This window comes from Helianthus annuus, chromosome 16 (assembly GCF_002127325.2).
Source record: "Helianthus annuus cultivar XRQ/B chromosome 16, HanXRQr2.0-SUNRISE, whole genome shotgun sequence".
Taxonomy (NCBI): domain Eukaryota; kingdom Viridiplantae; phylum Streptophyta; class Magnoliopsida; order Asterales; family Asteraceae; genus Helianthus; species Helianthus annuus.
The window spans coordinates 141311682-141383770 of record NC_035448.2 but is presented as its reverse complement, the minus strand read 5'-3'; the positions used below and the strand labels follow the sequence as shown (position 1 = coordinate 141383770).

At 37.3% G+C, this 72089-nt stretch overlaps 2 protein-coding genes across 2 annotated transcripts; both read left to right on the top strand.

The window, feature by feature from the left end:
• The first annotated feature begins 27744 nt into the window (after nucleotides 1-27744).
• On the top strand, nucleotides 27745-34739 carry LOC110916842 (calmodulin-binding protein 60 B). Its single transcript, XM_022161500.2, has 8 exons — nucleotides 27745-28107; nucleotides 29280-29355; nucleotides 29672-29730; nucleotides 29941-30434; nucleotides 31538-31698; nucleotides 32639-32842; nucleotides 33508-33739; nucleotides 33825-34739. The coding sequence occupies exons 1-8, from the start codon at nucleotides 28019-28021 to the stop codon at nucleotides 34397-34399; spliced, it is 1890 nt and encodes a 629-aa protein (XP_022017192.1). The 5' UTR covers nucleotides 27745-28018; the 3' UTR covers nucleotides 34400-34739.
• Nucleotides 34740-39332: 4593 nt separating this feature from the next.
• On the top strand, nucleotides 39333-40793 carry LOC110919686. The gene is made up of 2 exons (XM_022163949.1): nucleotides 39333-39635; nucleotides 39708-40793. Exons 1-2 carry the CDS (start codon nucleotides 39333-39335, stop codon nucleotides 40791-40793), a joined length of 1389 nt encoding a protein of 462 aa, XP_022019641.1.
• Nucleotides 40794-72089: the final 31296 nt, after the last annotated feature.

The window sequence follows — 72089 nt, the reverse complement described above, 5'->3', positions numbered from 1 at the left end:
AAAAGTATTAAAAAATAGATATTATTAAAATATATTGAAAAAACTATTCATTTAATTTGCTTTATTAATAGATAGTAATAGTAATAGTAATAGTAATAGTAATAGTAATAGTAATTTTAACCAAGAATCTTGTAGTGACAATATTTTTTTTTATTACAATTGATTAACTCTTTTGTGAACACAAGGAGGTGTTCGGGTATAGGGTTTGATTATGCAAATGTATTCAATTAGTGCGTGAAACCCATACGTTATGGAGGAGGTGTTGAAATTTGTATGGCTCGGTTTTGACAACTACAGAAAAGTAAAGTTTATTTACAATTATTTTATTACACAAAAGTTTTATGATGTAGCCCAAAAATAAAGTGATGTTTTACATCGATCAAAAACTATAAAAACGAATACCGATACCAGTACCGGTACCATTGTTCTCCGATTGGTACCGGTACCATTGTTGTCCGATTGGTACCGATACCAATGTTTTACATCGATTAAAAACCATTAAACACAATCATGTATGAGGTCTGTATAAAAAAAAATTAACAAAGGGATGTTATAAGAGAATAATAAACTACTAGATTAAAGGAATGTGTTATTTATAATATAAGAGGTGAAATTGAAGATTAAAAACTTAGTGTTCACCAATTTTATATATGAACTTGTGCTAGACACCAAGTGTCTTTAGTTATTTAAATATGTGCTAGACACTAAGTGACTTCACTTATTTAAATATGTTGATTATTAGAATATATTTATGTGTTTTGTGTTTGATGAAATAATTAATTCTTTAATGAATTCATTTTAATAATCTGTCAGTCATCGATCTTGAATCATCAACAATCATGGTGTTATGTTGAGTATATGATGATTATAATGACAAATTATTTTGATAATATCTTAGCATGTGTCCTTCGTCAGTTTAGGATCGTTAAGTAACACAATAAAATTCCTTAGTCTTATGATTGTCCATCATCCATTTCATTGAACATATGTAGCTTGTTAGTCATGTGAATTAAGTTATGTTATACATAGTGCTACCAATCCTGAACCTATAGATATGTTTGCTTGTTTCTTATATCAAATTTTTGTGTGCCATTTATTAATCTTTCATTAATTGGAATATTGGATTTTAATAATCTCAACTATTCACCATTGGTCGTCAACAGTCCCAACTTCAAAAATAACCACTGACAGTCCCAACTATTGACATATTGGCCCCCAATGAACCCTGACTAAAAGAACCCTAACATTGTTAGTCTCCGTCACCGGAAGACCATTTTTGGCCAAAAAACGGTTTCTAAAGGTCCGATCTAGAGTTACAAAGAGGTTTGAGATAAAAATATTGAGTTTTCCGGCCAAAAAAGTTGAGTTTTCCGACCAAAGAGAAGTTTTCGGCGACTCCAATAACTGTGACTTTTACTAGAAAAAGGTTCATAGGGGTTCATAATAAAGTTACAAAGAGGTTTGGGACGAAATGGTTGAGTTTTTCGGCAAAAAGGAGTTTTCCGGCCAAAAACGTTTTTCCGGCGACCGGAGACTAACAAGTAACAACGTTAGGGTTCTGTTAGAAATAGTTCATTGGAGGCCAATATGTTAATAGTTTTTTTTTTTAAGAATAGCATTTTTATTTCATTCCAATCATCAGGGCAAATTACATAAGGATAGCAGGTAGACGAGCAACAAACTGCGCCGCCATCCCTTTCTGAATAGAAAACCCTAATCTACTAAAAACAAAGCCCCGCCCCTGAGGGGTCGAAAGGTTGCTATGGACCACACGCTGAACTCTAGACAAGAACCGAACTGCCTCCGGCGCCAAGGAGCCGAACGTGTCAAACGCCAGGGGGACAAAGGCATGCTGATTATCCTCACAAGCTTTCGCGTGCTTTTCCACCTTCTTTGACTCTGCTTTCAGTACCGCTTGCCCCGCCACCATTTTCCCGGAACCCGGCTAGTGGGGATACACCTGTGAGATCGACACAAGCATGTTTCCCGCCCTCCCAACCAAAACTAGCACGTCAGCTAGGCGTAGGGTAGATCTCCCCTCCGACGGGTCTGTAAGAAAATTAACCAGTGCCTCTTTCTTCGCCGAGATACCTGCTCGTCTGAGAATACCGAAACGTAAGCACTATATATCTATTGCATTAAAGGAATTGACATCTAGATTATCATCCGTTATTATTAAATTTTATATATTTTGAATGATTATTAATTTATTCATGATTTACCTTTTTTAAATCTTTTAATGTTTTCTTGCCCGTTACAATGGTACCGATAATCCCTTCGCACACAAAAGCGTTAGGGTGGAGGGTATGATTCAAACAGTTTAGGGTGTTTGAGTTATTGTCCAGCGAATAATTTCATGACATGTCAACTCCCCCATTCACTCCTTATTTTTTACTCAAACACTGGCAATGATTCAAACATTATCAGGGTGTTTGAGTTATATATTTTTTATTTCTAGAAATTATAAATTATGAATAAATAAATAAAACATATATTAAACTAAATAAAAGTACTTGTAATTAAAAAAACACATTACATATTTAAAACTAGAAAATTAAACCATAAAATAATAAACCTAAAATTTAGAAGTTGCATGGCCAATTATATTTTCTTGCGATATCCCGTTTCCACGTTAGAATAAACGGCAACATCTCGGGTGAAGCATGGTCGTGTGGCTTAGTAAATGTCTCCAAATCCCGATCATACAAAATTTGTTTCACCGCCTCGCGTTGTTCCGCCACTAACGCTATGGTGTCTTCCTCGCGTTTCTTTTTTATATTCGTCAACTCTATCACCCGTGCTTTTTTTTTCTTCTTTCATAAGAGTGTATTGCGCGAGCTTCTCGGTCAAAGTCGTTTTGCTATCGGTTGATGATGTTGCGGGCCTCTTTTCTTTCTTTTTTTGTCTTGTTGGTGACGGGTCTACGTTTATGTCTGGTATATCTCTATTGAACTCAGTTCCCGGTGTACCCATATTGTAGTTATCTGAATCGAACGACTTTCTTTTTTTGCCCGAACCTCCACTATCTTCACCCAACAATGGTACCGGTGCCCATTTGTCATGTTTACTAACAACCTCCCATGCCTCAATATGATGAAAACCACTCGGATATTTTGATTTGAAATCTTTTAAAGCCCTATTCATGACCTCGACGTCACTACACCCACTAACACGAATACGGTCCTATATACATAGCAATTATAAAGTCAAAAAAATAATAAACAAAACAATGTTATGAAAAATATTTATTAAATGTTCAAAAAAAAATGTTACCGCTTGTTGCCAAAGACCGTTGAAGAAGTTTATCTTAGTCAACATAGGGATCCATTTTGAACGTACTTGATGAACTGTTCGAGTACTTCCGCCGACCGTTTCGTTGTAATGGGCGAGAACTTTTTTCCAAAAACTATCCAATTTTTGTTGGTTGCCTTTTTTCTTGTTTAAAGAACAATGCACCCATGCCTTGGCTAAGGCCTCTTCTTGGTTTTTCGTCCAACTTTGACGCTCCGCCTTGACTCCCTTTTGTTTCGTGTCACTTCCTTCACCAATATCATCGTCCTTATCCTCATATTCTTCTTCGTCCTCGCCACTATCTACATCCAAATATTGTGTCTCGGGGACAATCTCTTCATCTTGGTCATCACCGTAAATAGAAAGTGGGCGCTCGACATTCTCTCTTGGTGATTGAATTGGCGGGGTCCTAAATGCAAATGCATCGAAATCGGTTGTAAAGGTTGGGTGGGAAAATATTTGTGGTGGAATAAGAGGTTGGGTGCTATAAAATTGAGGTGGAGAAGGTTGGGGATAATAAAATGGAGGTTGAGAGGTTGGTGAATATCCGTAAGAGGTTTGAACCGGTGCACTCGGACCTCTAGAATCAACTTGTCTCGGTTGCGAAACCTTTTTTCTTGGGTCCGATCCTCGGCTAGCGGAACTTTTTTTCTTGGGTTCACTTTTGTTTTGTTTATCCATGGTGTTTGTGGGTGTAGAAAGTGAGATGTTTAGAAAGAGTGGTGTGCTAAAAATATTAAAAATTGTGGGTTAAATAAAAAAATTACAATCGGTCATAATTGGGTTCAATAAATTAAGCAACTTTCAAAAATTACAAACGGTAATAAATTAAAAGATTAATAAAAGGTGGGTGCAACGGTCCAATAGTGAGCAACATTCAGAAATTGGGTTCGGTGAGTATTCAACGATTTCACATGTCCCTGTTTTAATCACCGCTCGATGAATACGGTCGGCATTCAATCACCGCTCGGTGAATCTAAATCCCGAAGAGTTTACCGATATCGTACCGTCCAACCTTAGGTTGTGTTGAAATTTGAATTAAGGCTTTGGTATTCGTTCATCGCCGGTGGGTATATTTATTTTTGAAGTGGATTTTTTTTATAGGAAACAAAAAATAAAGAGTTAAATATCATTTTAGTTCATGTGGTTTTGGCCATTTTGTCATTTTAATCCAAATGTTTGAAATGTTGTCATTTTAGTCCAAATAGTTTTAAACATTGCTATTTTAGTTCACTGTGTTAACTTCATCCCTTTACTTTGTTAACTAGAAGAGCATTTCAGTCATTTTAAATGTAATTCTGTTAACTAGAATTGCAATTCGACCATATAAAATGATCGAATTACCCTTCTAGCTAACATAAAAAATGGACGGAGTTAACCCAGTGGATTAAAATGAAAAACGCTTGAAACTATTTGGACTAAAATGACAACTTTTCAAACCTTTGGAATAAACTGTCAAAATGGCACAAATCACAGGAACTAAAATGGCATTTAACTTAAAAATAAAATTTGACCTCTCCTAAAAGGGAACTGGGTGCTAAGACTAGAGGGTATGGAGAGCTCCATCCCCATGAGGATGGGCCACCACATAGACGCCACATCACCATCCCATGGAGGATAGGCCTCCTTCACTTTTGAGAGGGGTGGAGGATGGGGCTACCCCACCTAAATATTTTATAATTTTCTAAGTTTTTTTATTAACTTAATAAAAACTTTATAAAAATTAAAAAATACAACATAAAACAACATAAATAAATTCATTTCATAACATAAAAAAATTACATTTCCTAAAAATAAAAAAAAAAAACATTTCCGAAAAAAAAATTTACATTTCCTAAAAACTAAAAAAAACCTACGACGTCCATTTTTTCTTCACCTCTTCCTTCATCCTCCGATACACCTCTCGTTCATCCTTCGGAACCGAGTCGAGATCCAACCTCATTATCCTAAAATCCTCCACTCAAGCATAGTCGGCCGACACGTTTTTCTTGTGACTATATTTTTCGGCCGCAAAGTCTTTAAACGAACGGAATTCGGAAATCAACTCGTCCATTTTCGAAGACGCCTTCGAGCCGCCACCTCCACCCGAGCCGCCCCCTCCACTCGAGCCGGTCCCTTTACGCTTTCCGGCCGCCTCTTTTTTTGCTTTGTCCCTTCCGCCGGGACGTTCGATCTCGTGAGCGGGCAACACATCCTCGTCATATATCGGGTCTTCGTTTATGTCGATTTGACAACGAGCGGTGGAGCCTCCCGCACTATAACTTCCGGACTCGGAAGTTTTAGTTCGTTTAGCGGTTGCGACCTCATTTGGAACCGGCGCCCATTTAGGTTCTTTCTTTAAAATGTTCCATGCTCGGAGGTGCGGGAAAGGCGTCGGATTTTTTGCTTCCCATTTAGCCATCGCAAGGTTAAGAACGTCCTCGTCGCTACTTCCACTAGGACGATTGATGTAAAGTGGGTTATAATACCCGCAAAAATCATTCACGGCCTTGTTCATTTTCCGCCAATTGCCCAATACTGAATCAAGATTAGGGATGACAAAAAAATCCAAGCCCGACGGGTATACCCGAAACCCGAAACATACGGGCCGGGTATACCCGAAGCCCAATGGGTATGGGCCGGGTACGGGCTTAAAAATAGAAAAAAATCGGGTATGGGTATGAGTATGGGATTTAGTGATACCCGCCCGATACTCAGCCCATTTACCCGAATAATACCCGAAAGTATCATATTATAGATTTCCATATATATAAACTTAGTACATGTACTTATTATCTTCTCTATAGTCATATGTGGATATGTATATGACAAGTGTTTAGTTAACATATAACTTATTTTTAAGCATGTATATTGGATATGGAAGTTATCACCCTTTATTATGTGGATGTTTTATGCAATTAGGTGGTCCTGATACAATTACTAATTAAGTAATCGTTTTAATTTAGTTTAGTATATGTGGTCTGAATATGATATGTAAGTTATTAATCATATTTTCATTTGTTATAGTCATTAAAATAGTAAATTATATAAACATCAAAGTAAAAATTGCACATTTGTCTCAACGGGGATTTTTATAAAATTAACGGGTATACCCGATACCCGCGGGTATGCCCAATACCCAACGGGTAATTACCCGAAAAATACCCGACGGGTAACGGGCCGGGTATGTGACAAAGAATTACAACCGGGTACAGGCCTGGGATTACCAATACCCGGCCCAAGCCCGGCCTATTGCCATTCCTAATCGAGATCACGTATCGGGTCTTGCCCCATAAGCTCGTTAAATCTATCCGTATATGCCTTCCAAAAACTAGAACCCGTTTGACTGTTCCCTAAAATTAAAAAAATTGCATTAGTAAAACTAAAAAATAAATCTTTTTAAATTTAAATTAAAAAAAATTAACTTTGGTTCATACCGATATTGTTGCATTTGTTGAACTTGGGACATTTGGGAGAAGGCGTTAGGTGATTGTTGAAAACCCGAAAACGTAAATTGTGGAGACCCCCACGAAGGATCCATAGTCAGAGTGTAAGCGGGACTCGAAAAAAGTTAGGTTGGTTCGGGTTGGGATTGTTCGGGTTGGGGTTGTTTGGGTTGAATGGATTCATGATTGTATAAAAAATGGGAGTGTTTTTTATAAAAATGGATGAGAATGGGAGAAATGGATGAGAATGGTATAAAAATAGATGAAATTGATATATATTTAAAGTGAAAAAGTAATTTTTTTTATTAAATCTAGCCGTTACAAACGGCTATTATTTTGAAATTGGGCCTGTCGACTTCGTCTGTGGGGAGCCGGATACGCCGAGACGGAAGTAGGGGGCGGTGTGGGGGACCGACGCCAGGCCTCGGCGGGCCTAAGCCGGCCCCCATACCGCTTAGTCTAAGCCCTCCACCGCACTCTAGAATTATTTCCAAGCAAATTTGATTTCTCGATGCTTGCGTATCTTGCCTCCAATGTGCTAAGTCCAGTTTCCACCGAATCACAATCATATGTGTGTGTAAAGTGTGGGTTTTCACACGTATTGCTTGTGAAGTGTGAACTATGAGTAGAGCTTTGGCTTGAATACCGTTCATGTTTCATGGTGATACTGAATAATAATCTCAGGGACCCAGATCATAATTTGGGACGTCAGTCGTGTCGCATTGACGGGTTGAAAATTTTCAACCCTAACCTGACCCACATGTGTCACACCCCCAAAATCCACCTGCGGGGTATCACCGCTTGGGAGCGTGACTGACCAGGATCAAGCCATCAATCATATTGAACATAGCATAATACAAATAAAGTAATACGTAAAACCCCATTCAATACAATTGACGTTTCAAAACAATCATAGTATCAGTAGCGGAAGCATAAGTAAATAACCCAAGTAAACCATAAGTTCAATTATTCGAAATGTTTAAACATAGCGTTCTTAACCCACTGCCCACAACGTCCCGCTCCTCCAGTGCAAGCTCCATAAGTACCTAAGGTCCTGCAAGGCATGCAGCAGATAATCAACAACTAGTTGAGCGAGTTCACAGTTTATAGTTTAGTTTGGGTAATAGTGCGTTTGTTCAATTAAGTTTCGTATCGTATCAGTTCCATCGCGGCCTCACAGGCATGTGTGCGAAGATTATGTTCGTTAGTTCGCGACCGTAGTCTTTACCGACCAGGGTGTGTGCGAAGGCAATTGATCAGTTCGTTCGCGACCATAGTCTTTACCGACCAGGGTGTGTGCGAAGGCAGTTGAGTAGTTCGTTCGCGACCATAGTCTTTACCAACCAGGGTGTGTGCGAAGGCAGTTCGACAAGTATCATTTAAGCATGCACAAACAATCATCCAACCCATTCCCACCCTGGGAACCCATGCCTTGGCTGTGTGAACTCACCTTGGTTTGCTCGGTATGCTAGGTTATGCACTCACAAGTAATTTATTCACGTCCTATCGTATGCACGTATAACAAATCAGTTCATGTTCACAACGATACGCATGCAATTTAATGTTCACATAGCAGTCAGTTTGCATATCAGCACGGCACGTAGTATTGCACGTTCATCACTAAGCATGGCATGTCAATTAGATCAACATATAATCAATCAGTCAAAGTATGTTCATAATCCCTAACATCCTTCGAATCCAGTCACTATCTTTCGACAACAGTAATCACAATTATCTTTCGGAAGCAATTATCACAATTATCCTTCGGACCAATGCTATGTTCCGAATCCTATGTCATCTTTCGGCCAACCTATCTTTCGGTCCAACTATCTTTCGGTCCAACTATCTGTCGGTCCAACTATCTTTCGATCCAATAATGGTTCGGTCAAACTAGTATCTTTCGGTCAAACTATGTTTCGAGCCATTGATATCTTTCGATACATATCAGTTACGGAATAGCAGTTACGTTTATCACGCAGCCAGTTACAGAAACAGAACCCTAATCATCTACAGCCGTCATCATCAATCATGCATGCCCAAACAAATGACAACAAGTACCAAATCTTAACAGTACATCTACATAACGAGTATCATACGAGCACGATTCCATAATCAACATCATCACAATATATATCCGATTAACATATACCTCCGATTAGCACCTATATCCGATTAACATTCATATTCAATTAACATACGTGCCTGGTTAGCATACAACATATAGCAATACTATCATACATATCCGGTTATCATAGCCGATCACAAATCATTATCATTGAACATCACGAAAACAGAAACGATTAACATACTAACAATATATTGCCAAACAATTTGTTAATCATGAAATCAAGGCATCGTAAACAACATCACACACTAACCGGAAATCTGAATTACGGACTGAAATCCTTCGAACAGAGAGTAGGTTTGCTATATGCCGTCACACACACAAGGAAACCGAAAGCTCTAGGGTTTTGCCGATCAAAAATGTTATTACGTAAAGTCTCTAATCCAACTTATATTAAATCGGCAGTGGGCCAAGGCCCATTTAAAATGACTGGGCCGAAACATATCGAAGGATATGTTTCGAGCGCGAAGGATATGTTTCGAGACCTTCAATCCGAAGGAGGACCTTTCGAATCGAAAGATATGTTTCGACATCCTTCGATTCATGCATCATGTTTCGTGGAACATCCTTCGTAGGTTGGGCCATGATTCACACTAACTAGCTAACATACAGTACAAGTTTCACAATATGGAACCCATTATACACAATCAAACAATTATGCACAATCAAGCAATCAAACACGTATATATATACTTTCATATCAATCAAATGTGCAATTAAGTAATTAGTCAAACACATGCTCGTGTAATACGTATGAAATCAATCTTAGAAATTCGAGTTGTCACATTATCCCCAACTTGAAAGAAATTTCGTCCCGAAATTTGGTACGCACTTACTGAGGAAGCTAGGTATCGTTCACTGGTTTTTCCTGGGGTGTCACATCATCCCCCCGTTGATTTGGAATTTCGTCCCGAAATTCAGTAGTAGTAGCTTCAGCCTCAGAAGTGGATGCATTGGTTTCGAATAGCTGGGGGTACTTTTCTTTCATCTGATCTTCGCGTTCCCAGGTATACTCTGGACCACGCTGGGAGTTCCAACGAACTCGAACAAGAGGGATTCTCTTGTGTTTGAGGACCTTAACATCCCGGTCCGTGATTTCAACTGGTTCCTCGACGAACTGCAACCGCTCGTCGATAGTGAGTTCCTTAAAAGGAATTATAAGGGTCTCATCTGATAGGCATTTCTTCAGATTCGACACGTGGAATACATTGTGAACTGCACCGAGTTCAGCTGGTAGGTTCAACTTGTAGGCTACCTTGCCAATCTTTTCTGAAATTTCGAATGGTCCGACGTACCGCGGATTTAGTTTGCCCCGTTTGCCAAAACGTACCACACCCTTCCAGGGTGAAACTTTCAATAAAACCCGGTCCCCGACCTCAAATTCCAATGGTTTTCTACGCTTATCCGCGTAGGCTTTCTGACGGTCGCGTGCTGCCGCCATGCGTTGACGTATCTGTGCTATCTTTTCTGTGGCGTCCACAACAATATCTGGACCCGTAATCTGACTATCCCCCACCTCTGTCCAACAGAGAGGTGACCGGCATTTACGTCCGTACAATGCCTCAAATGGAGCGGCTTGAATGCTGGTATGGTAACTGTTATTGTACGAGAACTCCACCAAAGGGAGGTGCTTTTCCCAGCCGTTGCCGAAATCGATGACACACGCTCGAAGCATGTCTTCTAGAGTTTGAATAGTTCGCTCAGACTGCCCATCCGTCTGAGGATGATATGCTGTGCTCATGTCTAATCGTGAGCCGAAAGATTTGTGCATCGCTTGCCAAAGTTCTGACGTGAATCGTGCATCGCGATCCGAAATAATAGAGGTGGGCACTCCGTGCCTCGAAACAACTTCTTTAAGGTAAACGTCTGCTAGGGTAGAAAACTTATCCGTTTCTTTGATAGCCAAGAAGTGAGCAGACTTTGTGAGCCGATCAACGACCACCCAGATAGTGTCATTCCCACGCTGGGATCTAGGTAGGCCAGTAACAAAATCCATGGAAATTTGCTCCCATTTCCATTGTGGTATTTCTGGTTGCTGAAGTAGGCCTGATGGTTTCTGGTACTCGATTTTAACCCTTGCACAAGTTAAACACTTGCCGACGTAAGTTGCGATAAGAGCTTTCATGTTTGGCCACCAGTAAGTTGTTCTGATATCGTGGTACATCTTATCCGACCCTGGATGTACCGAGTAGCGAGACTTGTGCGCTTCATCCATCACAAGTTCGCGTAAGCCGCCATAAAGTGGGACCCAAATACGCCCCGTTACATAGTAGGCGCCGTCTTCCTTTTGTTCCATTTGTTGCCTTGAACCGCGCAAGGCTTCAGCCTTGACGTTTTCGGGTTTCAGTGCTTCTAACTGAGCAGCTCGTATCTGTGCAGGAAGACTGGACTGAATGGTAAGCTGTAGCGCTCGCACGCGCTTAGGTAGAGTGTCTTTCCGACTGAGGGCATCAGCCACAACATTGGCCTTGCCTGGATGATACTTGATGGCGCATTCATAGTCGTTTAGAAGTTCAACCCATCTCCGTTGACGCATTTTCAAATCCTTTTGCTTAAGAATATGCTCGAGACTCCTGTGATCGGTGTAAATCGTGCACCTGGTACCGTACAGGTAGTGTCGCCATATCTTAAGCGCGAAAACAACAGCTCCCAGCTCTAAATCGTGCGTCGTGTAGTTTCGTTCATGAACCTTGAGTTGCCGCGAAGCGTAGGCTATCACTTTATCACGTTGCATCAACACACATCCAAGACCCTGGATGGATGCATCACAGTATACCACGAAGTCATCTGTGCCCTCTGGTAATGAAAGAATAGGTGCGCTGCAAAGCCTATCCTTTAAGTACTGAAAAGCGGTCTCTTGCGTATTACCCCATCTGTAAACGACACCTTTCTGTGTTAGCATAGTAAGTGGTTGCGCGATCTTTGAGAAGTCTTTAATAAATCGTCTGTAGTAACCCGCCAAACCCAAGAATTGGCGTATTTCTGTCGGTGTACGTGGTGCTGGCCAGTTTCTGATCGAATCAACCTTGGATGGATCGACATGAATCCCATCCTTGTTTACCACATGGCCTAAGAAGTGGACTTCACGAAGCCAGAAGTCGCATTTTGAAAACTTTGCGTACAGTTGCTCTTTTCGAAGAAGTTCCAAAATAATACGTAGATGCTGTTCGTGCTCCTCCTGACTCTTGGAGTAAATCAAAATGTCGTCGATGAAAACGATGACGAACTTGTCGAGATACGGTTTGCACACCCTGTTCATGAGATCCATGAAGACTGCAGGTGCGTTTGTAAGCCCGAATGGCATGACCAGAAACTCGTAGTGACCATAACGAGTTCTGAAAGCAGTTTTGGAGACGTCTTCATCCCGGACTCTCAGCTGATGATACCCTGACCTCAAATCGATCTTAGAATAGTAACACGACCCTTGCAACTGGTCGAATAAGTCATCTATGCGTGGAAGAGGATAACGGTTCTTCACCGTCACCTTGTTGAGTTCACGGTAGTCGATGCACATCCTGAACGTACCGTCTTTCTTCTTCACAAATAACACTGGAGCTCCCCAAGGCGAAGAGCTTGGACGAATAAAGCCCTTTTCCAAGAGCTCTTGCAGCTGTTTCGACAGTTCTTCCAGTTCGGTTGGAGCTAAACGATACGGTGCGCGGGCTATTGGTGCTGCTCCAGGAGCTAACTCAATCTGAAACTCGACTTGACGATGAGGAGGTAAACCAGGTAAATCTTCAGGAAACACTTGAGGAAAATCACGCACAACTGGTATATCCTCCAGCTTCTTTTCCTTTGCTGATGCGTCAGTGACAAGTGCCAGAATGGCAGTATGCCCCTTTCGTAAACATTTCTGCGCCTTCAAGTAAGAGATGATGCCAACCACAGCACCACTCTTGTCGCCCTGTACTTCGAGAGGTTCTTGACTGGAGCGAGGAATACGAATAACTTTTTCCTTGCATAAGATCTCTGCGTGATGTTGAGATAACCAATCCATGCCGATGACGACGTCGAAGCTGCCCAAGACTATGGGTATAAGATCAATCGAGAAAGTCTGACCCGCTAGAACAATACTACAACCCTTGACTACCTGTGTGGCTTCTACACTTTTACCATTGGCTAGTTCTACGACGTGTTTGGTGTCTAGGGGTGTTGGTGTACGTTTTAATAATTTACCCATTTTCAAGGACATATAACTTGTATCAGCACCCGAATCAAATAAGACAGTAACATAAATATTGTCGAGAAGAAACTTACCCATAACCACATTGGGATCATTCACTGCATCTCCTCGACCCAACACAAAAGCACGACCACGAGCTTCATTGCCGTTGTTGTTGTTGTTTCCCCCGTTGTTCTGATTATTGTTGTTATTCCCGTTGCCCTGGTTGTTGTTGTTATTGCGATTCTGGTTCAACTGGGGACAATCGCGTTTGTAGTGACCTTCAGCCCCACACTGGAAACACCCCCGGTTTCCACGCTGTGGCTGCTGCTGCTGATTCTGTGGAGCTGGCGGTGGAAGTTGCTGGTTCTGATTCACTGGTCGCGCGCTTCTACAATCTTTGGCCTCATGGCCCATCTTGTGGCATCTTTGACATTGACTCCTGCGACATCTTCCACTGTGGTGTTTGTTGCACCTGTTACACCACGGGTGATTTCCCTTATAACCACTATGTCCCTGACTGCCCGATGACTGCTGACTCGGACTCTGGTAATCGTTGGTGCGACGTTGCTGAGTTTGGGACTGAACAGACGCTGATCCCCTGCTGGAATCCCCGTCCCACTTTCTTTTATTCTCGCTGGGTGTGGCAGAAGTAGCAGCTGTTGGAGTGACTGAAGTAACAGCTGTAGCAGTAGCGCCGACACGCTTTGGCAGTTTATTCTGATCCACTGCCTGATCAGTGATGCGATGAGCGAGACGCTGGATCTCCTGAATGTTGTTGAGGTTAGCCGAGGTAACGTGGCTCTGAATCTCTGGTACAAGCCCCTTGAGATACAACTCAATGCGCTTGTATGGTGGGTCTACCATGGTTGGACATAGCACAGCCAACTCGTTCGACCTCTTGGTGTAAGCTTCAATCTCTGAACCCACCATCTTCAAGTTGTACAACTCATCCTCCAACTTGTGAATGTCTTCTCTAGTGCAGTATTCTCTCTTGATCAGTTCTTTGAATTCATTCCAGGGTGTGGCGTTAGCAGCTGCCAACCCTAAGATCTGCACTTGTGCGTTCCACCAAGTGAGCGCAATCCCTCCAAGTGTGCCAGTGGCGAACTTCACCCTGCGAGCCTCAGGGCATTCACACATTTCGAAAACCGACTCGAGCTTTTCAAACCAGTGGAGGAGTCCAACTGCTCCTTCCGTGCCACTGAACGAACTAGGACGACATTCCATGAAATTCTTGAAGGTGCACCCAGGTTGTTGCTGAGCGGGTTGACCTATTGTGTACGAATAGGGCAAAGTTAAGTACGAGAATTAATGTAGGATCTAAAGATCCTAGTGTCTATACTGCAGGGTATACTACCTGCTTGGGCGGCTGCAACTGCCGCAGCAACGAGAGCCTCTAGCTGGGCTTGAGTCATGGTAATTCGTGCGGCCATTGATCTTCACATCAAAGGCAACATAAGTGAGAAAGGTTTGCGAATAGTGCGATGACAGAAGAGTGTAAGCACATAAATATTCTCATGCAATGACATGTTGTGAGCAAGGTAATGTAAGCATACTACGAGCAAAGTTCTGTGCAAATTCTAGCAAGCAGGTAATAAACATAAACCTTATTACCTAGGATGTCGAGTCTTGCACGTGGAGCGAAGCGTCGTTGTGGATCGTTGAGAGCACTGTTCTGGTTATAGTCTGGTTTTAATAAAAACGTTTTTCACATATTAAAACCAAGTTCTCTATAACCAATGGCTCTGATACCAATCTGTCACACCCCCAAAATCCACCTGCGGGGTATCACCGCTTGGGAGCGTGACTGACCAGGATCAAGCCATCAATCATATTGAACATAGCATAATACAAATAAAGTAATACGTAAAACCCCATTCAATACAATTGACGTTTCAAAACAATCATAGTATCAGTAGCGGAAGCATAAGTAAATAACCCAAGTAAACCATAAGTTCAATTATTCGAAATGTTTAAACATAGCGTTCTTAACCCACTGCCCACAACGTCCCGCTCCTCCAGTGCAAGCTCCATAAGTACCTAAGGTCCTGCAAGGCATGCAGCAGATAATCAACAACTAGTTGAGCGAGTTCACAGTTTATAGTTTAGTTTGGGTAATAGTGCGTTTGTTCAATTAAGTTTCGTATCGTATCAGTTCCATCGCGGCCTCACAGGCATGTGTGCGAAGATTATGTTCGTTAGTTCGCGACCGTAGTCTTTACCGACCAGGGTGTGTGCGAAGGCAATTGATCAGTTCGTTCGCGACCATAGTCTTTACCGACCAGGGTGTGTGCGAAGGCAGTTGAGTAGTTCGTTCGCGACCATAGTCTTTACCAACCAGGGTGTGTGCGAAGGCAGTTCGACAAGTATCATTTAAGCATGCACAAACAATCATCCAACCCATTCCCACCCTGGGAACCCATGCCTTGGCTGTGTGAACTCACCTTGGTTTGCTCGGTATGCTAGGTTATGCACTCACAAGTAATTTATTCACGTCCTATCGTATGCACGTATAACAAATCAGTTCATGTTCACAACGATACGCATGCAATTTAATGTTCACATAGCAGTCAGTTTGCATATCAGCACGGCACGTAGTATTGCACGTTCATCACTAAGCATGGCATGTCAATTAGATCAACATATAATCAATCAGTCAAAGTATGTTCATAATCCCTAACATCCTTCGAATCCAGTCACTATCTTTCGACAACAGTAATCACAATTATCTTTCGGAAGCAATTATCACAATTATCCTTCGGACCAATGCTATGTTCCGAATCCTATGTCATCTTTCGGCCAACCTATCTTTCGGTCCAACTATCTTTCGGTCCAACTATCTGTCGGTCCAACTATCTTTCGATCCAATAATGGTTCGGTCAAACTAGTATCTTTCGGTCAAACTATGTTTCGAGCCATTGATATCTTTCGATACATATCAGTTACGGAATAGCAGTTACGTTTATCACGCAGCCAGTTACAGAAACAGAACCCTAATCATCTACAGCCGTCATCATCAATCATGCATGCCCAAACAAATGACAACAAGTACCAAATCTTAACAGTACATCTACATAACGAGTATCATACGAGCACGATTCCATAATCAACATCATCACAATATATATCCGATTAACATATACCTCCGATTAGCACCTATATCCGATTAACATTCATATTCAAATAACATACGTGCCTGGTTAGCATACAACATATAGCAATACTATCATACATATCCGGTTATCATAGCCGATCACAAATCATTATCATTGAACATCACGAAAACAGAAACGATTAACATACTAACAATATATTGCCAAACAATTTGTTAATCATGAAATCAAGGCATCGTAAACAACATCACACACTAACCGGAAATCTGAATTACGGACTGAAATCCTTCGAACAGAGAGTAGGTTTGCTATATGCCGTCACACACACAAGGAAACCGAAAGCTCTAGGGTTTTGCCGATCAAAAATGTTATTACGTAAAGTCTCTAATCCAACTTATATTAAATCGGCAGTGGGCCAAGGCCCATTTAAAATGACTGGGCCGAAACATATCGAAGGATATGTTTCGAGCGCGAAGGATATGTTTCGAGACCTTCAATCCGAAGGAGGACCTTTCGAATCGAAAGATATGTTTCGACATCCTTCGATTCATGCATCATGTTTCGTGGAACATCCTTCGTAGGTTGGGCCATGATTCACACTAACTAGCTAACATACAGTACAAGTTTCACAATATGGAACCCATTATACACAATCAAACAATTATGCACAATCAAGCAATCAAACACGTATATATATACTTTCATATCAATCAAATGTGCAATTAAGTAATTAGTCAAACACATGCTCGTGTAATACGTATGAAATCAATCTTAGAAATTCGAGTTGTCACAACATGTTTGACCATGTTATATCGAACCCATTTAAAATCATGTCGTGTTTGGTCGTGTTTCGTATCGACCAATTTAATGTTTGTTTGTAAATATAAGTAAGAGTTAATTACTGTTTTCGTCCCTGTGGTTTGTCAAAAATCACTATTTCAGTCCATTAGTTTAAAAATTGCAATTTCAGTCCCTGTGGTTTCACTTTCGTAACCATTTCAGTCCACCTCGTAATTACAGAATAAATGGATTGAAATGGTTACGAAAGTGAAACCACAGGGACTGAAATGGTTACGAAAGTGAAACCACAGGGACTGAAATCACAATTTTTAAACTAATGGACTGAAATAGTGATTTTTGACAAACCACATGGACGAAAACAGTAATTAACTCTATAAGTATAAGTAATAACTAGTGATTTCGCTACAAAACAATCAATTACTCCGACTAAAATGGAACTTTTTTTAATTGGCGTAATTTAATTAATTGTTTTTGTTTCTTTTTCTTCCGTTCTCAATTAGAAAAATTGGGTTATATATTTAGCTCGGAATGTTGAAAGTAAAGAATTGATGAAAGGGTTTATAAGGAAAAATTAATTTTACTTTTAAAAGTTTATATTGAGAGGAAAAACAACAAATCAAAATATATGACTTTAAATATAAACATTTTTCATCATTATTAAAATCTGAATGTAAATTTCTTTAAAAATCCTTAAACGGGTTGATAGTTTAACTCACTTATTAAACATATTGTGTACGGTACACCCATTTAATAAACATGTCGTGTTTAGGTTACTTTGTTTAAGGGTTGTGTTAGTTGACCCAAAACCTATTTTTCTTTTTGTCGTGTTCAGGCCGTGTAAGGAATTGCCACCCTTAATCACAATCATATTTTTGTATTGATGCAATATTGATTTAGGTAGAATTTTCAAGAAATTGAATATTTGTGGTTAATTTATGGCAGATCATCTTATTCCCACACCCATTTATCTTATTCTCACATCTTTTTCATTTTATCTCTCTGTATATCTGTGTATATATAGAAAGAAATAGAAGGGAGAGATCTGTAAATATTAACACCTTTATGAGATTCCAACATAGAAACTAGACTGGGTGTTTGTTGTTTAGAAAACTAGACAGAGAATATGGTCTATATGACGAAGTCAATGAAGATGATGATGAGCATTTAACACCATTTATGGTACATGACCAAGTTATGTCCTCACAGCCAAATTCTGAAACTTCCAACAATTTCCTGACAATTTCAAGTAAGTTAAGAAGGGTCAAAACCGGTAATTTTGACATGAATTGAGTTGACCCAAAACACTATCTACCTAATTGTTTTTGAGGTTTTTTTAAATAATTTGTAGTTCAAAAACTTATGTATGATTGCAAAATATGTATTATTACAATAAGAATCTATTTTCATAATAATGCAATTAGTTTGACACTTCTTTGAGCTAAGGGGCCGTTTGACAACATCTGAATGGTTAAGTGCTGAACTAGTAAGAGGTCTGAACCATTAAGTGCTGAATCAGTAAGAGGTCTGAACCATTAAGAGCTTATATAATGCTTAACTGTTCAGAGGCACATGTCTGACCAAATCAGATTAGAGGTCTTAACCATTCAGACTTTGTATAAGGCTTAACCATTCAGAGGCAAATGTCTGAACCATTCAGACATCTGCTCGTGAAACAAACAGTCTAAACCATTAAGTGCTGAACCAATAAGAGGACTGAATTATTAAGAGCCTCATTAAAAGGTAAACAAACAGTCCCTAAATCTGTTATGATTTTCTCCATAGGATATAAAATACAACCCAAATGGGCGGTTAATTATAAAGTGCCACCTCCACATTTGATTGGTATGTTCTATATACCATCTGTCCATGTGCCTATATTTAGTTATGAACACATCTTGTTATATAAAGTTGTTTGACTGGTAGTCATATGACTTACAAGCCCACCAAAATACGAATGAAGTGAATTTACTGTAATTTCAACAAATTTAAAATATTGCAAAGTCTTAGATACTTAAGCAGTTAAGCGTACCTACTCTCATTCTCCGATACAGGGGTATAAACAAGTTGAGAATGTTTATAAAAGAGAACTTCAACTCAAACTCAGTTTGTTTCAATATTATATATTACATACTTAATTATTTAATGAATTACTAGCCGTTTAAGAAAAAGAAACTTAACTATTTACATATATATTTAGTTAAGGATGAGTTAAAATGAGAACCATCTTAAGTTGTGAGAACCGTGAGAACTAGGTCATCCAAAAAGTTTTTCTAATTTTTTTTTCTCATAATTCATTAAAAAATCACTTGTTTCAGCAAAAAAAATAAATAAATAAAATAAAAAATGTCGTATGCCCACATTTACATGAGGCGTAAAAAAATATTTATCTTCGTACAAAATTTACACCAGCGTGTAAAAAAAACTTGCATCAGTCAAAACTACCGACTCGACAATTTTTTTACTTTTTCTACAGATGTGTTTATAATATTTTCATCTACGTTTGTGCAAAAAACTGTTGGCCCAACTTACGCGGGAAGAAAAGGTTCTCACGGTTCTTACAACTCGTGGTGATTCTCATTTGAACAGAGCCCTAGTTATATATATATATATATATATATATGTAACTATGCTTCTCTCTATATAACAACACTAGTTTATAGAACTATGTATTACATGGAGTTGTATAATAAAAAATATAATAATGTGTATAATAGAAATTATATAATTTTGTACTATGTATAAAAAGTTATAAAAATGAAGTATTTTTGTCATGTACAACAATAGAAAAAGAAAAAACGTTTACAATACACAAATTTCTAGATAATTCTTTATGCACAACATTTGTTTTTTCCTAATTATATCGGCTTTATCAACTTTGAACTGCTTAACCCATCCCAATTATTCAATATATATATATACACACACACTAAAACAATAAGTTAATACTACTTCTAAATTCTGTATTATAGGCAAATAATAATTAAGTGTCATATCATAATCTAGTTTATAAACATTTATGTTTTAATCAATAAAACTTAGCATATGTAGTATTAACTCAAAATTTGATAGCTATGTAATATGGTAAGTAATAGGTGTTTTACAATATATACAATTAGGGATAGGGATATTATTAAGTATAGATTTTTATATTAAAAATATAGACGATTTAAATTAAATATATTTGACTTCGGAGGCATATGTCTATCTCAGAGAATTTGATACTAATTATTATATTTGGTTTAAAATATTAATTTGTATATGGAAAATTAGAAAAATTTGGTAAGAAAAAAATGGTTATACACAGGGTATTTTTTAAAATCATTTATTAGAATAGATTGTTATAAACAAAATTTAATCTTGACTAAATTCCGAACAAAACAACAAATTTCGTGTACAAATAATAATAATTAATAATTAATAACTAATAACTGGTGGTTGATTGATTCATTTAATTGATTTTAAATATTTAGTAAGAAATATTTTTTCTTTCAAAAAAATTAGGTTTTTTTTTTGAACGGCAAATTTCTTTTATTCCAGTCGTCTGTGAGACTTGAACCCAATACCTCCATCTCCCAAGGTGTTTAAAGGCTTTGCCTTTACCAATGGACCACCACCCATTGGTTTTCCCAAAAAAAAAAAGTGGTTAACATTTAGATTTAATTAATGCATTTACTACAAGTAATTATAAATCAGTTGTGATTACCTAAATTCAATTACGCATATCTTTAACTGTGTATTTCAAGGCATTATGATACATGCAAGTATTGTAGTAACACTCTTAGTTGAAAAATCATTAGTTCATTACAATCTTGATCACTTAAGTGTGAGATTTTGGGTTCAAGACTTACGAAAAACAAGATATTCGTTGTTAAAAAACAACATATGTAGAGTTTTTTTTTCTTTTTCAAAAGAGTGTAGTGATTTGGTGGCAATAACCATGGAGTCGCCATGTTTAACAAGGAAGAAGATAGGATTGTTAGGGGATTTTTTAGTATTTGTTTATTTTTTTATAAAAGAACCCATTTTGATAAATACTTTTAAAACAAGTCATTTTGGTAAATAATTTTGTCAACTACACCATTTAAAAAAAAAAACCTCGTCAAATGTACACCAAAAGTTGTATAGTTTAACTCGGTAATATTATAGGTATATTTGAGACTAATAAAATAATTAAAAAAATGCAAATGAGATGCTTGAAAAATATGTGGAGCTATACTTTTATACCTTTTTAAAATTTTATTTAATTGTTTTTCAAAGATATACTTTTAGAAACATACTTTAGTAAAAAAGTTTTTTTTCTATTAGGGTTATAAAAGATTGCTTCTTGATGAGTTTAGCCAGCTATATATTGCATTTTATATAAAGAGGCATTTAAATTTTATGATATATTATTATACCTTTTATTTTACCATTATTACATGTAACAATATGTAATTTCGGTGATGATATGGTTGCTAAAAAAATCGTATTATAGTGTTTTTAATGTACAACCCCGTGTAATACACAGGTTTCTAACCTAATAAATATAATAATTAGCAATATTAACAATTATTAATAAGTTAGTGGAGAAAATGCCATGTGACATTAATAAGAATGTTTTAAAAGTATTAGAATGGCAGGTGGCATTAATAGGAATGCTTTATTAGTATTAGATATGAACTATTGACTTTATCTCTATACTAATAAATAAAAATAAAGTACACATGGATGATTTTTAGGCTTCCTTCTTTAATTTTTGTCACTTGTCATTTATTAGGACTATTTTTGCCATGTGTCATGTTGTAAGTATTCCTACATTTTTTAACCCTTTTGTTAATAATAATAATTAATAATTAATAACTAATAACTGGTGGTTGATTGATTCATTTAATTGATTTTAAATATTTAGTAAGAAATATTTTTTCTTTCAAAAAAATTAGGTAATTTGTAAAAGTGGTTAACATTTAGATTTAATTAATGCATTTACTACAAGTAAATTATAAATCAGTTGTGATTACCTAAATTCAATTACGCATATCTTTAACTGTGTATTTCAAGGCATTATGATATGCAAGTATTGTAGTAACACTCTTAGTTGAAAAATCATTAGTTCATTACAATCTTGATCACTTAAGTGTGAGATTTTGGGTTCAAGTCTTACGAAAAACAAGATATTCGTTGTTAAAAAACAACATATGTAGAGTTTTTTTTTCTTTTTCAAAAGAGCGTAGTGATTTGGTGGCAATAACCATGGAGTCCCCATGTTTAACAAGGAAGAAGATAGGATGGTTAGGGGATTTTTTAGTATTTCTTTTTTTTTTTTTATAAAAGAACCCATTTTGATAAATACTTTTAAAACAAGTCATTTTGGTAAATAATTGTGTCAACTACACCATTTAAAAAAAAAACCTCGTCAAATGTACACCAAAAGTTGTATAGTTTAACTCGGTAATATTATAGGTATACTTGAGACTAATAAAATAATTAAAAAAAATGCAAATGAGGTGCTTGAAAAATATGTGGAGCTATACTTTTATACCTTTTTAAAATTTTATTTAATTGTTTTCAAAGATATACTTTTAGAAACATACTTTAGTAAAAAAGTTTTTTTTCTATGAGGGTTATAAAAGATTGCTTTTTGGTGAGTTTAGCCAGCTATATATTGCATTTTATATAAAGAGGCATTTAAATTTTATGATATATTATTATACCTTTTATTTTACCATTATTACATGTAACAATATGTAATTTCGGTGATGATATGTTTGCTAAAAAAATTGAATTATAGTGTTTTTAATGTACAACCCCGTGTAATACACGGGTTTCTAACCTAGTAAATATAATAATTAGCAATATTAACAATTATTAATAAGTTAGTGGAGAAAATGCCATGTGGCATTAATAAGAATGTTTTAAAAGTATTAGAATTAGAATGGCAGGTGGCATTAATAGGAATGCTTTATTAGTATTAGATATGAACTATTGACTTTAGATTTTAATAATTCTAATTTTGGCCTATTGGCCGGGATTAATCTGAACTCATGAAATGTTTACTCATAGTCCCAACTTTAAACATATTTTCCTTCAACGATCTCATATTACTAAAAGTTAATGCAATTAGTTTTTGCTGACGTGAAATGCTACAGAAGTAGTCCATATCATCAAAAGTTTGACTTATTTGTTAAATACATAGTCCACGTCATCAAAACTTTGACTTTTTCGCTACGTCAATAAAAAATAATTGGGTTAACTTTCAGTTAGTATGAGATTGATTGTTGAAAGAATATATGTTCAAAGTATGGGTGTTCAGAATTCGTTTCGAATTCGAAAAATTCAAAATTTGATTTAATTCGACTCAATTATCAAGAATTCGAATTTGATTCAATTTTAGTCCAGTAAATCTAATACAAATTTATAATTTTAAATTTGATTCCATTCGAAATTCGAATTATAGTTATATATATTTATTTATTATTTTTATATACAACGCATATATAACTTTTATTGGGTTGCAGTATAAATTAATCTCTAAATTTATTCTAAGTATTAAAATAGTTCATTACCAAGCCCATAACTTAAACGAGTTTATTACATATTTTAAGTGAATTTGAATCAAAACGAATTTATTCGAATTCGAATACGATTTTTTAATCGAATTAGAATCGAATTGGCTGGTTTTTAATCGAATATGAATTCAAGCAAAAATAATTATTATTTGAAAAATCCGATTCGAGCAATTTGAAAATTCGATATTCGATTCGATGAACACTTCTAGTTCAAAGTTGGGACTGTCTGTAAACATTTCTTAAGTTGGGATTAATCTCGACCAATAAGTCAAAGTTGAGATTATTAAAAATCCAATTTCCTTGGTTTATTTACTTATTTATCATAATTTTACATGTAACAATATCTATTATGTAATTCTATACTTATTATTAAAACGAATTAAATTATCGTAGTTATACAAATTACAGGCTCGTTGAGAGTTAACGGCCTATTCAAGCTCGGTATGTGAAGCTCGTCAATAATGAGCATCAATATAGACTCATATCTGAGCTCATTTTATATTGAATCAATTCAAACTTTTAGCAAGCTAATCTCGTATAGCATATAAGCTTCTCGGTTACACCACCAAGTATAAAGGAGGTAGCTTTTCTGCTTTTCCCAACTTAGCTCCATGAGGACAAAATAGTCATTTCACAATGGTCTTCAAGAATCATCTGACTGTTACTATCCTGTTGACCATTTGAAGAAGTAATATCAAGGTCTAGCAGTTGTGAAATGAGACTTTTACTTTATGCATTAAAGATTATACATGGTGTTGGTATATCCATTGTGTTTTATAGTATGCATTATGTGTCATCCAACACAGAGTACAATTATCTATGCATGTTGTACAACATGTGAGTCAGTTATAGGCAGTTAGATTCCTTTGCACCTGGGTCATGTGTATTGAGATACTGCTGTTCTGTCATTCTCATGTAGCTGTTTGTAACATGTGCATTAATGTTTGTACGTTCAGAATAAAGTGGACTTCAAAAAGTCAATATAGTCAATGGACATAAAAACATATAAAGCTGATTCATGGATGCATTGAATGTGTATGCTTGTGGTTTGGATTAATTACATTTAAGCCCCTATTCTTATATATTAAATACATAAACAAATTTATCTTTTTGCTATTTGTCTATTTGGGATTTTTTTAGTTACATAATAAAATATACTAGGTTAGAACCCCGTGTAATACACGGGTTGAATAAATATAATTTTATATATCAAATAATAAAAAAATATATCTTTAAAAACTTCGTTTATTATACGGGTTGAATAAATGTAATTTTATATACCAAATAATAAAACAATATATCTTTAAAAATCTCGTTTATTACACGGGTTGAATAAATGTAATTTTATATACCAAATAATAAAACAATATATCTTTAAAAATCTCGTTTATTAAATGGGTTAAATAAATGTAATTTTATATATTAAATAATAAAAAAGTTATATCTTTAAGAACCCCGTGTACTGTATGAGTTAAGTAAATTTAATTTTATATAGTAAATAATGAAAAAATTACATTTTTAAGAACCTCATGTATTGTATTGTATGGGTTAAGTACATGTAATTTTATATACCAATCAATAAAAAGTTATATCTTATTATATCTTTATAAACTCTATATATTATAAAACATTTGAATTAAACTGACAAAATGGCTCAAACCACAGGGACTAAAATGACATTTAACTATTTATATTATAAAAATTTTCTTCTTTTACAAATTAACCTCAACTTTTTTATACTTAACTTTGTTCCCTCATAATTTTCATCTTTCCCATATTTTTGTTTTACGTATTGTAATTAAAAAAGCAAACACTATTTGTGTTATTAATTGCTTGGTGAAACATAGGTGATTTAATTATTATATACGAAAAGCTTCTATGGTATTATTGTACTTACTATGTGTTATAGTCTATGATATTTATGACTAGAGTTAATTACACCATTAGTCCCTGTGGTTTATGGAAAGTAACAAGGTCAGGTACTAATAGTTTAAAATCACATTCTGGGGTTCTAACTTTTCATTTTGTAACAACTTTGGGTATTAACACTAACTTTTGTTAACTTTTCTGTCAAGTTTGAGTAAAATTACTAAAATACCCTTTTGCAACTAGAAGGGCCATTAATGTAACTAACTTTATTTTAATCTAGGGACCTGTTGTGTAATTACTCTAAAAATGTTTTCCCACTTTGTTAAGCTTCTACATGCGACATTACCCCAACACTTTTAGAGAGAGAGATATGCAGGATGCGGAGACTATCGGTGGCGATTAGGGTTCCGCTGCAAACACAACGACATCAGCGACTGTGGTTGAACTCCACCGATGTTCGAAGAGAGATGAGAGCGACAGAGTGAGAAAATGGCGGCTTATTTGAATGCTCCGGCGAGGTGTCAGCCTAACTCCGGCGAGGTGGTTCTGATTGACTCATTATTCATTTGGTTAAACCTCAAGCCATCTTCGATAAGTCAAAACTCATTTACGTTGTTATTTATTTAGTTATTTACAAATAATTTCAATTTGAAAATTATTCTACAAAGCTACAATGATATAACAACATTCGGATCACTATAAGTTGTGTATTCATTGCTTGGATTTTTTGTTTCATTCATATTCACCAACTTAAACTTTTAATGATGTTGGTTTCCACAAACTTTTTCGATAATGGGAAATTGGGAAGGTTTGTTCAAAACAGTTACACCAGAAACCGGAATTTGCGCCGGAAACTTCTGAAACAGGGGGTTGGGTTATTTAGGGACGGAATTTGTGGAGATTAAAAAAATAGAATTTGGTCTTGATTTCAGCAAATAAAATGATTCTTTTTTGTTTAATTCTCGCCCCATTTCTACACAAAATCCGATTCTTTAAATAACCACACATAAATTCATCAATCAATTAACACAACATAATACAAAATAACTCACTTATGATGTGTCGCCGCCACTTATAGTTGCGGATCTGAGTTGCAGGTCTTGACGTCTAGTAGTGATGGTGTCGGTTTAGGGTGAGGTGGGCGGCGATAAGAGTAAAGGGGTGGTGGCCAACAGTGGTCGAACGTCGGTGACCATCATCATCATCGGCTATATCAGTTATGGGGAACGGTAGTGATGAAGTTGCAATAGCTTAAGGGTTTGGATTGTGTGATGCTGGTGGTTGTTCGGGTTGTGTGAGAGGAATATGGTGGGTAGGGCTGGGTTGGGTTTTAGTCAAGTGTATAATAATTACACAAATAGTCCCTGAATTAAAATAAAGTTAATTACATAAATTAAAATAAAGTTAATTACATAAATTAACAGAAGTTAGTGTTAATACCCTAGATTGTTAAAAAATGAAAAGTTAGTACCTTAGAACGTGATTTTAAAATGTTAGTACCTGACCTTGTTATTTTCCATAAACCACAGGGACTAACGGTGTAATTAACTCTTATGACTATGAGTTACGCGTATAAAGTAATAAACCACTTTCTATAATCAAATTAGAATAATTACCAACATAATGTTGAAAGCTCAATCGATAATTAAAAAGGTTAATTCATGAGAATAAACGAATTCTCAAATTAATTAGATAAATTATTTATTGATTTTATTATATTTGTTAGTTTAATCATTACTAATATTATCTATAAGAGATGGCCTAATATAATGACAAGTGTCCTAAAGTGGTTTCTTTTATTATATAGTATAGATAAGAAGCTGAACATTAGTCTACATAATATTAATTATATATTTTTTGTTACATAATAAAATATATAAGAGGCTCAACATTAGTCTACATAATATTAGTTATACATGAACCTACAACATTTAAATAGCTTTTTATCTACTATTTGTTTATTTGGGAATTTTAGTTACCTATTAAATTATAAAAAGCTCATCATTAGTCTACATAATAGTAATTATATATGAACATTACAACACATAAAGAGTCTATCTTTCCTTAACAAAAATTAAATAAAATACCAAGTCGTCATTATACTTTTTCTCTAGAACGCTTGACAAGTTACTATCGACAGACAAATCGAATAATCAAAACCATAACCATACAAAAAGATGTCAAAACTTAAATTAAATAATATCTTTCCTAATTGAGAAAACAATGTAAATCATATTTTTTTAAAAGAAAAAACAAACAAATGGGTCAACTTTTTTTAAACAAAACCAAGATCCAGTACATGGTATAACCAAAACCACAAAGGGGTATTTATGAAACTTCAGAAACCACAGGGGTTGAATCTGCAATTTACTCAGCCACCACAATGGACGTCCACTTTATTAGTTGGTGGAAAAAATTATAAAAAGAGAAAAAAAGGGAAATTTCCCAGATACTAACTTGAAAGTTCTTGGATATTTCTCAAAAGAAAACCAAAAAAAGCTGAGATTTTTATTTAATTTTCCCGCTTTCTTGTTCTTCTTTAATCTTTTTGTTGGAATCCCTTTTGAGAGTTAAAGAAAGAATCCCTTTTTATTTTTAATTTTTGGTTGGATTTTAGTAAAGATTCAATTAGGGTTAGATCAGATCAGATCTGAAGAGGGGTTTGTGTGTTTTGAGCAGAGAAAATGCAGAGAAAGTTTATGGAGAAAAGGGGATTAGATCCCAGTAGTAGTGAAGAAGGTCAACCTGAAAAGAAAAGACCAGCTCTTGCTAGGTATTTTCTTTATTTTTTTAATATTTTTGTGAAGTGCTTGTTAATGTTTTTAGTGGGTATTGCTAGTTTTACTTATTCTATTCTGGGAATTGTTTATTTATATCATGGCAATCTTTCAGTTATTTTGCTATTTGTAGTCAAATTCAGTAGTGTTTGCCTGTTTGATGGTGGATTTTGTTTTTTGTTAGTTTTTGGGAAATTGATGGTATCAGTGGTAAGTGGTAACCCTAGATGGTATCATCAAACCTGCAAAAAAATTAAAAAAAAAAATACAAAATGAAGAGCTGGTTGTAGAAATTAGGAGAGAAAACATTTCATGATATAATTGAGCATGTATGTCAATAATGAACATTAAAAAAATCACTATTAGTTGGTGGAATAAGATTGGCTATTTTGCAAGATCTAAATGAGTAAAGATGTAATTTTTATGTAGTAAAGTAGTCTCTTTTGGTACACTTATAGCATTTTTATATAGATGGTTTAAGGGAGCCTTTATTACTTACACGTATGTTCGGTTATGTTAATAACATTTTGTAGTCAAATTCAGTAGAGTTTGGTAGTAGTGGGCTGTTTGTTTACCTCTTAATGGTTCAGACCTCTTACTGGTTCAGCACTTAATGGTTCAGACTGCTTGTTTCATGAGCAGATGTCTAAATGGTTCAGACATTTGCCTCTGAATGGTTAAGATTTATACAGAGTCTGAATGGTTAAGACCTCTAATTTGAACTGGTCAGACATTTGCCTCTGAATGGTTAAGCATTATACAGGCTCTTAATGGTTCAGACCTCTTACTGGTTCAGCACTTAACCATTCAGATGTTGCCGAACAGCCCCTAGGTTTTGTTTCTTGTTAGTTTATGGGAAATCGATGTTAGTTATGCAACGGAAACCCTAGATATTTTTATAAAACCTACAACTTTTTTCTTCTATGAAGAGTTAGATTGTAGTAAGTAATTAGGAGAGAAAGCATAAAAAATAATTAAGCATATATTCAATTAATAAATGGAATCACATTAAAAAAATCTGTATCAGTTGGTGAAATAAGATTGGTTATTTTACAAGACCCAAATGACTAAAAATGCAATTTTTTATTTATTTATTAGAGTAATCTCCTTTTGTAAATTTATAGCATTTTTCTGTATATAAATGTTTTAAGTGAACATTTTTATGCAGTGTCATTGTTGAAGCTCTGAAGGTGGATAGTTTGCAGAAACTTTGTTCATCGTTGGAGCCTATTCTTCGACGAGTTGTAAGATTAGATACTTACTCCTAACTAAAATACTATTAACATATTACATATGGATCGAAAATATGTTCCGGTCGTTTGATGTTTCTTATGTGACGTCTTATTAATAAATTACGCAACCTAAAATCCGGCTTTTGATTTTTGATTTCTTAAATGCATGGAAAGGTTAAAAGAATATCTATATTCGGTAAAAACTATTAAACTTGCTATAATATTTGTTTGTAAAATATTTATCGAAGCATTCATTTGAGATTAAACTTGTGGAGCTATCGTTTGATCGTAGTGACTACTTATACTCGTTGGCTTTCTGATTAAATAGGTTAGTGAAGAAGTTGAGCGTGCGTTAGCAAAGTTGGGTCCGGCGAAACTTAGTGGAAGGTACGGGTGTTTCACCTTTGCTTTGTAATATTAAATCTAATTTAGACGTTTAATCTCTTATCAAACAATGTGTACAGTCAAGATCTGTGTGGGACCCAATTTAGATCATGATTAATGCATAAAACATGATCAAAGTTCACAGATGATTATCTAAGAAAAGTGAGAATTAGCTATATGCTAAATTTATATTTTTTTTGGAAATTTAAACAGGGTTTCTCCTAAACGAATAGAAGGTCCCGACGGAAGAGAGTTACAGCTACACTTCAGGTCCAAGTTATCACTTCCTCTTTTCACAGGTGGAAAAGTAGAAGGAGAACGAGGCGCAGCAATCCACGTCGTATTAATCGACGCCAACACGGGCCATGTTGTAACAACCGGCCCGGAATCCTCCATCAAACTAGATATCGTTGTGCTCGAAGGTGATTTCAATAACGAAGACGAAGAAGGATGGACTCAAGAAGAATTTGAAACTCACATGGTAAAAGAACGAGAAGGAAAACGACCGCTTTTGTCTGGCGAACTACAAGTTGTACTAAAAGAGGGTGTCGGGACGTTAGGGGAGTTGACTTTTACTGATAATTCTAGTTGGATAAGAAGTAGGAAGTTTAGGCTCGGGCTTAAAGTTGCGTCGGGTTATAGTGAAGGGCTTCGTATTCGTGAAGCTAAAACAGATGCTTTCACTGTTAAAGACCACCGAGGAGAACGTAAGTTTTTTTTTACTTATTCTAGGTGACAAAATGTGTGGGTTCGGTTAGGCATGTAAATGAACCGAACGTTCATGAACTGTTCGTGAACTTGTTCGGCGGGAAGTTCGTTTATTAAATAAACGAACAAACATGAAAAACATATTTTTGTTCATGAACGAACATGAACACATGTTTTGATGCGGGTGAACCTGTTCTAGAATGGGATCCCGGTTGAAGATTACCCGAAGATTTGAATAATATTTAATTCCTTAATTATCCAGTCTTTTATTAGTTATCGTATCTTTTATTTATTTTGTTTATTCATGTTTATCTCTAAGATTTTTAGTTTCTAGTATAAATAAGGGTCTAGGTTTTATTATTTAGATAGTTTTTGATTGAATTGAATTTATAAGAACTTTGTTCTTGAACTTTTTGGTTCCTTTTGAGTCGTATGATTATCATTTGTTACTGAGCCATTTGATTGCTTCCCAAATTGCATCATGTTTTGTTCGTTCATTTATGTTTGTGAACGTTCGTTTATGTTCGTTTAAAGTTTAATAAATACAAAAGTAGTTATATTTATATAAATATAAAATAAAAAAGGGCTTTGTAACTTATATAAGAATATTAGTAATTGAGTTTTCCAGTAATAAAATGGGCTTTTTCAATAGAACGTATTGTAATTAATCACTAATTTATACAAATGAAATTACTTTATGTTTGTTTATGTTTGGTTTATGTTCATTTGTGTTCGTTAATGTTTATTTGTGCTCTTTTATGTTTGTTAAATTGTGTTTGTTAAGTTTGTTTGTTTATGTTCTTGAACTGTTCGTTTAAGTTTTAAAACGAACAAACATGAACAAAAAAATTTGTTCGGTTATATGTTCGTGTTCATGTTCAACTAAAGTTAAATGAACAAACACGAACATGCATCCGTTCGTATTCGTTCGGTTCGCTTACAGACCTAGATTTGGTTGTCGGATCTATTTTTCTAAACAAATATTGCATTAATTAAATATAAATAAAGAAACTATATTATTACAATAACATAAATTTTTGAATAAAACAATTTAGAAGGATAACATATGATGACATAAAGACATCTACGTTTTGATCTACAGTTTACAAGAAACATTATCCACCCGCTCTAACCGATGATGTTTGGAGATTGGAGAAGATCGGTAAAGATGGATCTTTTCACAAGAAGCTAAACAAATCAGGCATATATAGCGTTGAAGATTTTCTTCGTCTCGTAGTTAGAGATCCAAAGAAGCTGAGAAATGTAAGATTTGTGTCGTTTTCTTCTAACCGTTATACTTTTTGCACCAAGGGGGTGTTTGGATGTGTGTAATCTGATCATCCTCTTTTTCTAGTGTTTGGGTAAAGTGATCATGATTATCAGATTATTTAGTCCCTATGGCTTTAAGTTATTTACGAAACTTATTATTTTCAACTTTAAGTTATTTACGAAACTTATTATTTTCAACTTGTTTCTGCCTTTAACCCCCTCTTAAAGGCCATCTAGCGCAAGTTGTGTTTTACCTTATCCCATTGGTTATGGGGTCGCGTGAGTATTCCCGTAACGGGTTCTCATGGTTACCAAAATAACTTTTTATTTAATGGAAAACTAAAAGGGTAAGGATCATTTCAGAACCATAAATATTTAGAGAACTCGCAGAACTCCTAATAAACAATCTTTTTATTTATATATTTTTATGTTTAGGATAATTTTATCATTTATTATGTGTATTTTTATGATTACCTACATGTTAAGAGTAATTTTATCATTTTTTATATGTAAATTTATAATTACACATATGTAAACTAGTTTTTTTACATATATGTAATTAGTTATTACACATATATATAATTTGGCTATTAGACATATGTAAACTACTTTTAACATCTATGTAATCATAAAAATACATATAATAGATGATAAAAAGATCCTAAATACAAAAATATATATAAAATGATTGTTTATTAGGAGTTCTGAAAGTTCTGCAATTATTTAGAGTTCTGAAATGAACTCAACCCAAACTAAAATTACTTATATACCCCTTCATTTTACCCTATGTTATGTCTTTTTATCCACTTTTATTTTACTCTATGTTATATCTTTTTACCCACTTTTATCATTTTGACTGATTCTATTAGGAAATACAAAGATGATTATTTGTACTTTATCTTTATTCATTGTGGAATATTGAAATTGTTTGTAGATATTGGGCAGTGGAATGTCAAATAAGATGTGGGACGTTCTTGTGGAGCATGCAAAGACTTGCATTTTGAGCCCCAAACTTTATGTTTACTATTCTGATGACATGCGTAACGTTGGCGTTGTATTCAATCACATCTATGAGTTAAGTGGTTTAGTGGCGGATGGCCATTATTATGCAACCGATGCCCTTTCCGATAATCAAAAGGTTAGTTTGCAATGCTTTTTTTATTTTTTATTTTTGAGTGAATTTCAAGGATTGTCCTTTATCTTTATACCCATTTTCAGGCGCTATCCTTTATGTTTAAAATTGACGAGGTTTGTCCTTTATGTTTTCATATCATACACGTTTTGTCCTTTAGGCCTAACCCAGTTAGTTTTTTCAGTTAAATTTGGTCATGTGCTTTGCACATGAGGGCATTTTTGTCAATTCAAAGGTTGCAGAAGCTTTGAGTTGTAGATCTGCCGTTGAACTTACCTTTGAATTGACAAAAATGCCCTCATGTGCAAAGCATGTGACCAAATTTAACTGAAAAAACTAACTGGGTTAGGCCTAAAGGACAAAACGTGTATGATATGAAAACATAAAGGACAAAACTCGTCAATTTTAAACATAAAGGACAGCGCCTGAAAATGAGTATAAAGATAAAGGACAATCCTTGAAATTCACTCTTTATTTTTTTATTGATGCACTTCTCTAGTTTGAAAACTCTTTTATGTGACAACTGACAAGTGTTATAGTTAATGTCTAAAATACCCTTTAAAAAATAAAATGAAATGGTACCTGTTGTGTATTATAATTATTATTAATAGGATAGTAAAAAAAGATAAGATCTTTACTAAATGTGAACCTTATTTTATATATATGTGCAGGTGTTTGTAGACACCTTGATGAAGAAAGCATATGATAACTGGATGCATGTGGTGGAATATGACGGAAAATCATTTTTAGGAGCTCTTCAAGTAAAAGCACCCGCTCCACAAATCGATATGGGGATGGGCCCACAAAACTATTCAAATTCCTTTGATCATCAACATCAGCTCAGTCTACCACCACCGACCGCTCAAGAACAACCTACTTCAAATCCAGGTGTCACCACTGGAGGTAACTACTTATTTTCAATTTTTCAGTTAGTGAAATGTCTAAAATACCCTTGAGAGTAATCGAACGGTCATCCTTTCTTGTGTAGGTTACGATACGACTAGATACACCGTGGATTCACAGAACATGAATTTGAATGCACCCACTCAATACGATACAGCTTCGTTCACTTTTCACAATCCGTTGATCAACGGTTCACAACAGCCCGCTGCGAACGATAACAACGTCCTGGCTCTTGGATTAACGCAACCATCCGCTTCCAATTTCCTTTCTGGCAACACCAACACGTTGAATTTGAGTTCTTCGTTTAGAGGACTAGACGATTACTTCCCCGAAGAAGAAATCCGTATGAGAAGTCATGAAATGCTTGAAAACGAAGATATGCAGCATTTGCTTCGGTTATTCAACATGGGCAACGGTGGGGCCCATGGTCAAACCTCGGGTAGTCATGTTAACGAAAACTATTATCAGTATACATCAGGTTATATGCCGAACACACCTTCTAACTTCGGGTATGGATTCGATGTGGATAAAACCCGTTCTTCTGGGAAAGCTGTAGTCGGGTGGCTTAAACTCAAAGCGGCGTTGAGATGGGGCATTTTCATAAGGAAACAAGCAGCCGAAAGAAGGGCCCAGATCGTTGAACTGGAAGAAATTCCGTAACTAAGGTAACCTCGTTTGGTTTTGATGTTTTGAAGGCTTCTTTGGCGGTTAATTGCAGTTGACATAAAGAAGAAGTCTTGGTATGTTGTATAGTGATAAAACTTTGTTTCAGTTTTTCACTTGTTTGAAGGCGATGGCCGGGCATGCTCTTATCTGAAAGCCCAGAAAAAGCCGAGCTTTTGGAATACAAAAAAGTTGAATCTAGTTTATATAGTGATTGATGATTTGTTGTATGTTGTGTTAGTTTTCGTGTCGTGTCGTTAAGATGTAACATTAACAACTTTTTGTTGTATGCTATGATGTGAATTCTAATAATAGAACAACCTTTGTTTTTGGTGTTTGTTTGTGTTGGTGTGTATTGTTTTCTGGCACATATCATGTCTAGTGGTTCGTTATCGTTTTGACTCGAGTAAAAGTTTCAAAACTCCAAGTAACATCATGATTCATGAGGTGTGCTTTAAAAGTATGGTTGTTGGATTAGTTAAGGTTTGAAAGGTACTTTGGAACTTTGTATTGATGTTTGTGCTTAATAACTCTAGTGAATACATAGTCTTTGGAGACTTTAATGTATCGAGGAATACTAAGACCACCCGTAATTGGGCGGTTTTCGGCGTTTTTTGTCTTGAAAAACGCCCTACCACGCCGCCGCACCGCCCCTGGGCGTTTTTGTGAAAAAATTTTGAATCCGCGTTGTTTAAACAATGCCAACTTGCACACTTTCAAAATATGACTGTTTTCAAACGGTCCAAATACTAAAAAAATATTTTTTTCTAATTAAAAGCCCACTTTTACTCTATAAAAAAACCCACCTTTCATCCATTTTTTATAAAAACTTCATACCTTTCTCTCTACTTTAAACTTCACAAAAATTATTACACCCACTTCCAAACGTCATCCTCGGTCGACCCGGAAACACCCACTTCCGATGCGCGTAACGTCGACTTAAACATTATTTTGGACGATGACGAGGAGGATGAGGAGTTGACCCGACCGCCCGGCAGAAGAAGTGGGGAAAAAACGGGGAAAAAGCCGGTAGAGTCGTCTTCCGCTAATCTTAATAATCCTAAGTTTCACCTATTGGCCGATAATAATTCCAACTTTAAAAATTCTCTCCAACGATCCCAACTTGTAAGGATTTGGCCCACATTGATCATTTTCTAACATAGGTGCACTTAAATCAATTAATGAGTCTCTAAGTGCACTTGAATCTATTGAGGAGACCAAATTCTTATATGTTTGAAAATGATCAATGGGGGCCAAACTTTTACAAGTTGGGATCATTGTAGTAACTTTTTAAAGTTGGGATTATTATTGGCCAACAGGTGAAACTTAGGATTATTAAAATCCAATAATCCTTAAAATAAATGATTAAGATTAAATGGGTGAAATTGAATAAAAAAACAGAGACGCGTGAGTTTATTTAAGGGTATTCTAGTCCATTCAAGGCCAAATGGCCAAACCAAATACAGCCATCTATAACCTCCCCTCAAGTTACCATGCACATGTTTTTTCCGACCAACACTACCTTCACATTTTCCGACCAACATCAGAGTCTACACACAACTTCGTTGACTACCATATCAAATGGCTGAGAAGATCAACGTGATGATGAGGGTGAGGTTGAACAACCTCCTCATAAACTATCAAACCATCTTATTATAAATCAAAACCCATGAAAATTATGTTGCAAATTCGCTAATTCAACTCTACCAGGAGCCAATTTCAACTTGTAAAGTTCCAAACTTGAAGCCCCAAAGCTACCAGCTTGAACAAAAAATAATATTAAAAAAATAACCAAATGTACAATCAATTTCGAGCTAAATATTTTCACATAAGCATGCACACCTTTAGTCTTTTCATACCCACTTAACTCAGAAAACAAACATCCATTCACTTCAGGGGTGAGTAACAACTTGTAAACCATAGTGAACATACGTGTAATTTTGAATAATTTTGAAAAGGTGGAGACTAAAGGTGAAACGTCACCAAACCACAGGGACTATCCGTGCATTTTACTCTATTGTAATTTTTTCTGTCTTTTGCTAATTCAGTTTATTCGAATAGAAATGAATTTGGATAAGCGTATGTGAATCTAATTCAAATTCAGCTTTTAAATTTTCAACTTCAAATAGTTTGATTAAAAAATAACCTGAATAAACGGAAAACTGACTCGATGAACACCCCAACTAGGCAGTGGCGCGGCTATGAAGGGGCCGGAGTGGGCGTCCGACCCCCCGAACTTTTCGTTCAGTAGTATTATGTATGTACGTTTCGTATAGAATTTTTAAGGTATATAAGTTTTCGACCCCCGGTTTTATAATAAAATATTTTTTAGGTATATACTTTTAGGTCCGGTGACTTCCGACCCCCGGTGAAAATTTTCAAACCAATTCGCCACTGCATCTAGGAACACTTAAATATATTGAAATGAATCCACATGAAACTAGATTTCAAATTTGGATCAATATGAAAAATATTGCTTCCAATGCTACACGTAAAGAAAAGATATGATCTAACTCATTTTTAGGCTACCGGGCCCATGTAGGACAAACCAATAAAACTACAGTAAACTACCATCTTTTGATGTCAACTTGAGATTGTCACTAACTGAAATTGCCTCCACACCAACAAGCGGTAAACTAAGAATCTCATCTCAAACATGTCATTATTAAGAAAGTTTTAGATTATTCACTATTAATTAAGCATTTGTTTTGAGGAAGCTTATCTACTTGATTATGTCTTTGTATTTGACATCATAGAACTGCTTTGTGAAAAAAGTGAGTGGCTGAAGTGATTCAACTATTAAGATGGTGAAAGTCAAATCAAGATAAACGAGCACAAATTCAGGTGTGATGATCAATAGATTTCTGATGTGGGGTAAAACATACATTTTTCCCATGTATTTTGTATATTATTATAGTTAGTTTGTATTCGTTTTTGTATGTTTTTGGCTTGTACTTAGTTGTACAAGGGTTTTGCAGGTGTTCGTGTGCATATGGAGCAAAAACGAGCTAAAACGTTAAAGAAACGAGCATACAGGAGAAGGTTTGGGCTTAGTGAAAGATTTTCATGGAATGGAAATGGATATTTGAGAAGATGAGATGATAGGGAATTGAATTACTAAGCCGTAGGCGAAAACGGTGAAGAAAACGGAGTTGAAACAGAGAAGTTATGAACGAAGCCGTTTTTCGGATATGACGCGACAGGAAACCCATACGCAGGCCGCACAACGCGAGAAGAGGTCTGATCTGCATGAGAAACTTCGTCTTTAACTCTATTTAAGCCCACAATTAACCCTAATATAAAACAGACTTATCCCAAACGAATTTTAGAGGTTCTATTGGTGATTTTGGGTGGAAAGAAGGTATCGGGATCGATTTTAACACTGTGGGTTCGTGATTTCACTCTAGCAAACAGTTAGTTCGTTATTTATCTTTAACTTGGTGTTTTTGGTACGTTTGGACATGTTTTCCTTTATTTTGATGAACTTGCTACTGTTCTTGATTATTGACGAGGTATGACCCGGATCGGCTAACCCGACCCGGTCACTACCTATTATTTTATTAATTATAAATGTTTATTCTAGAATGTTCCATTCTGCATGGATAAATCACGTAACCAAATCCCTAACTTTTTGGGAAGATCATGCAAATCTCTAACTTATCGGAGTCCATCCTAAGTTAAGGAAAACCCTAATGATAAACTATAAATAGAGGTAAACATCTAAGGTATGGATCATCTTGCTCTCGTTTACTCTCTCCTTCTATTCACTTATACTTTCTCCCAAACCGAGACTTATTCTCACGCCGGAGGGTGGTTACAGGAATAACCCAATTCCTGTAACGCGTCCTAACGGTGTTCTGTTTTGCAGTTAGCAGTTCGGATCGCCAAGAGTTGAAGTCCTTAGTTGGATACTACCGTAAAGGTAAGTGTTTCTTCATTGGCGCCATCCGTGGGACCTTTTCGGTAACAACAAGACTGAACCCCATGGCAAGCGATCAGAACGTAGCAGTAACACCAAGCCAAGCGATGGTAACTAGCAGTCCATTGCTAGAAACAAGCTCTGTTACCACCATGCCAGCCTCACTGGCTGTAACCAGGTCGCTCGACTTGGAATTCGAAGCAGAAGGACCCCCACCAGGCTTTACAGGCACTACCGCCGTTTCTTGTGGGACGACGGCGGCGGACCTGTTTTCATACACTTCTCTGCAGTTCCAATCAGTCGAACCAATTGCAACAGACGTTAACGTGTTCACCCCAGCAACAACCACTAGTGCACAGATGGTACGTCGTAACACCATGCCAGTTATTAAATCGGCAAACCCAAGCACTATTATACCACAGGTGAGCATGCCTCAATACTATCAACCTTCGGTCACCTACGCCATGCCACCCTTATATTCAGCAGCGCTAACGGCGGCGTTATCCACGCCACCACATCAACCAGTGGTCATGCCAGCGGGAATAAAAAACGCCCCGGTCACGCCGGGAAATCAAGCTTACTTCCCCGGGTACTATTATGCACCCCCGTATGGGTACTTACCCCCATACAACACTCCAACTTACACTCCTCAGGGGGGTAGTGCAAGGCTATGCTCAGCAGTCGCGTACGCGGCTTATATGCCGCCCTGGTGGACTTTTCCAACATCCCATCCGGTCTACGGTCAGACCCCGCCGACCGTGGAACCTGCTTATGATAAAGGAAACACATCTAGGCCTCGATTTTCCCCGGGTGGAGGCCCCAGCCCCACGCTGAACATCACCCCGGCTCAACCCCTTGTCATCCAGGGTACCAGCCAGGGTGGGGTCACTCCTCCAATATAACCCATCAACGTAGAGGAGGACGAGCTTACCAGACCTTACAAACCAGTGGACGCGACTTTAAAATCCAAGTTCCCTCGAAGAATAAGCTCCTATCAAAGAAAAGCCCAAGATGCCTCAAACTGTAGGCAAATACGATGGTCTAGGCGACCCTGATGACCATCTCAATCTATTCAAAAGCGCAGGGGAAGTAGCCTGTTGGCCCATCCCCCTCTGGTGCAAGATGTTTGTCCAAACGCTGGTAGGTGCGGCCCGGGTCTGGTGGGATAGTTTGCCCATTGGGGAAATTGACAGTTTTGAAGACCTAGAGGCTAAGTTCATCTTGCAATTCAGCCAACAACGAAGGCACACTAAAGATCAAAACGAGCTCCTTCACATTCGCCGACAAGACAATGAAACGGTGGAAAGTTTCATCGTTAGATTCAATAAAGAAAGCCTTGCAATCCTGGGTGTCACAAACGATCTAGCGTGTGGAGCTTTCCTATAGGGGATAAACGATGATGAGCTACTAAGAACACTTCACGGGAGGGATGGTGTACCTCCCACCATAGACGAAATCTTGAGGATAGCCAAGGTATACGTTATACAAGAAAAGGCTGTAGCCGCCAGTCACGCGGCCAACAGGAAAAAGGAGGCTCAGAAAAGCCAGGAGTATAGAGAACAACAGGGTTCTAAAAGCAGAGGTAGAGGAGACCGATACCAGAAAGGTGATAGAACGGACTCGCGGTATGATAGGTCTAGAAATACTTACTCAAGGAACGAATCCTTTAAGCCTTGGTCTGATTACCCTAACCTGAGCAAGACGCTAGCGGAAATCCTAGCCTCTAAAAATCTCAAATTTAACCCTCCAAAGCCGCTAAAGGACAATCCCAACATAGACACAAGCAAGTACTGTGAATACCATAAAGGGAGCGGCCACGATACCAATGATTGTTTTCAGTTAAAGAAGCAGATTGAGTACTTCGTGAAAGCGGGCAAATTGGCACACCTAGTGCGAGACATCAAACAGGGCCCGCCTCCCGTTAAAGAAGAAAATGACAAGGCGGCAGGGAAGAGGCCGCGAGAGTTGAACATGGTACACGCAGATAAGGGAAAAGGGGCCAAACGGAGTTTTTCCACGCTCGAACCCTGGATGCTGGCAACCATGACAATTGAACCTCGCATGGAAGATCTACACCTCACTACTGACGCCTTGATCATATCTGCTGCAGTAGGTGATTATCACATGAGAAGGATCCTGGTAGATACCGGGAGTTCAGAGGATATCATCTACGAGCATTGCTTCAATAGAATGCATCCAAAAGATAGAAGACTGCTTGAGTCAGTACACGCCCCTATTAAAGGCTTCACAGGGGAAAAGGTTGATCCCATTGGCCAAATTACTTTCCCAGTCACATTCGGACAAGCTCCCCAGGAAAGAACCATACTCCTTACATTCCTTGTGGTACGCACTGAGTCTTACCACAATGTCATCATTGGAAGGTTCACCCTGGGAAAATTGGACGATATCGTATCTACGGCGCGAGGATTCATGAAGTTTCCCACCCCGCGGGGTATTGCCACAGTATTTTGAGATAAGGTGGGAGAGGTATTGGTCACTAAAACATGCCGACAGGGGCCTACCGGCGCCATCGGCCCGGAAAGGTGGGTATTAAGCACACGCCATCCGGATCAGACAGTAACAATAGGGGACAGCCTCTCCCAGGAGGTCAAAAACAACCTAAAACAGCTGCTGAGAAGAAACGCTGACATCTTTGCTTTTGAGCATTCTGACATGACTGGGATACCCCGAGAGAGGGCAGAACACAGACTAGCGACACTCCCGGGCATTAAACCCGTTGCACAGGGAAAGCGAAGTATGGCTCTAGATCGAAAAACAGCGGTAGTCAAAGAAGTACGAAAGTTGGTTGAAGCTGGAATACTCAGAGAAATAAAGTACCACACATGGGTATCAAAGATGCTTACCCGTTACCGGAGATGGATTTCAAAGTTGACTCCTTAGTTCCTTATAGGTACAAGTGCTTCTTAGACGCCTATAAGGGTTACCACCAAATCAAAATGTCCAAAAACGACGAGGAGAAAACGACGTTTCATACCGATGTGGGTATCTTTTGTTATACCAAAATGCCTTTTGGCCTGCGAAACGCCGGAGCTACTTATCAGCGACTCATGGATAAAGCTTTCGAAAAGCAAATCGGCAGAAACTTAGAAGTACATGTTGACGATTTAGTCATCAAGAGCAGGGAAGAAAAACAAATGCTGGTAGACATTGAGGAAACTTTACGAACACTCAGAGAATACAATATCAAGCTCAACCCCAAGAAGTGTTCATTCGGGGTGGAAGAAGTCAAGTTCTTGGGGGTAGTGGTTACCCGGGATGGCTTTAAAGCTAACCCGGAAAAGGTAGCCGCCATAACGCAAATGCCCTCCCCCAGGACTTTGAAAGAGGCGCAAGCATTAAACGGGTGGCTAGTGGCCATAAACAGATTCCTGCCAAGGCACGCCGAAAGGTCTTTGCCATTTATAAAAACACTGCAGGATTGCCTCAATAAGAAAAACTTCAAATGGACCAGTGAAGCGGAAGAAGCCCTACAAGACATAAAGCATTTCATCGAGAAACTACCTATGTTAACAGCGCCATACCCGGAAGAAATACTCAAAATGTACCTGGCGGCGGCTCATAATGCGGTAAGCGCAGTACTAATGGTAAAGAGAGATGGAAAACAAACACCCATATACTACATCAACCGAGTGTTGGCGGGACCCGAAACGCGGTATCCAACTCTGGAAAAGTTGGTGCTAGCACTGGTTCATGCTACCCGGCGACTACGAAGATATTTCCAAGGGCACCGCGTACAGGTTTTAACAAACTACCCACTACAAAAAATTTTGCACAAGCCAGAGATTTCCGGAAGATTGGCTAAATGGGCGGTTGAGTTGGGAGCCTTGCATATCGAGTATCGAAAACGAACAGCAGTTAAGGGGCAGGTGATCGCCGACTTCTTGGCCGAATTCCTGATGGAGAAACTATACAAGATCCTGCTATCCAGGATATCCCGGAATCCAGTACAGCCAGGTAAACCTGGAAACTTTATACTGACGGATCATCCAACGGAAAGGCTCCAGGGCAGGTCTAATGTTGATAAGCCCAGACGAGATAAGACTGATGTACGCCTTACGTTTTGACTTTGAATGCTCCAACAATGAAGCAGAATATGAGGCGCTACTCGTGGGCTTGAGGATGGCCCAATCCATGGGAACTACTAGAGTGGATGCATATGTTGATTCTTTATTGGTTAACAATCAAGTAAACGAAACATACGAGGCCAAGGACGAATCAATGGCGAAGTATCTAGCTAAAACGAAGGAGCTCATAGCTTCCTTTGGCAACGTCACACTCCATCACGTTCACAGGTGAAAAAACCAAATAGCAGACGCTTTGAGCAAACTCGCTACTTCGGGCATGGAAAGAGAAGTAAAGGTAGAAACATTGCAAATGCCCTCCATTGATCCCTGGGATGTCTCCGCCATTACGACGGAAGAACCCTGCTGGTACACTCCAATGCTAAAATTTCTTACAAAGGGGGATTTACCCTCCGCCAGAGGCGAATCTTAAAAGATACAAACTAAGGCGCTGCAGTATGAAGTGAACAACGACGTCCTGTACCGAAAGTCATATTTGGGACCAATGTTGCGGTATGTATCCCCATCGGAAGCAAAGTACCTGATCCAAGAAATACACGCGGGTATATGTGGCATTCACGCGGGCCCTCGGGCAGTAGTCGCCAAAATTCACAACGCCGGGTACTATTGGCCCGGTATGCATGAGGATGCGGTAGAAGAACTCAGAAGGTGCCACAGTTGCCAAAAGTTTGCTCCCCAAACACTCCGTCCAAAGAACAACTTAATCCCAGTCACAACTGCTTGGCCTTTCCAGAAATGGGCGGTTGACATCGTGGGGCCATTCCCGCTGGCCCCCGGGAAATAGAATTACCTTATTGTGGCAATTGATTACTTTACCAAGTGGGTTGAAGCCAAGCCCTTGGCTAAAATCACCGCAGAAAATGCCAAAAAGTTCCTTTGGGAACACATAGTATGTCAATTTGGATTGCCGCTATACTTGGTAAGTGACAATGGAACGTAGTTCACCGATAGAGTCTTGCAAGAATGGTGCGCAGAACTTCAGATTCAACAAATATTCACATCGGTGGCGCATCCCCAAGGAAATGGCCAGGTGGAGCGGGCAAATAGGAGTTTGCTGGATGGCATAAAAAGAAGGTTAGGTTATGAAGGGAGCTCTTGGGTGGAAGAACTGCCAAATGTCCTTTGGGCACATCGAACAATGCCTAAGACAAGTAATAATGAAACCCCCTTCAGCCTAACCTATGGCGCGGAAGCAATGATACCCGCGGAAGTTGGATTGCTCTCGCTATGCCGTCTCACTACCAACGATGATAATGATAGGCTCCTAAGGGAAGGCCTGGATCTACTCGAAGAAAGGCGTGAGGCCGCTGCTATTAGCGAGGCAAAGTACAAGAAGACTCTAGAAAAATACTATAACCAACGCGTGGCTCGACATACTTTCAAGGAAGGCGAGTACATCATGCGCAATAACGAAGTCAGTAGAGCGGAACCCTCAGGCAAATTGGGACCCAACTGGGAAGGCCCCTACGTCATCCAAGAAGACCTAGGCAAAGGGGCCTATCACCTATCCAGGCTAGATGGCACCGCGGTTCCACGTAGCTGGAACGGGGCTCAGTTAAAAAAAATGTTATATGTAGTGCCCAGCCCCTAACGGCGGGTGTGATTGTTCTTTCCTTTTTTGCAAACAAGTGTAATTCATCTATAGCGATGTCTCTTCCTTTTTTATATTTTGAGTTAATAAAAGTTATTTCTTTTTATTCTTTCCTCATTACTTAAATGTACAATATAACCTACCACCGCATTTTACATTGCACTTTACGGTACAAATAATTACCATCGCACCTAAACTGCACACAACGGTAAAAAAGTATCCTTGACGACGAAATATTTTTCATATATATAAGTTAAAGGGTAAAAATATACAACGCTAAGAGTGGGTATCTTGGTAATAGATACATTAACCACTACAAAAAGATAGGTATTTTGGTAATAAATACATGCAACTATCTTACAAAAAACCAAGTACTTGTCCCTGTTGTTAAATACCAACAAATGGGAAACAAAAACGAACATGTTCTAACACCTACTTCTTGGAAAGGGTTGCCATCACCTCTGCAGGGGTATGCAATACCTTACCATAACATTCCAATGGATGAGGATTAACGATCAAGTCATCAACATTTTCCTCATCCCCCGGAGAAGCCACCATCTCCTGATCATCAACCCGGTTCTTGCCGGAACGGCCACCACGACGCTTTTCATACACCAACCCACAAAGTTGAACATGATCAGGTGGAAAGGCTCTTATCAAAGCATCGGCTGATAAAGAAGCTGCGCCTACTACAATATGGGGGGGGGGGGTACTCATATACGATGCTCTTTCAAGACCGACTAACCCGGGGTAAGACATCATCGGAAGGCACTCTCTCTCCTCCGATCATCTCCTCAGTCACCGGAATTTGGAGACAAACTAAGCCATCGACGACGTCTAGGCGTCGGAAAAGGTCGGAAAGTCTTTGTTTATAACTTCTCCGGCTCATCCTTTCGAATTACCAAATTTGGAAAAAAGAAACGTAATTTATAGGACTAATAAACAGGTTGGCAGTGGTGACGATAACACAATTAATGGAAAATAATCATCACACGTCAAATCGCCACATTTCAGATGAATGGCGGCATCGTCAATCATGACATTAGCATTAAATGTCTGATAAACATATCAAGTACTTGCACAAAAACCAAGTCAAACAGTGTTAATACAAAATGTTTGAGGAACAGTGTACATAATAAACAAAACAAAAACACTCATTCCTTCTTTGGCTCCGCTACTGGCTCCAGCATTAGGCGTAGGGCATCCACGCCGTCTTCAGCAACGTGCTTTGTCAAATCAGCATACGCGGGTAGTGGGTCGTTACACGCCGCCTCTAAGGCGTCCGCCATATCTCCCTGAAGCTTACCCCTCGTTGTGTGGAACTCGGGGGGTAATCCTCCCTGATTGTTGGCACTCATGATAGCCTTTGTAAACACCATCATGATAACCGGACTGGTAAGCCGCGGCAGAAAGGCGATCCAACAACGCCGTGAAAGACCCTGATTGACGAAGATACTCAAACACCCCAACCAGGCCATTGGTTATTAGCCAATTCCTATCACCCCGCAATGCAGCCAGTTGGCTAGTCAGGCTGTCCACCTCGTTGTTTGACTGCTCCAAGGGATTTTCTACCTCCTTAAGGCGTGCCTGATGGGTAACAGAAGACTGAGTGAGCTCGTTCTTTTCAGAAACAAGGGAGTCACATTGTTGCTGCAGTTTTCTAAGCTGATCCTCCCGCTCCTCCAACTCAGCTTGTTTGGCTCGGGCCTTGGCATTAGAAGCTTCCAGCTCAACAGTCAAAGCTTGGTACCGCTCCTGTACATGAGACAGAAAGTCAGTGTCAATTCGGAATTTTTCTGCCTGAGCAGACATCTCAGATCTCACCTTTTGGGCTTCAGTAATAGCTTTACGTTCTAGCTCCTCCTGCACACTCTTAGCATGAGCAAGGACCCGGTCCTTATCTACTATGTCACGAGCCCGTATTATCTGCTCCTCAGCAAGGTGGGTAGTCACCCTTTTTAAGTCGTCTTCTGCCTTGTTCTTCTATGATAAAAACCTACTCTCCCTCAACCCAGTGGCTTGGAGCTGACTCTCCAAGCGGTACTTCTCATCCTTCAACTCTTGAATAGCAGCCCGTGCTTGGTGGAGCTCATTGTTATCATGCATCCATCTACGCCGGATCTCTGCAAGCCTCCGGGGCTGACTAACGGAGTCCACCATAGTGGAATTCATCAAATTTTCATTGTTCAAACCCTCCACATATGCCGACTCAGCCGGAGGGTATGCCCGCTCAACCCAGTGCTGAATCACTGGGGGGAAGATCAGTCTAGATGACTTAACTATTTTCCACTGGGGCTGGTAACATTTATCTTGAATATTGGGATCCCAGTTGATAGTAGGCAAATAAAGATTATCACCCAGGCGGGCCCCATCATCAGCAATTCACTGTTGGATCCCCCAGCGTCGCTAGCAGCGGTACCTCCAGCACTAGTCGCCTCAAGAGCAGTGGACACGACAGGTATCTCCTTCTCGATAGCAGAAAATATGCTCAATGGAGAATCAAACAAGGAGGAAGGAGTGACACTTGAAGGCAGTGGCGTGGACACTGGACTAGTCGTCACAATCATAGCAGTTGTAGGCATGGGCGGCGGCATAACACAACTAGCAGCGGCGGTGGCACTTGCTTTATATATAAGCCCTGACAAGTCGGTTTCGCCGGCAGCGGAAGACATAACTCCCACAGATGTCAAGGGGATGGGTGTCACACTCTCAACCTGAACCCCACCGGTAGTACCTGTATTAAACAAGACGTTCAGTAATATGAATCGCATAGTCCACAATAACATCCGAAGACAAAATTACATACCAAGCGGCGGGGCATAAGCGGCTTGCATAGCCCCGAACGCAGTCAGGGTAGGCACAGTAGACGTCTTGCGTTTCTTCAACACGTGGGTGGGACTTGTCAATTCAGCAGTAGCAGGGGAAGCACCCCTGGCGGGTGTCGTCCCGCCGGCGGAGGAGGTTGCGACACCGGCCACCATGTATTTCCTCCCGGTAAATTTTATCCGGGTTGGTTTTTTCTCTGGAACAGTAACGCTACTCCATCCACTGGGAGGAGGCTGGGATATATATACCGCTGGATCAGCTGGCACAATGGGTAGCAAAAACTGCTCCAAGTGAACCTTCAGAACATCAGGTTCCTGTTCACCGATCACGCGGTCAGCAGCTTTCAACGCAACATGCCGCGGAGGGTCAACAAAATCAAATAAACTCCATTCTCCTGAAACAAGTATACGTGTCATTTCACACACAGTCAACAAAACATAAGAAAGACCAAAGCATTATGTACCTTCATCATCCATTCGGAACGAAGGGTACAGCTTGTCGTCACGCCATAGCAGGCTCATCCCTGCCATCACCAAAGCCCCCTCAGGAATTACTATGCACTCAAAAGGGCAACAACACAATCTCGTATACAGGGCGTTTGCTATGTAAGCTTCTTTTGGAGGGCCATCATCTTTAACCTTGTCCTTCGGCCCCATATCCCTCCAGTGCATCTCCCCAGGAATCACACCAACATCAATATAGAAGAATTTCTTTTTCAAATCTTTGTCCTTGGAGCTGGTAGGAATGTCTCTCAAGCAAGACACATCGGTATCCCTTCGGTCGAAGGTAAAAAAGGGGGATTTCCACACAAGAGTGAAAAAAGCCCTAAAAACGATGAGTTCAGGAATGTGACCTAGGCTGTGCAAGCGAATTCAAACTGTCGGAGTTTCACCAACCCTAGTGGATGCAATTGGGAAATATGGATAGGATGATGATCAAGGACCAACTTGTAAAACTTGGTAATGGGCAATCGGAAGTTACAGAATTTGAAAAAATCACTAAACAATGTGATTTTACCTTCCTTCAATGGAAATGCCATATCCGTCTTCGACGGCAACACCGGATTCCACTCAACCCTAATGGCGTAATCTTGTACAAGGTTGTTGTACGACACAGGCCCCCACTTGTAGAACAGGGCATCGGAGCTTGCTGAGGCAGAAGAAGAGGATTCACCAGTCTTAGAGGCCATTTTTCGAAGCAAGAAATTGAGAGAAATGGTTGCAAGAAAGGAAGTGGAATTCAAAACCCAAAAACAGGAGCGCTATTTATATGAAAGGGCAACTTTTCAAATTCGAAAAGGTGAACGGACAGGAACACGCGTCAGAACAGGGTGGGTGCAGTTGTCATCCCAATGGATGACTTAACTGTCACATCCTATCCTGTTGCCGCCACTTTTTCCAAAAACACAACGGTACCCCACTCGAGGAATTTACACTCAAAGGGGGGAAATTTTGACTTTTCCTTTTTTAGTCCGATTTCATGGATTTCATCTCATAACTTCGGACTGGGGGGACATGATGAGGTATGAACCGGATCGGCTAACCCGACCCGGTCACTACCTATTATTTTATTAATTGTAAATGTTTATTCTAGAATGTTCCATTCTGCATGGATAAATTACGTAACCAAATCCCCAACTTTTTGGGAAGATCATGCAAATCTCTAACTTATCGGAGCCCATCCTAAGTTAAGGAAAACCCTAATGATAAACTATAAATAGAGGTAAACATCTAAGGTATGGATCATCTTGCTCTCGTTTACTCTCTCCTTCTATTCACTTATACTTTCTCCCAAACCGAGACTTATTCTCACGCTGGATGGTGGTTACAGGAATAACCCCATTCCTGTAACGAGTCCTAACGGTGTTCTGTTTTGCAGTTAGCAGTTCAGATCGCCAAGAGTTGAAGTCCTTAGTTGGATACTACCGTAAAGGTAAGTGTTTCTTCAATTATGATTCTTGGCTTTCCTTTATTTTGATGAACTTGCTACTGTTCTTGATTATGATTCTTGGCTAGAAACCTTAAACACTATTAGGAAAGATGATTACATGTTAAAGATTGGATTTTTATTGGTTTTGATTAATGCTTATGGTTAATTATTAAAGTAAAAACTTGATTTATTTGATTCGATGTATATGCGTATCTATTCTTGCTTGATTACATGTTTATTACTTCACATACTCTTTGTTGAATGTCGTTCATTGATATGTTCATGTTAGATCATCTACTTTGTGTTTTTAATTAGTTTATGGTAGGGATGAGATCGGTACAATATCGGTACCGTACCGGTACCGATACCGTAAATACCGTTACCGAAATTGAGGAAATGTGGATACCAATTACCGTACCGTATTTATAGATTCGGTACCGGTACGGTACCGGTATCGGTACCGGTATTTCAGTACTTTACCACATTGGTACCGCTTTGGTGTCATCCATTGTTTTACCTAAAAAAATATCATGTGCAACCCATCCATCCATTATTAACTGAACTAGAGTAATATATTATAACAACCCTAAACCGACACCCTCATAATATTTTCTATTTTCTGACGCCCTAAAATATTTTAAAATATCCCCATATGTCCTAAAATACACCCCATATGTGAAAACGGACCCTGAATACCTTAATTATTATTAAAAATAATTAAAAATCAAACTTTGGGGTTTAGGCGGGCCGCGTAAGCCACCCCTTTAAGCTCACATGGGCCGCGACAAGGTGAAAGCTGGCGAAACCCTGGGCCGCCACGTGGCCCAACACCCGTCGACCCAATATGCTGACCCGGATCAGCTATGTCGTTGACCCCCTTTGACGCGGGCCGCGTAGCCCGTTGTCTTACCTTACGCGGGCCGCGTAAAAGTCAGAATCAGCCCCTATATAATGGGAGCTCGGGCCTTCAGTCGAATTCGCTCAAAATTTTCTATTCTCTCTCAAATTCTTAATAGTAGAAGTTATACTCGGGTATAATACCCCCTAAATAGCGAAGTTCTGCTCCGTTGTAAGTATCATAACTCCTGGATACGTATTAGATACTCTGCCCGATTGATCTAGGGTTCCGTAACGGCTGTCGTGGTTCTGCCCGACGTAGTCGTTGGAATGCCCTCTCGGGGAGGGTATTGCTAATGTTAAAATGGGTTATTATACTATCACGCGTGCATTTGTGTAATTTATAGATTGTCACCAGGAAAACCTAAGACAGCAATGTGAGTAATCTCCTTTTTGTAAACAGTTTTTACAAAACCTTAACCATTTTACAATGCAATTTAGCAGTGATTGAGTCTTTGTAATTCTACGATTACTGCCGGTATGTTGGGGTTTTGTATACAAAATGTGGAACACGCTACCATTGGACGAAGAGTTAGCCAATGTGTAATATGACCCACCAGTCAGTATTGACAGTACTGAATGAGTAACTGGGTAGATATAAACATTGTAATCGCTCTCAATATTGTTTAAATTAAATTAACTTTTCTTGATTAAACTGGGATTCACTCACCAGTATTTCCCACTGACAAATGTTTTTAAAACGCGTTTCAGGTAACACAATGTGAAAGCCAATTAGAAGCTAGTTGGAAAGCACTGAAGGCTTGGAAAAGTGGCAATAACGTTACCTAAAAGAAATAGATGTTTTTATTAAATAAAAATATGATTTCTTCCTATGAAAATGTGTGTACTGAAAACTTGGGTTTTATCCCATGTGTTTAATATTATGAAAGTGTGGTATTTTACTCTGATAAAATATTTCCTAACTACGGTCCTGATGTAAAATCCGCTGTCAAATTAGACAAAAACAGGATACCACCGAAACTGGCCGCGGCCGCCCGTTCCCGGGTTTGTTAAGGGGACGGGGGTTGCGACATATATAGTGGAATGTAAAAAAAAGGTAAACATATTAAACATCCATGGGTTCGACTTTTACCCAATTCCGAGTCACCATCAATTTCGACAAAAGGGGTTTCTTCAACAATAGTGTCGTCTCCTTACACAACCAAACACAAAGATATTAAAAATCTAAAAATTAGAAGAGATATATTGATAATTTATAACCAATCCATTAAAAATTTATCTTACTTCAATGGATTCCATGCTTTTTACCGATGATTATTAAATTCGGTATTAATACCGGTATTTACCGAAAAATACCGGTACCGATACCGTTTCTTACCGATACCGAATTTTGAAAAATCTATTACCGATACCGGTACCGTTTATGATCGGTACGGTACGGCATCGATACGGTACCGGTATGGTACCGGTACGGTACCGGTATTTCGGTAAAAAATCTCATCCCTAGTTTATGGTTTGCTAGACGTAGTATCCATAGAAGTTATATCTGTGAATCAAGTAGGTCTAGGTGTTCAACTAATCTTTATATCTGTGAGGTGCGAGATTATCGATTTGTCTAGGTTGTTAGATTGCTAGGGTTAGGTACTTTGTGAGAAGACCACTTTAGTTTCCCTTTCAATTCTTGCTTAACGAGTCAAATCAGGTTGTAATAGTTACTTTAGACTTTTATACTGTGAAGGAAATGGAAAAATTACAAGTTTTGTCCTTTATCTTTATACCATTTTTCAGGCGGTGTCTTTTTAACGAATGTTGACAGGCGGTGCCCTTTACTAGATATTTTGTTGCAAGTTTAGTCCTTTATATCCAACCCGGTTAAAAAAACCCTGTTAATTGTTGACAGGCGGTGTCCTTTACTAGGTATTTTGTTGCAAGTTTAGTCCTTTACCTATGTATTTTGTTGCAGGTTTAGTCCTTTACACCCAACAATTAACAGGGTTTTTTAACTGGGTTGGGTCTAAAGGACCAAACTTGCAACAAAATATACCTAGTAAAGGACACCGCCTGTCAACATTCGTTAAAAAGGACACCGCCTGAAAAGTGATATAAAGATAAAGGACAAAACTTGTAATTTTTCCAAGGGAAATTGTCAATTTAAGGTACTTTATTAATATAATTGGAAAGCCGTGACGAATTCCATAATAACCGCTAATAGAACAGCTTGCTAGGTTTCCATAGGTGTCTTCTCGAGAAGGGTCGAGGGTCCTGTTTGGTTATCCGGTAAATTTAGTATTTCAAGTTCCTAGTTCCCTAACATTGTTATACCAATAGAAAACTAATACATGTCATGTAGGATTCCAACCTAGGTAGTGTCCTTACCATCATCTAAATCAATCCAATGTCTCAGTCTGTATCTTAGTTTGGCTATTAGTTAGTTTTATAATTAGTTGCATTAGGTCATTAGTAAACCCCCCCCCCCCCAAACAACAAAACAAATTAAGTCGTGTCAATCTTAGATAAGTGAGTCAAGTCTAGTAAACGTAATCAGTACAGTCTTGTGGGTACGATACTCGGACTTATTTGCGCTTACTACACCGATCGGTACACTTTTTGGTTGTGTGGTTTAGATTTAGACAGAGTCTAAGTTTATAAATTTAAAGCTTAGAGTGTCTAAAATTAGGTTAAAATTTAGCTAGTTTCATTAATACCGTTTGACCACATCAATTTCTTAATAAAAGACTACAATGTCTCATGCATGAAGCACCATCAATTTTGTCAGCAGCCATTAGTACATTAAGCACATCGAGAGCAGTTGTAAATGTCAAATTGTTTCTATACATAAACTTCATTATATCCATGAGACCAATTTCCTCTGTTTAAAAACAGAAAGTAAAAGACTATAAAATATACACAAATGTAAGACATAAATTACATAAACCTAAGGCCTTGAATCGCAAAGTTGAATGACATTGTGCTGACTCTCTCATCAAGTTTGATAGAGTCTCATGAAGAAACGATGATAAGAATAAAATAACGATATCATGAAGTCAAAGTTCATGAGAAATCACCATGTACTTAAATGGACTTCTTGCGGCTGAAAATGCAGACCTTATATGTAAGGCTTTAACTCCTACTGATGTTCCATAGTACTTTGAATCAGGTAAACAAGAAGTTGGTCAACCGGTATCGGTAGACTAAGTCGATGAAGAAGAAGTTGTAAAAAAACCTTTGGTTCTTTCCATTCCTAACCCGTCCATATATTAATTTCTCTCTTCAACATAATACCCCAAAGTTTGATACATTGATTTATTTGGCACTTATACTCTAAATTATACAAAGACTTTTGTATAATTTGCCTAATGAATTCCCATTAAAAGCTTGTCACACTAAAACACACCTAAATAAGCATGATTTTGGTGAAAACTTTACGTAATACTCATGTGCATTGAACTCGTTAGCTGCCCCATGAACCAACTAAAGAGGAACATCCACTACTTGAGAATGACGATCAACATAATAGTTTTGTGTTGTCTATTTCTTCGTATTCATATGTACAAGGGAAGGAAGGGTTAAAATAGAAAAAAAAAAAGACAAATATAACCCTCATGTTGGGGAGGTTTAACACTAAAGGTTAATTGTGTTAGTTTGGTGGAGACAAATAACAATTTTTTGAAACCATAATACAGCACAAACAAAATTTAACTATTTTTTAATTTAATTTTATATATAAATTCTGTTTACATTCTTAAAGCATTTTATATTCCATTTTTTATCCCGATTTAATATTCTTTTTAATTATTTTTTTTATTCTCCTTCTTACATTTAATTTTTTTAATTATTATTTTATTCTCCTTCTTACATTTTTATCCTGATTTAGTATTCTCTGTAATTATTATTTTATTCTCCTTCTAACTTCTAATTTTTTAATTATTATTTTATTCTACTTCTTACATTTAAAATTTTAACCAAAATACTTTAGATACAATATTTAAATTTTGAATATGTGAATAGTAAATATACATATAAGAAAATTAAATGTAGCTTACTTTTTAAACTTTAGAGAAAGAGATGAAAACAAGAAAACAAATAACAAAAATACTCTAAATTTTAAAGATAGAGATGGAAATGCTTAGTTGCACACTTCATTATGAATGCTCTTTAGACTATATAAAGATCGCCACTTTTTAAATAACAAACATTATTCTAACAAATTTATTATTATAAGCAACACTTAGCTTTTGAACTAATTTCTCTCCTCACAAGCAAGAGAAATAAGTTATAGAAGTAGCTTCCATATATAAATGTGAAATGACTTGCTATAAGTGAGTACACCAGATTGGTTGGACAAATGAGACATCCTCCTTTACATATGTATTCACATATGAAATAGATGGATAGGATCTTTTCAATCTAATGGATATAAACTATTCTATAGAAACACCATATTCTCATGGTATCCAATATATTATTCAGAAATTAAAAAAGCCACTTTGAGATTTTTCAATATTCTTCTTGAGTTCTTCTAAAGAGTCTCGATTAATGTAGATTCTTCTTTTGCCTAATATAAATTCATGACTATTGAATTCTTCTAAAGACTCGAATAATGTAAACTAGTTGGTTTTCTCACGCGCTATGCGGCGGTTACTCAGTTAGTATCAGTTTAGTTGAGTTCGTTTCAAAATCGATACTCGCTATAGTAATTGAAAGAGAAAACTAAAGAAATAAAGTCATGATATTATTGCATCTTTTACATCAATCAAAAACCTTAAAAACGAATACCGGTTTTTGACATTGTCGATATCGCCATATCGGTACCGTAATCGATTAGATTCGTTACATATCGAGACTCGTATAGTTTACAATGTTATTTGGTCGAAATCAATTAGATTCGTCACATATCGAGACACATATAGTTTACAATAAAAAATACATTTTTTTTAATATTGTTATCGACACTCGTATAATATACAATACAAAAAGATATGTTGTTTTGAATAAAATATGTAAATACTATACATCGTCGGTTCCGGTTTTATTTGGTATGATAGCGGCACGATATCCATTTTCATGAAAATTTATATCACAATATTTAAAAAGTATAGTTACAGAGTTAGATTAAAAAAACCAACATGAGCAAGTTACTAAAAAATAAACTAAAGGATAAATAATCTTTTATTAAAAAACTTATAAACAATATTTAAAAAATTAAAAACACTATTCATCGCGAATTCAAATTAATATATATAATCTTCTTTTTTCCTAAGACCGTTCAGTATGGTATTAGAACAAGAAGCTGAGGTGCAGGCGTGGAGGGGGACCCCGACAGGGAACCTTCGGTGCAATTAGGGAATTTGTCCGTCCACCCCTGAGCCTCAATTTTTTTTTATTGTTGGGTTAGTGACAGTTGAAAACGGTCACTTTTCAAAATAATAATAATAATAATAATAATAATAATAATAATAATAATAATAATTTAAAAAAACCTATTTATACCCCACTTTCATCTTTATCAATCTCATTCCATTTATCCTTAACCAATCTCAAATCCATTTTCAACATCCAAAAAAATTATGTATCCAAGACGACCGAACCCGCCCCCATGCTTTCTAAACACACCCGCTACTCCTTTGACCCAACCCCCATTCGTATACAACACGACACTGAGCCGTTTACGTTTGGCGGTTTTAGTCAATCTCAAAACCCTTGGCAAATGCAATACCAACGACATCACCATGCTATGCAAATGCAACTACAAGGCCTATAAATGTCGTCATTCCAACCATTGACTCAAACCGCATCCGAGCACGATTCGTTTCTTTAGCCGCGGATGACGGTGTTATACCCGAAACACAACCACAAACCACGAAGACAAAGAAGGGAAAGAACGAGCTCTAAGAGATCAAGAAAAGGGAAGCGGGAAGGCGGAAAGCATTCCTTGGACCCCGGACGAGTTGGAAGCGCTTGCACGAGCTAGGGTTAAAGCTTCTAGCGATCCGATTTTAGGTATATTTTTTAATATTATTTTTAAATAAAGTAATAATATTTGTATTTTGTTTCTAAAGAATTATTATATTTTAAATTTTAATTTGTAGCCAACAACTGAAAATCTGAAGGCTTTTATAATGAAACACCGTAACACGTAATAACCATGAAAAGATGCAGCGGAAAACGAGCCTAACAAAATTTCTTTCACTATTAGACACATTTCTTACATGAAGGCCCAAATACGGAATGTCAAACGTTAACTAAAAGAAATATACAACATTCACTTTCAACTAACACTTTAAGGTGTTACATAATCAAAGCTATGTGACCGTTCTTTTCCGTACAATCCTTACTCTTGACTCGATCTATGTCCGCTTCTCTTCGTTTGTGGTAAAAGAAATCCGTGTAGTACCTGTGGACATCACATACAACTTAACGATTAGTCGTTAACAACATCATACGACATTATTCTCATGTAATTTAATATCAAATATCATTCAACAATATAAACTTTGATTCATTCAACTATCCTCTCGTATTTTCTCATTCCGAGTTCGACTTCGATACCTCATGAACCCGATGTTCTTTTACCTGCATTACATTTCAACTTCAAGGCACACCATTAGCAAACGTCAATGCCCAAACATAATTAAACCATTCCTTCATACATTTATAACATCTCGTATTCATATATGTATACTAATTCCTACATATTCATAGCATATTACATCCATACATGCATACATTCATAAATCATACATGTACACAAACATATACACCTACATATATATGCACACATTCATACACGCACACATACATACGTACCGGCTCTTACATTCCCATATAATTTTACTAACATATCCTAGTCACAAACATCCATATAAATAAGTCTCATACGTACAAACTTACGTGCATGTTCATTTCTATTCATGCTTACCTACGGATTCCGTCACTAACATGTAGGTAGATCTATACACATACATATCACCAAACTTATTTCTTTCCCACACATACTTTGAGTGAATGTTCTTGCTCATGAGTGAACATTTCAACTGTTGGGTGAACATTATTGCTGGCGAGTGAACGTTCCAACTGTTGGGTGAACATTCTTGCTGACGACTGAACGTTCCAACTGTTGGGTGAACATTCTTGCTGACGAGTGAACGTTCCAACTGTTGAGTGAGCATTCTTGCTGACGAGTGAACGTTCCAACTGTTTGGTGAGCATTCTTGCTGACGAGTGAACGTTCCAACTGTTGGGTGAGCATTGTTGCTGACGAGTGAATGTTCCAACTGTTGAGTGAACATTCTTGCTGACGAGTGAACGTTTGAACTGTTGAGTGAACATTCTTGTTTCTGCGCGTCCGTAATTTAATTACGGATTCGTTTACCATCATAACTCACATCAAAAGCTGAATTATAAGAAAAGGGAATAAAGATCCTTCATGCCATTATTCGACCCGTTCGATTCCACCATTTTATTTCCGACGTAACTAGCTACTTTCAGCCCCGACAATCATTCCTACCTTAGTATTTCCATTTATTAATTAATCATACATGACCTTCTCACATTTATAAGCATTAAATAAATCCCTATACGTACTAATAAGTGAGTCAGAATTCACTTACCTTGTGCATCCTTGTTCGTAACCACTTCCTTGCTTCATTTTGACCCGTTAGCCTTCCATGCTCGGTCCATGCTAGTGTGGTTCCTATTCTTTCATGCCGTCATGCCATAATAATGTTAGTATTCATGCTCATTCATATTAATACACGTTTTTCAGCTCTTATCTAAACTGACTTTCACTAACACGCATACGACATGAATTGTCAACCACATTGTTCAATTAGATAACTTAACGTAATTCATAACATCATCCTTTACTAGTATGGTCATATGTTATACATTTAGTACACATTCACTTCTTGATCGCAATTAAGTGATTGTAGGACCGGTTTTGACGCCGTTCGATTGCGTAACGAACGTTTCACGTGCGGAATCCGTGAACGAACGTGACCGAACACACGATAACGTACTACTAATGTGATTCCATTGCTAAACTTGACGTGTACGGTACAAGAATCACAAAATACAATACTTTCTCTCTCTACTTTCTCTCTCTAGAAGTCTTCTCCTCCAAGTCTTCTCCAAATCTTCTCCAAATCTTCTATCAAAATCTCTTACTAAACTAGTGACATAATCCCCTATTTATATGGTCAAGGCTATTTAATGAAAGTTCACACTAATTACAAGTTTGCCACCTTGCCATTTCTAACTAAATATGACATTATGCGCTTGATTCCTTCCGACTTTTCACTACGACTCGGATTGACGAAGGCGATAGACAATAAATGCATCAACAATCTCCCCCTTGGATATTGCCGTAGTCAATCTCGTAGTGAAACTCGTAGCGACTTGACTTTCTCTCTTGAGTTCCTCTTGCTTGAACAGAATCCCGGTGGATCTGTCTTCAGCTTCCGTTGCTCTCTTTCTTCAGAATCTTCAGGCTCCCCCTTGCGTCAAGCTTCCGTGCTTTTGGGATCGACACCTGGCTTTGCGTATCAACAGATTGAATGTTGACGGAATCTTCAGTGAGAGTCTTCAACATGACATTCTCGGATATAGCTTGGTCTTCTTCAGAAATTCTGCCTGGATCTTTCTTTCTTTGGCTATAACTTTCATCAGACTTCCCCTATCACCCTGTTAGGATAGACATCTGGGATTTGTTACCACCATAGAAATTATCTCCTGACTTCTCTCTGTTCAGCTGATCATTTGCATCATCTGCATACATCTCAAACACTCTATCACAAACAAATAAAATTGTGATTCAACGTAATGAATCAACAAATCATTTGAGAATTTTTACAAATTAAACACTAAACACAAATTTGAAACATTTCAATTTCTAATTCAAATTAAAAAAAATTAATGAATCATTTTAAACATTTCAAATGTCTTAACCAACCTGTATGTTCATCAAGTTTAGCCTTTGAGATTTTGAAAATCAGCTCTCCAACATCAGTTGTCGAAAATCTTTTTGGATTTTTGAAAATATGAAACATAAATGCAAAGACAGAAATTTAAATGCAAAACAAACATATTTTTGTGAGTTTGTGCAAGAGGATCATATCAGTTTTTGAGACATAACACAAGCACCGTTAAGCTTTTAATCGTTTTAAGTTCTAAACGATTCACGTAGATTGACGATATAATTGTCCTCTTAAATTTTCATACAATTTTCAATCTATTCAGGATACTATTTAGGTATTTTATGAACTTAGTTCAATTCATGTGTCCCACCTCTTGAATATACTCCCGTATCCAGAATCCCAATATTCAGTCTTACAGGTATGAACACTACAATGATGTCTGTACATAAATTAGGGGAAAGATGCGAGAACTGAGGGATCTCAGGTCAGAACTTCCGTTCAGCAGAGAGATATCAGCTTCGACTTAGCAGTGTGTCCCCTTTAGAGGATCTTTTCAGCTACCACAGATGATTATCAATTTTATTGTCTAATCAACTGAGGGCTTTATGCTATGTTTCAAGCATTTTGCGGAAAGTATTAGCCAAGGACTAGGTCAGAACTACCGTTCAGCAGAAGTCCCGGAATAATACCCCAGACATCATAGAGTATAAACACCTAGTATATCAGAATACGAGACCTTTCAAACGAGATTTCAGGGGTTACCTATATATCCAAGTAGTGTTCCCCACGAATTTCATAAGTTTGAAATTTTAGGTTTATATCCCGAATAAATCTACTAAATGTACAAAAACCTATCGTCACATCATCAGTGAGACCGTTTATCACATTTGACATTACATTTCTTTAGCGTGCTGTGATAGTCCACTGATTTACTATCATTTCCTCTTTTTCACAACAAAACTCGTTTTAACTTTTTCAATGTTTTTGACATTTTCAAATTTTCTATTTTTTTTTAAAATTTTTCTCCCCCTAAAATCAAAATATGTTTCAATTTTGATTTTCTGAGAAAATTTGAAACAAACTGTACAAACTTGACAACCTGATGAGAATCACTTCAATTCTCTATCCACCTGGCATAAACAATCAGAACTCCCCCTCACAACAAACTATTTTCCCATTGTGATTTCAAAACACTTAAGTTTGTTTTAATCAAAATGGCTTTTCCGGAAAACTTAGTTTGTTTACCAAACAGTTTAGGTACGGGGTTACTTCATCATCTTGTTTTCTACACAAAAGTAGGAAAATCCAAGTACAAGTTAATGTCCTTGATTTACCATATGCAGTCCAGAATCCTCTATACCACTTGTAAAACATTCACAAACACAACCAAACCTCTTTACCGTTTGCATGATTGACGTTACCGAATAAAATTCAAGAAAGATGCCGATTCATGATCCACGATACCATCTTGGGATCTCCGGCAATTCCTGCAAAATCTTCAAACACAGATTTAAAAAAATGCCGATTCATGCTCCACTCTTACAAACCTGGGAGCTCCGGCAAGTCAGGTTTTTCATTTAAAAAGATCCACCCAAGCCCGACCAGCCTTGGGTGTTTTCGACAATTTTACCTCAACCAATGGCTCCTCTGGCTTTGACGAACCAGAATCATTGCCTGAATGTGGCTTGTCTGACTTTACTGAATCAGATTCATCGCCGACATGTGGCTCCTTTGTTTTCGAAGAAACAAATTCATCGCCAGGAAGTGAAAACTTCGCTTTCTTCTTCTTCTTATCATCTTTAGTCCTCAGATTTGTATCTGAAGAATTCATCTTGCTTGACTTTGCAGCCGAGGAAGTTGATTCATCAGAACTCTTCTTCGAGCTGTCGGGTGAACCCGAGGACAAAATCTTTTCGAGATATTCTCTCGCTTTCTTTCTCTTTTTCCTCAGTCTGTCTTTCTGCCCCTGTGAAAGTTTAACTTTCTTTTCCTGAATTGACTGTTCTTTGACGTTTTGACCCGAAGCTTTCAATTCTTTGGGCTTGACAACGACTGGTATCTTCTTTGCCATTTTCTGAGAATTAGCCCTCAATCTGTCATTCGATCTTCTTGGGCAATCTCTGGCAATGTGACCTTTGATATTGCAATTATAGCACCTCCTGGTCTCATAACTCCAGTATTGGCAGTTAACAGCAATATGCCCCTGATATCCGCAGCTGTAGCACACCCTGTTATCATACCAGTTACCACCGTTGTACCAAACATTCAAATCGTAACATTGTTTGGCCTGGTGGTACTCATTCCTCAAATTTGCTGGTTTTGACGCTTTAGCACTGTGGTTCGTCCTGCACACAACAAATTTTGAATTTTCATTTTCTACTTTACGTGTTTTTTTCTTTTGATTGGATGATCGTACTGATGAGTTTTTTTCTTCATTTTTAAATTTTTGTTTCTGTTCTACAATCTTCTTCACAGGTTTTTGCTTAGAGCATTCTCCCTTTTCAGTCGATTGCAAAACAGTTTTCTGAAATTTTCCTCTTAATTTTGAAATTGTTTTCTTTTTCTTAATTTCAGCATCAGACTCTGTCTCAGACTCATCTGCTGAATAAAATTTCTCATTTTCATCATCAGTTTTCTCATCACAATCTTCAACTTTGACTTTGTCAAAGTTTGTAACATTTTCACTTATCGGAACTGAAATGATTGGTTTTGGACAGGGAAAATTCAAACTGTCAGATTTAGTCACAAAACCTATCAATTTCTTCTGAAGTTCATCAATTTTGTTCCTCGAATTCTCAGCTTCACTTTCAAGCTGAGATATTCTCCCAAAATGAGACTTGATTGTTTTCTCATTATTATTCTTCAAATTTTCAAGAACAGACTTTTCATTTATCAAAACTTTTATCTGTTCCTGAAATTTTGATTCATTCGCTTTCAGATTCTTGTTTTCAAGCTTAATCCAGAAATCTAACGCTTCTGAAGATTTCTGTTTGTTTTCAAGCTCTTTTACCAACTCTTTGATTCTCTTTTGAGCGCTTTCACCTTCTTTTTCAAGTTCGACAATCTTCTGAAGATGGGAATTTATCATCTTCTGTTTTTCAATATTGTTTTTACTGAACACATTTCTCCCATCTTTAAGAATTTTCACTTGCCCCTCAAATTCTTGATTTTTCAAAGTCAAACTGTTAAAACCAACCAACAGTTTGTCATTTTCAGCTTTCAACTTCTCACAATTTTCTTTCAAAATAAGAATCTGATTTTCAACAACGTGCTTCTCGTCTTTCAACTTTTTGACTTCAGATGCCAAACTTGCCATATCTTTCACGAGTTTGTCATTGTCTGTCTTAAAGTTGTCACATGTTGAGCACATTGTTTCATTCTTCACCGATTCTTCAGCTTTTGAAGTTTCTTCTGCTGTCGCTATAAATGTACCTGCACAGAACATTTTAACGAAATCAAAAGGATTTCCATTATTATCAATATAACAACCTCGTTTGAAATCGTATTTCAGCACATGTTTTGTCCTGATACATTTAGTAACTCTTTTGTGCATCTCTTCAATCACATCTGAACTTAGATCTAGCACATTATACTCCAAAACTTGATCAAATCTTTCTTTTTCTTTCTAACTTCAAGTTCATGAGCTTTAAGTTTGCTGATGAATTGATTTAGAGGTAGTTTTGAAAAATTTGAGTTCTCCCTTAAATTCTTCAAACATTCACCCCATTCAATCGGTAATGCATCTGCAAATTTCTCCAATTTTTCAACATTTGACGGATATATCTCATGATCTTTCAGATAATTCAGTAAAACACTATATCGGTCTTTAAGATCATCCAACGTTTCGTCTTTCAGACACACAAAATATTTAAACCTTTTTGCCCATCCATCTTTGCTCACTTTTCTATAACCCTCATCTAGAAATCCGTGATGCCAATCATTAAATCTCTCAAAATAATAATTTTCTTCTTCATCAAACATTTTGATCTCACTTTCTTCGTTAAGTGACTTGATTCAAAAATTTGTTTTTCGTTCAAAATTCACACAATTTCAACTTCTTGGAGTTTGCCCCTTGTAAAAATCCCTTGAATCACATTGATAATCACATCAATAATAGTGAATGACTGAAGTAGTGAATTAAAGATTTTGGATTGGTCACAAACACTTAGTGGGGCAGTGAACTTCAAGGAGCGTAATTGAGCCAACTGTTTTCACTAATGAATATATGTCTCAGTCACATGGGTCGGCAACAAGTATTGGGCCTTTGGGTTTGATTTTACCGAACTGACAATCTGTTATGCTCAGATAGTCACGTGAAGATGGTGACTAATAAGCGACCCAACACTCAACCCTTATAAGCGATCCATATTTGTCACAATGAGCGGTTCTGAATTTTTCTTAAGAGCGGGCCATAATCTGACTTAAAAGCGATCCACAATATACACTTTTTAGAGCGGTTCACACTTGACACTATAAGCGGTTCTGAATTTGACCTATGAGCGATTCAAGCTAATTTCAAATAAGCGATCCACAATAGCTCCACATAAGCGATCCACAGCTGAAATTTTGACGCGAATTCGGACCGAAAAACTGCAATATCTCCAAAACGGCTTGGAGTTTCGAGCTGAAACTTGGTAGGATTGTAGATCGAGTCTAAACGCACATCATATCCAAAAATCAGACGAAACGGACCGTATTTACCTGTTCAATTTGATGAAAAACGATGAAAAACGTGAAAAGTAGGTAGAAGATGAAGAAATCAATGAATCCGGATCTGATTTGGCTCTGAAATCTGGTACGAATGATGTGTTTGATCAAGCAATCGAGCTCCTAGCTCTGATACCAATTGTAGGACCGGTTTTGACGCCGTTCGATTGCGTAACGAACGTTTCACGTGCGGAATCCGTGAACGAACGTGACCGAACACACGATAACGTACTACTAATGTGATTCCATTGCTAAACTTGACGTGTACGGTACAAGAATCACAAAATACAATAGTTTCTCTCTCTACTTTCTATCTCTAGAAGTCTTCTCCTCCAAGTCTTCTCCAAATCTTCTATCAAAATCTCTTACTAAACTAGTGACATAATCCCCTATTTATATGGCCAAGGCTATTTAATGAAAGTTCACACTAATTACAAGTTTGCCACCTTGCCATTTCTAACTAAATATGACATTATGCGCTTGATTCCTTCCGGCTTTTCACTACGACTCGGATTGACGAAGGCGATAGACAATAAATGCATCAACAGTGATTACTAAAAAACACATGGCGAGCATCGCCCGTTCAAGCACAATGTACAAGCCTCTAATACTTAATCTTGACCAACACATACATTCAACCTGAATTCTTGTACTAGTTCCATTTAAAGCACATTCTTTTAGTTAGTATACTACTAATTACACCATTATCATACGTCATTCACATAAGTCAAGCCACTTCCTAAAATCTCACATCCTAACTTCACTTAGGCATTTCATCATACACTTGGTGTGCATACTACTTCCTATGCACATAGTACAAGTATTTTATGCATAATATTACTAGTTCATATCAAGATCATCAAATTCCACTAGAATCATGTAATTTTCATACTATACCCAATTTAACTAACAATTACTCATTACATACAACATCATACATCAATTTTACATAACTATTGAACATGTATAATTATCCATATCATCATCTTCACTGCTACAAGTGGGTTTCATCTAAAATCACCAAATTACTTAGAATCTTGCATAGTTCATGTTCTATATGGTGATTCTATCGCATATACATGATCAATTTCATACAAATTCATGGATTGATCATAACCCGCTTCATAGCAAGATTATCAAATCATAAATTACACCTTACCAAGTGATTTTATAGAGCTGAGAGATCAAGAATCCTTGTTCATGCAGTAGAATTGGGCTGAATCCCCTTTCAATTTGATGGTTTCTTGAGGGTTAGGGTTTACACCCTTCTTTCCTTTCTCCTGATCGATATTATGCACACACACCTTGTGTGTGTGTGATATTTTGTTTTAATAAATTAAATTTTCATTTTGGCACCCTAAGTCCCTCAAGTTTAACATACCATCATAATTGCCACAAGTTTCATTCCTTTACTTATTTATTAGGTATTTAACTATACTTATTTATTAGGTATTTAACTAAGTTTAATAACTTAGTTATTGTATCTCATTTTCTTAAACATGGTAACATGCTAACGAATTTAGTAATTCGAGTTTTGGGGTGTTACAAATCTACCCTCCTTAAAGAAGGTTTCGTCCCCGAAACCTACTTCATTAATATCGGTTATCTATTAATTAAATCATAATGTTAAGAACATTATTTTCTAGAAAATCCATTAGTATCAAGCATACTTTCCATCCGACCCGTTCATAACGGGCCAAAGTTTTTGACCATTTTCATAACCCATCGTACTTGCCTTAATTGATCCGTCCATAACGGGTCAATACATACCTTTTCCTCATTATCATAATTTTCATCCCTTGCGACCCATTACAACGAGTCACTACTTATACTTATTTCTTCATTATGTTTTCTATGTCGTATTGATCCGTTTGTAAGCGGTCAACTACATATACTTTACATTTCCATTCTTTAACCATTTCTTCTTAAATTCTCAGCTCATCACATTATCGTACTTAAACTAGTGTGTGCAAACTAGTAGCAACCCTAAAAGTCTAATACCATGATTTACACTACGACAATTTGAAGTTCATATGAACTTACTAGTACATTTCACCATTAGTAATAGTTCTCGTAGTTTCATTTATACCTAGAGTTTCATTCCTACCTTCTGACTCAAAATTTTAATATATCCTCTTAACGACCACAATTGTGGGTTGAAATTCCCTCCTAAATTGACCTTTAAAGGTCATACATTACATATTATACCATACTTATTTTGCCGTTCGTTTATTAATGGGTAGCATTCTATCTATCAGTTCTTACTTATCAATCATGAGTTAACCATTTTACTAACCTCGTCTTCATTGCGTAATTCAATGATCCGTAAGCCGGGTCAATCCGCTTCTTCATAGTACCCACCATATCAGGATTGATTTCATTCATTCATTTATTAAGTTCCTGCTCTTGCATCCTTTCATCAACTCTACAACTTTTATCATGCCAAGAATTTCACCATTCTCATCTGTAACATTAACGGTTAGCACATATCATTCAAATTTCTTCGAGTACGGCTTTTATCAAATTAACTTGTTTACATACTACCCCTTTCTAAATTCTTTTAAAACATTAGTTCGCTCAACCCATTCTTAACGGGTCAATACATGACCATTCCTTAGCATAACATTTTCATTTATTTGACCCGTTCACAACTGGTCAACATATGACCGTTTTTAACATATCATTTTCATTCAGTTATTCAATTTATTCGGTATTAACTGACCCATATTCTTCCATAAATCCTTAACTTACTAGGCATACTACATTATACATTTCATTGCTTACGTAGTACTCTCTCATGAGTTAATTTCCAATATGTCTATCACATATCTTTATTCAATATTCTTCTCAACTAATGCTTTCCTTGCTACTACAACTTTCGTTGGTTTTTGCTTGTTTAATAAACTGAACCTTTCATATTATTTTACTATTACTTGCTTTCTAGTTAATAATCCCAACTCTGTTTGGACTTATAGAAAGTCCAACTATTAATGTACACTTATTTACGTTTTATTAATCAACTATGACTTACCCTTTACGTGTTCACTCATGCACTTACACATACATATGCATTTCGTTAGTCAAGCGATAAGGTTATCCCGACAATGCTATTTTCATCGCCTAATCGCTATGTTATACTTACTTAAGGATTTCAGTCTTTTCATTCTTACATATTACTCTCTTGTATTAGGTCTGTATTTGCCTACACATATTACATTTCTCTCATTCTTTGTATTCTTTTATGTTTGAATCCGTTAATGGATTCAAACCTTTCATCCTTTCGCGTTTGAATCCCTCTCTAGTCAAGCCATAAGCTATTACCGGAAACATAATCTTTCATACATACCTGGCGAAAGTCAAAACCACTGACTCATTATCCATACCTTGTGTTGGTTATTTCTTTCCAATTTGTGGCAATGCATGCCCATTCATTACGCTTACCTATAAGCATAAAACTTGTCCAAACAAAACATTAAATACAAGGTTTGAATGGCGATTACCATTTGACCCACATGACTCATTCGTCCCTTTAACCATTCTTGCATACAAACATATTTGTATATATATATATACATTCATATATATATATATATATATATATATATATGAGTTTAAGACATAACTTGGATAATATACGCTTTTTAAAGAATATTTACTTGCTTAGTCTATAATTACTTACACATTCGAACTTTTCATTCTTATCATTCATTCCCTTCTATGTTTCGAATCCGTCTCGCGGATTCTAACATATCATTCATACTTTCATTCCTTTCATGTTTCGAATCCGTCTCGCGGATTCTAACATATCATTCATACTTTCATTCCTTTCATGTTTCGAATCTGTCTCGCGGATTCAAACATATCATTCATACTTCTCATGTGTATTTGGTACTTTCAAATCCCTGAGAGTCTTACATTTCCCTTCACCCTCACGTCCACCTACTTCCTAATTCTAACGGACATACCTGTAACAATTATCACGGTCTCACGAACGTCATATGTTTCTTGTGTACTGGCCAGGTACACAATCCACATACTAGTTTCGTGTCTTCGTGTAATCGTTACCTTATGTCCTAAGAATTAGGTTTCGGCACGTGTAACAATTTCAAACTTCATTTCCATTCTATTATTATATTTCATTTAGAATTTTCCTTCACTTGATAGATTTTACCATTACATGCACCCACATGTTAAATTTACGTACCTGGGTCAATATGTCTTATTACATGCCTTGGTGCCGGTCCTAGACCACATTCATGGATCATCCTTTCCAAGCAGTTATGCTTACCTTACACATAACATACTATTAGTTTCCTTCATATACATACTTACATTCGCTTTTACCTTTAGGCCTTGATCGAGTCTTGGATTGTACGGGTTCCTTGTCACAAGAGCACACAGGTTTGAGTTCAAGTATTTACCTCCTTGTACATGATTTCTCTCAAACCAGGGCTCTGATACCAACTTGAAACACCCTAACACGTAATAACCATGAAAAGACGCAGCGGAAAACGAGCCTAACAAAATTTCTTTCACTATTAGACACATTTCTTACATGAAGGCTCAAATACGGAATGTCAAACGTTAACTAAAAGAAATATACAACATTCACTTTCAACTAACACTTTAAGGTGTTACATAATCAAAGCTATGTGACCGTTCTTTTCCGTACAATCCTTACTCTTGACTCGATCTATGTCCGCTTCTCTTCGTTTGTGGTAAAAGAAATCCGTGTAGTACCTGTGGACATCACATACAACTTAACGATTAGTCGTTAACAACATCATACGACATTATTCTCATGTAATTTAATATAAAATATCATTCAACAATATAAACTTTGATTCATTCAACTATCCTCTCGTATTTTCTCATTCCGAGTTCGACTTCGATACCTCATGAACCCGATGTTCTTTTACCTGCATTACATTTCAACTTCAAGGCACACCATTAGCAAACGTCAATGCCCAAACATAATGAAACCATTCCTTCATACATTTATAACATCTCGCATTCATATATGTATACTAATTCCTACTTATTCATAGCATATTACATCCATACATGCATACATTCATAAATCATACATGTACACAAACATATACACCTACATATACATGCACACATTCGTACACGCACACATACATACGTACCAGCTCTTACATACCACTTACATTCCCATATAATTTTACTAACATATCCTAGTCACAAACATCCATATAAATAAGTCTCATACGTACAAACTTACGTGAATGTTCATTTCTAAATTCATGCTTACCTATGGATTCCGTCACTAACATGTAGGTAGATCTATACACATACATATCACCAAACTTATTTCTTTCCCACACATACTTTGAGTGAATGTTCTTGCTCATGAGTGAACATTATTGCTGGCGAGTGAACGTTCCAACTGTTGGGTGAACATTCTTGCTGATGAGTGAACGTCCCAACTGTTGAGTGAACATTCTTGCTGACGAGTGAACGTTCCAACTGTTGAGTGAACATTCTTGCTGACGAGTGAACGTTCCAACTGTTGGGTGAGCATTCTTGTTGACGAGTGAACGTTCCAACTGTTGGGTGAGCATTCTTGCTGACGAGTGAACGTTCCAACTGTTGAGTGGACATTCTTGCTGACGAGTGAACGTTCGAACTGTTGAGTGAACATTCTTGTTTCTGCGCGTCCGTAATTTAATTACGGATTCATTTACCATCATAACTCACATCAAAAGCTGAATTATAAGAAAAAGGAATAAAGATCCTTCATGCCATTATTCGACCCGTTCGATTCCACCATTTTATTTCCGACGTAACTAGCTACTTTCAGCCCCGACAATCATTCCTACCTTAGTATTTCCATTTATTAATTAATCATACATGACCTTCTCACATTTATAAGCATTAAATAAATCCCTATACATACTAATAAGTGAGTCAGAATTCACTTACCTTGTGCATCCGTGTTCGTAACCACTTCCTTGCTTCATTTTGTCCCGTTAGCCTTCCATGCTTGGTCCATGCTAGTGTGGTTCCTATTCTTTCATGCCGTCATGCCATAATAATGTTAGTATTCATGCTCATTCATATTAACACACGTTTTTCAGCTCTTATCTAAACTGACTTTCACTAACACGCATACGACATGAATTGTCAACCACATTGTTCAATGATAACTTAACGTAATTCATAACATCATCCTTTACTAGTATGGTCATATGTTATACATTTAGTACACATTCACTTCTTGATCGCAATTAAGTGATTACTAAAAAACACATGGCGAGCATCGCCCGTTCAAGCACAATGTACAAGCCTCTAATGCTTAATCTTGACCAACACATACATTCAACCTGAATTCTTGTACTAGTTCCATTTAAAGCACATTCTTTAAGTTAGTATACTACTAATTACACCATTATCATACGTCATTCACATAAGTCAAGCCACTTCCTAAAATCTCACATCCTAACTTCACTTAGGCATTTCATCATACACTTGGTGTGCGTACTACTTCCTATGCACATAGGACAAGTATTTTATGCATAATATTACTAGTTCATATCAAGATCATCAAATTCCACTAGAATCATGTAATTTTCATACTATACCCAATTTAACTAACAATTACTCATTACATACAACATCATACATCAATTTTACACAACTATTGAACATGTATAATTATCCATATCATCACCTTCACTACTACAAGTGGGTTTCATCTAAAATCACCAAATTACTTAGAATCTTGCATACTTCATGTTCTATATGGTGATTCTATCGCATATACATGATCAATTTCATACAAATTCATGGATTGATCATAACCCACTTCATAGCAAGATTATCAAATTATAAATTACACCTTACCAAGTGATTTTATAGAGCTGAGAGATCAAGAATCCTTGTTCATGCAGTAGAATTGGGCTGAATCCCCTTTCAATTTGATGGTTTCTTGAGGGTTAGGGTTTACACCCTTCTTTCCTTTCTCCTGATCGATATTATGCACACACACCTTGTGTGTGTGTGATATTTTGTTTTAATAAATTAAATTTTCATTTTGGCACCCTAAGTCCCTCAAGTTTAACATACCATCATAATTGCCACAAGTTTCATTCCTTTACTTATTTATTAGGTATTTAACTAAGTTTAATAACTTAGTTATTGTATCTCATTTTCTTAAACATGGTAACATGCTAACGAATTTAGTAATTCGAGTTTTGGGGTGTTACATATTAGGGATGGGCTTTTTTTCCCAAATACCCGTACTCGTACCCGTACCGTACCCGTACCCGTACCCGTACCGATTTTAGGTATTTGGTACATGTATCGGTACCCAGTTTTATTGATTTTGGTATTCGGTACTTTCGGTATTGGTACGGGTACGGGTAAAAACGGGTACTGGTACCGAATTCTATGTATACCTTTAAAAGTTTTTTATTATTATGTTTTATTTCATATTGTGGTATTTATAGTGTACTTGTATTGATTTTACCTATATGGTACCCGTATCGTATTGGTACTCGTACCAATTTTACCTATTTGGTACTCGTACTATATTGGTACTCATGACAATTTTACCTATTTAGTACTCGTACAATTGCTCAATAAGTAAATAAAAACAAAATGGTACCAAGCGGGTACTGTACCAAAAATACCCGTACCAGTACCCGTACTCGTACCCGTACCGTACCTATATATTTGGTACGGTATTTGGTACCTAGTTTTGTTCAAATTCGGTACCGGTATTTTCGGTACTGGTACGGGTATAGGTACGGGTACTGTACCAATCCCATCCCTATTACATATAACCAAGTTTGTAAAGAATTTTTCAGATTGATGCAACGCGACCCATATCGATTAGTCCATTCCGTTAGTTCAAAATTTAGAGAGATGAACGGAAAAATTGGTTTGTTTACAGGTATATATCAACATGCCTGGAACAATCGTAAGTGGTGAAGATGACGCAACCATTTTGTCGTTGGCTGTTGAGAGATACACCACGAAACATGGGCCGTGGAATTACATGAGCGCCATATGAAATATTGAGAAAATGTGAGAAGTGGAAGGTGTTGCCTAATGAGGTTTCAGAAGTGAAAGATCTAAAACAAGTGCGTCGTGGAGTTATAGTGCGGGTGGTTCGGATGCACGTTGTGCTGTCAATATAAACGATGACCCCGAGTTCGAAGATGAAATTCCAACTCCTAAAGCAGCCACTCAGAAGGCTTCGGGTTCAAAGGGAACGAGCTCGAGTGATGCGTCTAAACTTGATACAATTCTACAAAAATTTAACCATTTTATGGGAGTAAGAGGATAGGTACAAAAAGAAAGAGAAGGAAAAGGAAGAAGCGGCGACAAAGGAAAGGGGTAGACTTGAGTTTAATAGGAGGCGACTCAAATTTGATATACAAAATCAAGAAGCCAAAACGTTCCGAGTCATGAGAACCTATATCGAAAGCATACCCGAAAGAGACTGTGTGGTGCTCTCAAGGATGAAAGACAAAATCGCAAAGAAATGGCTAGGAGGAAGTGGAAGTGGGCTATAGTTTTTTCTTATTTTTAATTTATGTTTTTTTTTAATTATGTCTTTTTTTCTAGGCTATGTAATTTTATTTTTTATTTAATGAAAACTTTTTATATTTTTAAGAATTTTGGTATTAAAAAATAAAAATAAAAATAAAAGGGGGAAGGAGGAACCACACTTCATGTTTGGGGGAGAATGATGAGGAGGAAGTGGAGGGTGATGTGGTGCTGATGTGGACTTGGAGGAAGTGGAACCAGGGGCGGATTTACGTTGTAGTTAGGGGTAGCCCGGGACACCCCTCAATTTTCTATGTGA

Excerpts from the sequence above, each read along its gene's own strand:
- LOC110916842 (XM_022161500.2), top strand. The coding sequence starts at position 28,019 with ATGCAGAGAAAGTTTATGGAGAAAAGGGGATTAGATCCCAGTAGTAGT. Across the intron at positions 29,356-29,671 it reads AGCCTATTCTTCGACGAGTT|GTTAGTGAAGAAGTTGAGCG; the intron begins GTAAGATTAGAT and ends CTGATTAAATAG. Across the intron at positions 31,699-32,638 it reads ATCCAAAGAAGCTGAGAAAT|ATATTGGGCAGTGGAATGTC; the intron begins GTAAGATTTGTG and ends AATTGTTTGTAG.
- LOC110919686 (XM_022163949.1), top strand. The coding sequence starts at position 39,333 with ATGCCTCAAACTGTAGGCAAATACGATGGTCTAGGCGACCCTGATGAC. Across the intron at positions 39,636-39,707 it reads AAACGGTGGAAAGTTTCATC|GGGATAAACGATGATGAGCT; the intron begins GTTAGATTCAAT and ends GCTTTCCTATAG.